Source organism: Oryzias latipes, chromosome 8 (assembly GCF_002234675.1).
Source record: "Oryzias latipes chromosome 8, ASM223467v1".
NCBI lineage: Eukaryota > Metazoa > Chordata > Actinopteri > Beloniformes > Adrianichthyidae > Oryzias > Oryzias latipes.
This window is the reverse complement of record NC_019866.2, coordinates 20259030-20329218: the sequence shown is the minus strand read 5'-3', so window position 1 is coordinate 20329218 and position 70189 is coordinate 20259030. Positions and strand designations below refer to the sequence as shown.

Genomic DNA, 70189 nt, shown 5'->3' with positions numbered 1-70189 from the left:
AAAGCAAAGCACGAGGCATAAGTCTTCAATATATGAAAAGAAAAATATATATAGGTAAAGCCTAGAACAAACATTTTATACTTTTAAGTTGTGTTTCTATTGAGTTATTTCACAGATTTGTGAAGTTTGAACTCCTTTAAAAAGTTATACATTACTCAAGTAGATTTCAATTAGCCGTGTCCAGATACACGGACGAGTTTATTTGATGACTTTATGCTAGAGTCACCTTTTCTTTTAGTTAACAGTAATAAAATGATGGTTAAAAGCTTGTTCAGAGATAGTCCTCTTAATTCAACAAATATTTTTCAACTTACAGGACCATTCATTTAAATTCACTTAAGTTCATACTGTCTACAAGTTTAAACTGTTCTTAAATTATTTTTTCTCAGACACGGTTTGTTTTTGTCAAGCATACCTTACATGTTTGAGCGGAAAACCTTCCACCTTCAGAGTCGTCATCAGGTGGTGATGCTGGAGGATGTTGCTCCCATACCTGGAGCAACATCCTCCAGCAAAAAACGGACATCAAGGTGCGGAGTCACTTGTTAAACTCCGCCTCAGTCACAATCCGTTTTTAAAGACGTCACATCACCACTACCTGATGACGACTGATGAAGGCGGAAGGTTGTAAGGTATGCTTGACAAAAACAAACCATGTCTGAGAAAAAAATAATTTAAGAACACAGACCATTGATTTTTTCCACACTCACCCTGATGCTTGGAGTCTTCACTGAAAATCAGACATTTCATTCTCTAAATTGTAAATTCAAAGAAGAAAACATTTAAAAATAACTTTTAGTACCAGTGGGTCAAAAGGCTGTCTGAACATAACATGTTTTTATTCAGTCTTTAATACAAACTTGTTGGTTCAAGTTTATTTCCATTTGTTTGTTTTGTTTATTTGTTCTGCTCTGGTTTTGACACTTGCAGAAACTAAAAACAGGATGCATTTGCGTAAAAGTGTCTTTATTCACCGATCACTGTTGGGACCTGCAAGCAGAGAAGAACAAGCTGTGATTCAGAAGTTTCAACCACATTTTCACATTTGATCTTCGAGGTTCTTTGAGGTCAGCTTGGTTGAAACAGATTTCATTACCGGTGTGCCAACAGGAGCTTTTAGCATTTAACCTCGTTTCTGTTCTGACTTTCCAAAATAAAAATGCAAATATACAAGACGCATCTTGTGAAGTTTTCATAAAACGTTAAGATACATTTTTCAATACAATGTTCATTTTATTTAATCTATAGCCCAGTTAATTTTACAGAAAAGGCCAATTTTGCAGCCCACAATTCCCACAATTCAACTACTTTTTACTAAACTGTTAGGTACAAATCAGTTTTCACTTGTTTCACCAAGTTTAGCATTCATCTCAGATGCATACAGCTCCAATACAAATACAAATGTCAAGTTTCCTGAAATGTCAGCTCTCCTAAACAGTATTCAGGTAATCTGGGAAAAACCTTTGAACTCTGAAAAGATCAAGACGTTTTTACCAAATTCAATTTGTCAGCTTTATGTTATGCCAACAGATCTCATTTTAATGATGTTCAGCTGATTTAATCCTCTCTCCTCTTCTTAAGATAAACCAGACATTTCGCTGCTTTGTGATAGTCATTTACTTTCACATTTGTTTCTTCAAAAACATCCATGAAAATACTTGATTTGAAAACAATTTATTTTATTGTACTATTTTAACAGCCATCTTAGAGTTTTGAGCTCTGCCATTCCCTATATTTTTTCAGAATTATTAAAAACATTTTAAATAACGAATGTATAGTTCCAAGGCATTGTAACAAAAGGCAAAAACAATTTACAAAATAAGGTAAAGAAAATAATAAAAAAGGTTAAAATATAAGCAGCGGTTCTCAAACTCCCCCCTTTGGAGGAAAAATGTTGGTATGGATCTAAAATCTCGATCTGATTCTGCAAAAACATTGAGATCTCCTCTCTGATCTTACCTGTTTTGCAGCTCACACTGCAGTCACCTGAAGCAGCTGAACACACCTCTGTAGTGCATAAGAAGTAAACCTGAGGAGGGGGATAGAAACACTGAAACGACCGGACAAGGACGTGAAACCGAACACAATCACAGTAAAATGAGAAGCACCTCCGGGTCCTCCAACAAAGCCAGCCTCCTCTGAGCGGAGTGGGAAGAGCTTCCAATGGCCACAGAAGGGAAGACTGTGATTTTCATCCTCTTAATGTGGCGGGAGTCTGGGGAAGGAAGCAGCTGCGAAATTCCCTGTTTGGGACAACTGGATGACAACAGCAATCCCATTGACAACTGAAAATCGACTCCACAAAAACACATTTACAAGGAAAACATCCATACTTTAGCTCAACCATTCATTTAGGTAGGTTTGTGTTAATGGGACCACCGCTCCCATAGTTCAAGCTAACCTTCAGCATTTTCTGACTGTTTCTCAGTTTACACTGTTCACTCTTATCAGGGGTTACCTTCCACAAATAACCGGCAAAAGGTCAAATCTGCAAAGTGGAAGTATTAGGCTGTAAACCTCCTCACTACACACTTTATACACTTTTCTCAGACAGACATGAACATTTTCAAACTTTTCCCTCTTCTTTAAGCACTCAAACTTCAAACCTTCGTAGAAAAAAGACCTGATTGCGATCAAGGATTGATTTAACTCTGGCATTCAGAGTGTGCTGGAGACACGGCATGGAAGAGATTGACAAGATCAACAGCCAATCAGGACACACGAATGCGCTGCGGTTCAATGAAAAATATCTCCACGACTGCGAAAGGTGACACTGTATATGGAGATTAGCAAACAGAACACTTCATGCAACACTAGCATCTGCAAAGGGTTCATTAAATTAGTCTTAATAATCCACTCGTGTCTGGAACATGTCTGCTTTGCAGACTAATGGCAGTGCTTTGAAAGAAGCCAAACTTGTTTAGTTTGGTTCATAGTTGATATGCTAACTGTAGCATCCGGTATTAAACTTGTCAGTTTGTAAACTTTGTAAGACATCGGAAAGAAGATTTGCTTGAAAGTTAATGAAAAATCTAACTTTGATCCTTTGTTTATTGGTGGAGTTACCTTCTAAAAATAACCCGATGGGTAAAATCCATAAAGTCAAGTCTGTTACAATTATGTAGATGTTTTAAGGCTGTAAAAACCCTCACTGCACACTTTATAGACTTGGCAGACAGACATTTTCACTTTTGTTTAAACTAAATTCAAACCTTCAGGGGAAAAAAAAAAATTGCACACTGATAGGGATCTAATAATTATGTAAATTTGGAAAACGAAACACATTCTAACAAGAAAATAAATTGTACTTAAGATAAAAAATTCAGAGGACATGAAAGGGAAACTGCATTACTTATTGAACAAACAAAAGAACCACAAGTCAAAAAGTAAAAACTTTTACGGATGAGCCTACCCGTCATATAAGAGCATCCAGCTGAGATATGGAGCCAGGGTGTAAGCCAAACAGGAGTGAACCAGCAGCAGCATGCCGGGCTTTGACGGGTCCAGCAGGCTCAGCTCTGCGTAAACCGGCTGACTCAGCACCAGACTCAGAGGGAGGCGGGCTTCAGGGTGGAAGCTGGTGAAGGATTCATCTACAGGGATACAAACATTTCATTTTTGCTTCCTTAAGAATAAAAAAAAAAAAAAAAAAAAAAAAAAAAAAAAATTTCACTTATTTAACAGTTATACGTTCTCACACTTTTTGAAAGTCAGAAAAGATGCAACATTTAACCTTTTGCAAGTCTCAGCAGCACAGTGACAGGAGCTGGGGGGTTCTGAACAGGAGGCTCGTCCATCAGGTGGAACCTCACTTCACCTGCAGTAAAAGGGGAGGAGCTACAGCCCACCGTCATCCTGCAGACATTTGTGTTTGAGAAAAATTTGCTGCAGAACAGCCCAAGTTCTTTGCCTTAATGAATAAAACAACTCTTCAGTCAGAACCACAGTGGTCTCTAAAGTCAGATCTTTTAGAGCAGCTGGTATTATGTTGGAAAATAAGTAAAACATCTACAGATCCAACCAAGACAAAAAAAGCATTTTAAATCAAGAGTTAAAGGGATTAAGAGCTCCACATCTCAATCGAAGCTTGATGATTAGTCTAAAACAGTATTAGTCCCTGTTTACTAGTTGTTGTAAAGTAAACATGGCTGGCAGAACTACAGACATTTACAAATGACATTTGAAGATATCAATTATTAAAATACTAATCAGTTTATTTCCCTCTAAGAAAACACATTCACAGCATTTTATTCAAGTCAGCAAGTTAAACTATAATAGACTTATTGTAAGGAAAAAGCAGAAATCTGATCACGCCAATGAACTCACCTCACAGGAGATTTCTCTGCAGCCCTGCCCTCTTTGGACGAGTCCGTGCCGTGGACGTCCAGAAGATGAACCACCGTATGACCGAGCATCTGACAAAACCCAAATACACAAATCCAAGGGTTAAAGCTTCAGATGAAAACCAGAATGTGCGTACTGAAGGACCGCAGTCTGTAGTCTGTATTGATCAACAGTCCCTCCACCATCTCACATGGATCTTTTGTAATAATTGAGGCACAAAAAATTTGAAGTTGCAGCTGTTTGTCCTAAAAGTTGAGATAGTTCTTAGTAATATTTTTTTTACTAAATTAGTTTCAAATTTGCCCAGGAAGTTGCTTTTCCCTCCAGTTTATTAAAATGCAGTTCTATGCAACCTCACAACAACCAGATAAAATGACATTCTTTCTAAACAGTCATTTAGCTTTTAAATAGGTCTATTTTTTTGTTTGTGTTAGACCAACTGTAATTTTGGAACAATCAGGCCTACAATCACAGAACAGCCAATAGCTTTTAGACAAAAAAAAAACAACAACATTATGTTTATAAGTTTAACACAAAAACGTGAAAACCCTAAAGTTTTTTTTGTTTTTCTTTTGTTGTCCAAATCCGAAATATGACTAACAAAAATGTTTCCATTTTTGGTGACTAAAGTGTTTCATTTGAGTTCACTTTAATCTTGTTTCTTTTACTTTGTGTTACACTTTTTTAAACTTGACTTTGACCAGGTTTTTTAACGCGAATAAAGTTTGGAATGTAATTTGTCCTTCAATCGAGACATTAGAAAGCAGCAGTTTCTTTTATAAAGATGACTAGGTTCAAAATCTGGAATCTGAACTGTTAATAATTCCTTTAATCAAAGGAAAACTAAACTGTTTTCCTGCTTTTATCAAGAATATTTACAAACCTTTAGAACAAATGTTTGCCTTTGTGTGCCTTATAATCTGGGGCGCTCTACCTATAGTGAGGAAATACATAAACTGCTTCACTAAAAACTGCTAATTTCTGTCGACTAGCACTGATGACTAAAAACAAGCTACTTTCAGATGACAGCCATAATGGCAGGAACTGAGCAGTTAATGCAGAAAAGCCAAAGACCATCAGGTGACTTGCTGAACCAATGGTCAAAGAACAGCAGCAGCCTGGATGACAGAACTCAGATAATGTGAGAAGAAAACTGAAGAAAGCTCTCAATCCTCAGTTTTGATGCCCATCAACAGATGCCAAACATCCAGAGAGCCTCACATGCTTGTTCACTCCACAGCCGTCCAGAGGCACGATGTAGAAACCCAGATCGGAGGTCAATCTCTGCAGCGAGCAGGACGCGTTGTGTCCAGAGGAAGCAGCAGCAGACAGCAGTGAGGGCTCCAGAACAGAATCAGGCAGCGCAAAGACAAAATACTTCTCTGGAGTGCCGTCTGTTGATTTAGAAGCAGGGAAAAATCTCAAACCGCAAAAATACTTGAAGTCTGGATAAGTCCAGCTGTTAATGAGCTCACCCTTAAAAGTGTGTGAGCAGCAGCTCAGGGGATTCGTGCAGTCAGGATCCATCACAGGTCCGAAAGCACAAAGTGGGACAGCGGGAGAAAATGGATTGGTTCCGAGAAGGTATTCTGAGCACAAGTAGTAAAGAGAGAAAAATGACCTTTTTGTAAATTTCAAAAATATTCTGTTCAGATCAGGTCAGAACTTCCAGAAACATCCTTTCATGTAAGAACAAACAAAAGATGCATATACCTCTCATTAGATTAGACTCTTTTTCTCTAGTGTGACCTCCACTGTGCTGTCCAAATGGACGTGGAGCCATATAATATCTTTGTAAGGCGTTGTGTGGCGCCATAGGAGCGCTGGAAAATCCGTCAGATGCAGGAGAAAATATCCAACCATAGTTGTCGCTTGAAGCAAACAGAGATTCAGATGAGTCTTTACTGCCGGAGGAATGAGGTTCGTGGGTGTATTTGGGCACTTGAGGCTGATTGAAGTAGTAATGATAGTAAGGAAGTAGTAAGGGGAAGGAAGGGGAGGAAGAGGCTGGATGTCTATAGAAGGATGAAGATTGTTGCAAAGGTTTTGGAGCTGCTGCGGATCCGTGGGCGACCGTGCCAGACAAAGCTGCAGGGGGATAAATGAGATAGCCATAAAAGGGGTGGTAGAAGTACTGGTAAGGGTCGGGACGGGAGACAGATCCTTGGGAGGGGGCAGAAGACTGCTCAGGGGGCGGAGCAGCACCAAGCTTTGTTTTGGGAGGGTAACTGTGTGGCACTGGAGGCTGTGCTGCAGGAGTGACAGATGAAGAGCGCCTCTCATCCAGATCTGGTTTGGTGTTGGAGAAGGCCTCCGTTTGGTCTGCGCCTGCCTGCTTAATGTAAGCATTGATGCTGCTTTTGTCATAGGCCGAGTATGTGTGGAAGTGAGACATGTTTGCTTTTGTGATCAGGTGAGGATTTAGCAGACCCAGCCTCCTGGCTTCTCCTCTTGCAGTAGGTGGATAGTTGAATAAATAGTGAGGGAAATGTGAGGAGTATGGAGAATGAGGTATAGATTTCATGGGGACAGTATCAGGATGTGGTGGCACTTTAGGTGGGGAAATTTGTTGCGACGTGTCGGAAAACTGCTGAACATCTGAGACAACAGGATATTTAAAGCCGTGGGGATTAGTGGAGGACTCCAGTCCAGAACTGGTGTCTTGAGAGCCAGGAAGAGGTATTTTGGGGTGATGGTAGAAATGGTAATAAGGACTGAAGTCATGACTTGGAGAATCAGAGGTCTGGACCTGAACCTGGTAAGGAAAACCCCCAGCAGGTGCACTGGGCTTGTTTGAATCAAAGACAGGAGCTTCTGGTTTTTGTTTTTTATCTGGAAGCTTCTGAGTCAAATCCCTCATATGATCTCCAGACAAAAAAGGTCTGTTGCTCCTGAAAGGCTCGTACGCCTCTTCAGGAAAAATCTGGTGAGGATAGTGCTCCTGATTTAAATCAGAGGGTACAGATTGCGGAGAAGGGGGAGCATTTGAGTGAAATGTTGGGTGGGGGTAATAGGGTGGAGCCAAGTAGAAAGGTTGAATCCATGGCATCGGCCTGAGGGACTCCAGCAGGGGTTTAGCTGCCCTCCTGCTAAAGTGGGGAGGGCCATCAGCCAGTGGTTGATGGGTGAAGAGAAGCCCTTCAGGTGGGGAGACGGGACAGGCCAGCGTGTAGATCCTTTGCCCCGTTTGGAGAGAAAGTGTGTATTTCCCATCCTGCAGAAAGAAAAAGATTTCAATAGCACATCAGTGGTTTTATCTAGTCAAGCCTTTCAACACCGAAGATGTCGAAGACGACACCTAAACTTAGGTCCCTGGAACAGCAGTCTAAGCAAAGATAATCAGACCACTTCCACCCCAGCCACTTCCTCCAGCTCCTCTGGGGGGATTCTTAGAGTTCTTAAAACATGCACAAATGAGAAGCCGACCGATTAGTTACTTGCTTGCAGATAGGCAGATCCTTACATCAGTATCTGCCTTTCTGATCTGACAGAACTGGTTATTTTGGCTAAGATGACCGATGGTCCAGCATTCTCCCACTCATGGCGCGGAAGAGTTGTGCAAACCATGCATTCAGTCCTCTGCATGTCACTGCTGGCAACTACAGCTGTTAATGTTGATGCAAATGTCTTAAACAGGGAGTTATATAAAAATGTAATATTTGTCATTCCCATACGGAGGGAGAAAAAAACCAAAACCGCACCAACGCCTCGGCTGCTCTGCATGCGGGTATAACTGCAGTCCCTCCCTCCCCGACAGTCCATTCTCAAAAGTTTCTCTTCAGCAATGAACTGAAAAGTGACGTATTTTTTGTTCCAAATTGAGACTTTTTGAACAACGTGTGAAATGACCAAACGAATGTGTACCAGACCCTGCTGTTTAATAAAATGACAAACAAAAAAGAACTTTGATAAGGCCTTGAAAAGTTATTTTATTTGCATTATAATTTAGGCTACATTGCACCAGCAAACCGCACTGGCTATGGCTTAGAACTGATTTCACCGTTTCGTCAAATCCGTCCTGGCTACTGTTGGGCAAAGGCGTGTACACACTGGATAGTCTGTCGCAGGGCGCATGGAGCTGGAGCGGTTGTGATCACCATGCTGGCTCCTGGGAGGCGAGCAGGCGGCCAGACAGACTGTGGGATGGGGAACCAGCCTGCTCGGGCCTCCTGAACTTTTATATTTTTTTTATTTTCATCGAGGCAATGATTAAAAAATAAATACATTTATATAAAAAATTATTCTTGCCCTCTCTGGTTAGTGCAGGAAAGCAAGACTTCAAACTTTCTACTGGTATCCAATATCAACTTTAGCACAATTAGCAGATCTACAGATTAAGGCTTTTGCTCTTAAATATTTTCATCTCCTTTCCCACAGCAGGTGAATCACACCAAGGTTCACTTTCTAGTTACCAGTTGACTCATTTCCTCACCTTTATTGTGATGCCACACGTGAGGAAAGGCACAGCAATCACAATCTCTCCATCTTCTTTGTCCAGAGTGTAATCGCACTGCTCAGCCAGCAGCACTAAAGGCGTCCACTCTCCCCTCACTGTAGGAAAGAAAAAAGACCCAAAAGTAAACATTTACTTTGATTCATTGTGACTTTAAAACCATTAACGGATTTACCATTTATGCTTGGCTCCTCTTCGTTAAGCATTTCCTCTACTCTGATGGTCATACCATACGGAGAACAGCAGAGGGAGGAGGGACCCACAGCCAGAAGCTTAAGCTGAGAGACCGGACAGGACACTTTGATGGGAGTTCCCTTCCAGAGCAAAGGCAGCACATAACGGTCTTCCTTCAGAGAGACGGTTAAAGAACTTAGGACTTGTTATTTATTAAGAAACATGGTCTGACATGTTAAAATATGAGTTGATGGAGAATCTAATTCAAAGACAAGTTGAAGTTAAAGCTTTAAATGTAGTTTTATTAGTCAAGCTAATAATGTTTAGCCAACCAGAAACCAACCAATAAGATTATCTAAAATGTCTGGTTTAAATCATTTATAAAAAAATAAAGAGGTAGAATTAGTTTTTGATTTTTCAAGGTTATAACTAAAATCCTACTTCATTGATGGTTGTACAGAATAATAATGAAGCGTGTCCCACCTCCAGACGCATGTGACAGGCATCATACTGGGCCATCAGGCTGAGGTCCCTCCAGTTGGTCTGGACTGCATAACCACAGTGGGGCGGCAGCTGGAACAACGCCACCGAGGACTCGTTTGCTGAGATTAAAAAACAAAAAATTTCAGTTTGCTCAGAAAAAAAAACACCCCCGCAAAAGGTGAGAAAGGTTACAAAGAAGCAGCACATTTTCTTCTTGTAGAGGTTCTAAGATGACATTTTAACCATAAATATATAAACATGCTTGAAGTTTTTTTTTTAAACCGTGTTTTAATCAAAACAGGGCATCTCATATCTTAAACATTCACAGTTCTATTCAAATGTCTCAAAGCTTACAAAAAAAATAGTTTGGAATCACTTTAAAAAAAAAACGAGATGAGACAAGTTCAATGCAACATTTCCAACAATAGTTAAGAGAACGTTGGTCCAAACGGATAAACTAACCATCCAAAAGACTTGTTTTAGGTCCTTAGCCACTTTTTTTGCAATTTACCCCGACTGAAAACAAATGTGTTTGAATATCTTTACTATTGAACGCACAATTTATTACTTTGTCAGGTTCAACAGAGTCTGGAATCAACAATTCCAGAATCCAGTGCCCTGGAAATGTCAGAAAACCAGCGTGCATCAACGATCACTACATCAGCTTTGTATAATTCTTCATTTGGAAAAAATGTAAATGTATTTTTTTACAAAAGTATCCGAGTTCTCATCAGAAAAGCAGATTCATTAATAGTTTTTACTAGGGCTGGGTTGATAAAACTGATCTGAATTCATTGAAGCTGAATAATTGATCCATAAAAGTAGAGATTGAGCTTTTATGGCTTTCCTTTGCCAGGAATTTAACGCGCAACAGCAGTAAGGCCAAAAAGACTGCTAGCTTGATAACGTATAATGGAATTTCCCATAGGACAGCTAATGCTAACGTTTTTTTTAAGCAACCATTTGTGCTTTAAAGCAAATTTTTTGCTAAAATCTTCCGAAACACAGTGTTATGCTATAGCGCAAGCGCCACCTGGAGGCCAAACTGAAAAGTCCTCCAGGAGAGGCAGAACATCAAGATCTGCACTTTTTTGTGGGAGCTTCTTGGACTAAGAAATCAAGCACCACTGTACTACGTTAATCCATTGGTTTATTATTTAACTAATACATTTTTTGTGAAGTGCATCATTAATATGAATATCTTCAAAATGTATTTAGATTATTATTGTATTTATATTCAAATACGTCTAAATGTGTAAATTCTAAATCAAAATGACGAAGGCTCTGGTGAACTGAATCTGAAAATTATTGGTGATACTCAGCCCTCGCTGTTATTTAACAAATGGGTGATGTAAGATTATTGCTTGAATCCACGGCACTGGATAGTCCAGAAATTTTAGGGCTTGGCTTAGAGGAGTGAGAGATTTTGGACACAGTTTCTCTGCAACAGGTAGGTGTGTGTAGGTCTCTGCAGGCTGACCAGCTTTAGTTTAAACCACCATTTCACTACACCTACAGTCACAGCTATCATTGCATTATCTTCTTCAATCATCTTCTATATTTTCACGATGTCACTTTTAATGAATATGTTTAGATGAGCGCATTTGAAATATTTTACGAGTTTTGTTTCAAGCATTTCACCATTTATTATTCTGCTTAAACTTTTTATTCAAATCTATTTTAAAAGGCACTACCTATTCAAGCAGCTCAAAAACCTTTCAATTTCCCTTTTAAACTGCATTTTTGTTCACTAGTTTTAACAAGCCTGCAGGTTTTTATGCAAAGATGTTAACCATATTTGCGAGACAAATAAATATTTTTTATATTTTTAACAAAAAGGTACAAACTTGTCCCTTAAAGCCACCTTTTCACCTGAAAGACAGAAAACTAACATACAGAGCAGTGGTGATGATTTTCTCTAAATGCTCTGACCTCGGTCCAGAGATAACTGCACAGCCCGCCTCCTCCTGACAGTGAGGGTCATGGCCTCCTCTCCACACTCCACCACCGGCTGCAGCCTCAGCCAGCTCTCCTCTGAGCTGCCGGGCCTCTGACCTCTGACCCTGGCCTGGCCTCCCCGAGGTTTTCCTGAAAGATGAAAACATTTCCTGCTTTCTCAGTGGTGTAGCAGGTTTAAGCTGACTCAAGAGAACCCCCCCGAACCTGCAGAGTCGGCCTGGTAACCCCGCTGCTGGAAGGGCTGCTCCAGCTGTCCGGACATGATGGAGAACCTCCCGGGGACCACGTGGCTGACGAAGCCCGCGCTGCAGTTCTGGGTGGGGGGAGTCTGCGCGGCGAAGAGCCACTCTCCCTCGGTGTGCCTCCTTCTGTAGCGGTTCCTGAAGAACGAGCTCCGCACAGAGGAGACCAGCTTCAGCTTGAGCTTCTGCCCCGGTTCTCCTGAGGAGGTGTTCGCCGTCTCCTCCAAGCCACCGCGAGGAAGAGGAGGCGCGTGCACACCGGTCTCCGCTGCAGCGCCCGGCTGGAGGCGGCGCAGGGTCTCCGGAGGAGATAGGAAGGAGTCACACCAGCAGGTGAAGGTACAGACGAAGAGGAGCAGAGCTCCGAGGCGGTGCGCGTTCTGTTTCAAATGCATTTTTAATCACTCTATGCATCAAAACACTGAGAGCGAACGACGGCCGCTGGATTTTTTTGTAGACTTCCTGCCTGCACACCTGTCACTTAATTGGGCATAATCAATTGCACATGCGCACTGGGTGACAGAAGGGGAACTCATTTATAGCTTTTAAAATTTAACTTTTGTTTAAAAAAAAAAGTTAAAGTTTTCGGTCTAGAACTATCACACAAAAACAAAGCATAAAATAACTTTTACTGAAATAGAGGCCAGATACCTTAGACTTACTAAATGTTCAATAATATGAGATACATAGATTTTACAAACATAAATATTAGACTACTCTGTCAAAAATCAAATGTTGCATACATTTAAAGAGAGCATGCTGAGACAGTCTGCTTTGTATTGGAATTAAACACAATAAAAAAAAATGGTTCAATCTTTTTACTTTTCTTCAGAAACTTTTGGTTTTTTGGCATATTATTTTATGTTTTCATAAACACACACCAAAAAATCAAGTATTAAAGTTTTAAGAAAGTTTTGTAGGTCAAATATATCTCTATTGTTTATTTTATGTTATTTTTTGCAATAATAATAATTAAAAAAATCACTGAATGTGCTACACTTTATATCATTTTCCTTTTTTTACTTTGTCTGTTTATTTTATTGGGATTTTCTTTATGCCCTCTAAGTTTAGCCCTGATAAAAAATGTTTTATCTCTGAATTTATGTTGTTATGTTTGATAATACAATAATTCGTGGTTACTTTAGCAAAACAAAAAACTAATCTAACCACTTTCTATTTACCTTCATCAAACACTACAACTATCAAAAAAGATTAAGTTGATTGGGGGTTAAAATCCAAGCTTTGTCTGTTTTCGTGACTTTGGGCAAAACGTTTAACGCCACATAAACTTTAATTATAAGAAAAAAAACAAATCTATCTGGATCAACACCATCTGATAAATGGAAAATATTATGCTAATATTTTTTGCTTTTTAACCACCTGTATTTGTTTCCTTTTATTTGCACAATAAAACAGAGCTGCAAATGTGATGCTCCTCTTTGATATTGTCTTTATTTAGGAAATGATTTTATAGCTACATGTATTGTTTTATATAAACTTAATAGAAGACATAATTATTTGGTATATTTTCCAATACCTTCAGCTGCATAGGGCCGATAAATTTCATAAATGCTGCAATGTTAAAGTCCCGCTCCAATCATCTTTTGATCTATTGCCAAAATTTTATCAGTGGTCTTTTAAATATAATTATGACATTTATAGCCATAATTAAAAAACGTGTCGTTTTCTAGGACATAGTTTCCCCAGAGCAGCAGGAGTTTATTAGAAATTTACCTCTGAGTTGTGAACGGGACCTTCCGGTTTCCTTCTGCCCCACTAACTTACTGCCCCTCACAACCCCAACCTAATATTACCGCAGCAACAGAAATGGTGAGCAATATTGGAGCTATCAAACCGTACACACTTGAGCCAGATCTGAGCTCAGATGGGTAAAATGAAGATGTACATGGATCTAATTGTCTTCACGTGGATAAATCAAAATGGAGCAGAGCAGGAAGCTTGTGTCACTAATACAATCTCATTTAAACTGCTCCTGATTCCCAGGATTTTCAGGCTAAATGACATTCCCAACAATTTAATTAAAGAGATACTCAGAAATAAAATTTTAACCCTAATTTTTTTATATATATGTCCCAAATCACGAGAAAAATACCACAAGAAGATGTTAAAAACTAACACCAAAAGCATCTCTTAAAAACCCCAAAGCATCTAATACAGGTATATGACCACTAGAGGGCGGCAAAGCACTAACAAACCATTCTTTGTTTATTTACTTGCTCTGACCTGCAGCCAAAGGCTGTTTCACAGAGGTATCCACAGTCTAACACCGTACTCCCACACCTGCTGTAAACTCAACAGTCATGTATTTGGACTGTGGGAGGAGGTCTGAGAAAACACAGACTTGAGGGGTGGGGCAGCTGAGATTCATGTCAGCGGCTCATTGACGCCTGCTTTCATTCATTCACGGTTTTAGCAGGAGTTTTTACTTTCCTTTCTGTTTAAGTAGGATTTTCTGGTTGGTAACATTCTTGATCGTTTCAAAAGAATATGTAAAATTCTCTCTGTTGTCACTAATGCTTCATTAAACCCAACTGTCGCATGTGGTGATGAATCGATCCAATGAGAACACAAACTGCACTCAATTGTGAACATTTTTAGTGCTACTTGTTTCCATTAAAGCCAGAATAGAATGATGAAGACTCTGATCTACTGCTTCAATCACAGCTGCCCCATCGTGGGAGTTGTTTTAATAAGACTCCTTTAAAAAAAAATCTGGATCTCATAAATGGATGTGGTGGAGGGTGTGTCAGTTGATCAAGGGCGCGGCAGGGCGATGACTCATTTTTGGAGTTGCTTAGCTACATCCAGTAGTTATTTTCTTCAGAGTACACGTGCAACAGGATGCACGCCTGGATTTCGTTGCGAGTTGAAGACTGTGTGTGTTTCTTGTGTAGGAGGCGGCTTTGTGTGAGGCACAACAGGAGCTGAAACACTCCCAAAGAAAAGGGAGAAATCCTGTGAGGAGAAATTACAGTTAACTGCAGTAATGTGAGAGATGAAAGGAAGCAAACGGAAGCTGAACGAGAGAACGCACATGAAAGGAGTCAGGAATGAATCTCTCAGCCAGTAACCATGGAAACCATAAGGACCTTGTGTTTTCATTGAATGTAAACAGGCTGGAGCTTCACCGATGGCACACAAGAACAGCATGTCACTTTGGCAGTCGTACTGCCTAAGTGACCAATTCACCCATTAAATGAAGTAATAGCATTCATATACAAACATATTTTTTTCTATTCTTGAATAATCTTAGTTCAGTTGAAGGTAATTTTAGTATACCCTCTACAAATTTTAATTAAATAAATACAAATTGACCAATATAACTGTTGTGGAGTGCTAATGGATGAAGAGAAACGGTTTCTTCAAAACATTATTGTTGCCACTAGCATTTTAATGCCCACAAACATCACTAACTGTGATCTTCTACAATAAATACCGATTAAAATGTCCACATTTATTGGAATAATAATCAATTTAGATTCATTCTTACTCAGAAAATGTTTAATTTTTAATAAATGTGACTAAAAAACAGTAAATGTGTATTTAGAAATATTCTCAAATAGCTTATTGACAACAATGAGCGGGCCATTCTTCATTTTACTTCAATGAACATCCGTCCTCTCATATCAGATTTGAAAAAAAGAAAAATACTGGATGTGGTGACAGACAGGTTTTGTTAAATAAACATCCACAGTAACGGCTCTTTGATAGTGACGTTAACTGGCTTAAGTTCCAGAACGTTTCTGGGCGTAAATAGTGACTGAAGGGCTGGGCCTTTCAAAACAGAACAGCGGGAGGAGCTTCCAGAATGTGAGGAAGGAGTCCAATGGTTTGGGAAAACTAAGGATTATCTCACAGATTACAAAATTCAGAGATTTCAGACACCCTCAATGTCACACAACCTGGAAAATCTGTGTCAGAAGCTGCCATCTATTAGTGCTAGAGTTCATGTAGGGGGTTCTCAGGTTCAGAGGAAACATTTTTTTAATGTTTGAAAGCAGGGGTGTCAGAATCCAACCCCCTAGGGCTGCCATCCTGCTGGCTTTTCAGAAATCCTGCCTTAACTGCTGCTGATTACCTGGATTAGGTGTGTTTTAACGAGCTTTAATGGCAGGTTAGTTGGAAAAACGGGTAGAACCCTGGCCCTCAAGGCCTGGAGTTTGACTCAAGTAGATTTACTGGATTAATCATACAGGAGACACAAACCATCAGAATGGAAGAGTTAGAAGGGTTCGTGCCTAAGAAATTAGTTAGAATAACATAATTTCTATTTACTGGACAACTATAAATCTCTACTTTTGTAAACAATAGAAATTTGAACTTTTCCCCCCTTTTAAACTCCAATTTAAAGTGTGTAACCCTTGTGCTATCCTAGGCACTTTAACATTGGCAGTTGGGTCATCTAGACCCACCAGACAGTGCTCTGAACCTTTTTTCTTCAATGATTTGTGATCTTCACTGGTGTCCATGGATGACATGAAATCTCTCCACCTTTATCCACCTTTGTCATGGTAGGAATAACATGTCAATCCAAGGGTGGGGTCATCTAAGATAGCACAATGGTTAAAGCACAGATTAGCTTTACTTCTAGCCTAACAACACTGTTTTGCTTCTCATTTAAGGAGCATGAAGAAATGACATTCATGATGACTCTGAAACGGCAGGGAATCCCATCAAATGCTGACATGGATCTAGCTGCTCATTATCCTGGTTGATGTAAGCGTGTGGTGAGGTGATCCCATTCCCACGCCATAACAATAGACTGTCCCACGGGTGACACTGCAAAATATTTTGTGTTGAACTTTTTACACCTGCAGTCCAAAGCTGTCACAGCGAGCACCGTGAAACTGAAAAGCTCAAATTTTATGCTTTGAGCTGCAGAGCTCCCGGACCACCTGAGGGAAACATCACATTAGGGCTTAAAATAGTAGGAAAATGTGAAAATCGGCACCAATCCTTGCGAGGAATCGGATTTTCTATTGCATAAATTCTGCACATACTCCCACAGAAATTTGTTTTTTTATATTCCCCCGGAATTTACATGCACGTTGGAAGGATTTTGAGCAATCCTTGCACATCTGGAGTATCAAACTCTAGGTATTTTCAAATGTAACTAACAGAAACCAAAGTAAAAATCACTCAAGGGAATGTAGTGACTGTATTTTAACAGAAGCTCCTTAAATATTTATAGAATTCACAGACACAAACCGCTGACGCTGACAAGAGGACATTAAGAAACAGGAAATAATGGCTGAAGATTCTGTTGCTGTGACTAATAGCAGAACCAAAACCAACTAAAATAAAGCAACCTTAGGATTTACACTAGAAAAGGTTTTTCACAAATGTAATATTGAGTCCTGAACAGATTTTTGTTGAAGTGTTTTGCCTGTCTGTCAATATTCTTCCATCTGTAAAGATGATTTCTTAGTTTTGTCTCATAGTTTCTCAAATTGCTAACCCGTCATAAGTCAAAAATGAAGTTGCCCGACTTTCTGACTCGAGGATCTGGTCATGCTTATGATTCCAGCGACATGACGGGGAAGCTCAACAGCAGCACCAGAGGAAAATTGACCTTTTCTCTAAAAAAATAACAAATCAACTAAACCCTAAAAACTTCTCAGTTTCAGGTTCAGTGAACTCTTTGGAAAATCCATCCATCCATCCATTTTCCAAGGGTCCCTTCTGGGGTCACGGGGCCGCCGGGTCTAACCTGGTGGCTACTGTTGGGTGAAGGTAAGAAACAGAATGGACAACTCACCACACAACCACACTCACATGCACACCTAGGGACTATTAACCTATGAAGCATGTTTTTGGACTGTGGGAGGAAGTCAGAGAAAACCCACACATGCACGAGGAGAACATGCAAACTCCAGACGGGATTTGAATCAAGGCCTTCTTGCTGTGAGGAGAGAGTGCTGCCCACTACACCACAGTGCAGCCCCACTTTGAAAAATATAACAACAGAAAGTCAAACATCTGTAAGGTTGTATTAATCCCCCAAAACAAAAATAATGTTAAAAAACAGACTTACTACCAGTTTTAATTTCCCCTTGGGGATTATAAAAGTACTTTTGAATTTGATTTCCTTCCAAACAAAAAAAGGCTTTTCCACTTTATTGTGATTCAGTGGTAGAAACAGTTTAAGAGTGTTTGGAAAAAGCATCCCAGCTCTTGGAAAAAACTGTGATTGAAAAGGATTAACAGAAGAAGGGATGAAAATCATGTTGTGTGTTTTTTTCCTCTCTGCATCTCTAAGGCGGTTTTTTCTTCCCATAAAGACAGATGTGTGTGTTTGTGTGGATGACATGTTTTTGTAGTAACTTATCATGAAAACCCGCCTGGCCAGACCAGGGGCAGGTTTGGTACTGATGGTTGACTCAACAGCCCAGGGGTGAGGAGGGAGTTTCGCCACACTTTGTCACTCCCCTCCCCCTTTGTTTGATTGCTCAGAGAGGGACGGGCCATTTCAACAGCATCGGCCTCACAAATTCCTTTTAATGTTCTCTCAGGCTTTTTGTATGGGAGCAGTGAGGACAAGGCTTTGCGCAAAACGTGGAAGGATTGAGTGCAGCAAGACGCCCGACCACAGACAGCGAGGAGCTGCTTGACTGTTGTGTAAAGCAGCACCTTGTTGTTTGCGGTCAGGCCGTCTGGCTCAGCTTGGCTCGGTGGTGTTGAAATGCTCCTTCAGAGATTCTGCACAAACACCTTCATTAAGGGATTCCAGTGCTCGAGCAGAAGCAGCCGTCCGTTCTGATTCATGCTTTGTTTGGCTGCTAATGTCAGACGGCTTTTTCTCAGAATGATTTAGCATGTGTCAAAGAGATGAACGGTTAACATTACCAAGGCACTCAACATCTGTTCATTAGGAGAAAACGGCTCTGCTGGAACTCTGAAGAAGTGAAGGTCGATGATGGAGGAGGGCTTGTTGAGGATGATCTCTCCTCCTGCAGGCCTCAAAGCTAATTAAATGTTCAAATCTAATGGATCTAATCACATCTGTGCAGTTCCATTAGATATGGTAGGGGTCTTTAACACACGGTAGTGGTGTTAAAAAACCCCTCCAATTATCTTTTGACCTATTGTAAGGCGTTCCCAGGGGTCTTTCAATTATGATTATGCTGTTTTAGCCAAAATAAAAAAAAAAAAAAAAACAAGTCATTTTGTAGGATAATATTTTCTGCAGAGCGGCAGCACATCACCTCTGGGTTGTGAGCGGGACTGTTGGCACAGATTAAGTCTGCCTCATCTCCCATCATCCATCTGTTTACACACTCTACCACTAACTTACAGCCCCCTCACACCCCCCAACTAACACTGCTGCTGCAACAAAAAACGGGGAGCAGTATTGCAGCTATCCAGCTATCCAGCCGTACAGTTTGGAGCCAAGTGCCAGCTTGGACGAGGAAAACAAAGAAGGAAACGGATCTAGTCGTCTACAAGATGCATCAGAATAGAGCGGAGCGGGACGTTTGTGGCCCGTCCAGCGTATTTTCTACGTAATAGACACAATCTTTTTCAAACTGTATTTTAATTTGTCTGCCATCATGAGGAAAATGCTACTGGAACATGTTAAGGACACCAAAAACATGTTTTTTGTTGGGGGTGGATTTTTCATGCCTGTGAAAACTCTTGTCTGCTCAGATGATCAAAATGCTTGCGTTGATCCTGAATGACTTTGGCTTTTCCAGTACTGATTCCCATTCACATCTCCTCAGAGGTGTGGCTGCTAAGAAAGCTGTCCTATTGGTCCTTCTCAGCAAGTACACATGCCTGTTTCACGTTAAAAAAATGTGTTTTGGCAAAGCTTTCCTCTTAACTCCATGCAGCAGAAACAGCAGTGCATCCAAACGCCTGCAGAGTTTGGACCAATCCATGACTCATGGCATTTCCTCTCCCTAAAATACATCCTTGTTGCACAAAAGACGGGAGTCTCTCCACAGTTTGACTGCTTATTACACAGTGATGGGACAAAAAGGAGTGGCGTCTTGCACACTTCAGATCCCCACAGCCGTTCAGGGTTGGGTCAACACGCCCAACGAGCAGGTCCAACTGCATTCAGTTTTCACTTCCATCTCCTCCTCAGGCTCTGCCTTCATCTTTTGGGTTTTCTTTTCTGGAAATACAATATGTTTTAGGCACTCAGATCATATTTCTCAACCTGCTGAAGCTCTGATATGCAGTTGGATTTGTTTGGTTTAGTCAGACCTATAATAGAGGCTGCATAGATTTTGAGGAGACTGAAATTCTTTCCCACATGGATTTGGGAGGGCTGTTCATAACATGTTTAAAGGTGTGGTGTCTGAAATTCACACTCTGAATGCTTCTTCACTCTTAACTCCCTTTTCCTCTTCTCACCCTTCGAAGGATCGCTTTAAGATGCATTCACACAATAAGGTCGGGATATTGTGAAATACTCAGTGGATGTCGTAAACACAGTGTTTGTTGCACTTCAGGATAGGGAGGGGATTGTATTGGGGTGATGGCCACACCTCATTTAGAGTTTTCCACATAATGGTCTCGCTGTGTTTAGTCTGTCCTTTTTCTCTTTGGGCAGAAACAGAAAAAACCTTTTCAGTGTGGCTTCAATTCCAACATTATGTGAGTATAAAAAGCTGGTTTTGCCAGTCATTCCAAGTCTCAAAGTGTCATCATCATACTTGAATCAAGAAACAGAACGACTGGCAGAGTTTGGGGCAGACCCAGGAGCCCCACCAGTGACAGACTGCTCCCACGAACATTACTTAAGGACCTCTGCACTCAGACGAAGTTAAGCAAACACAACACAGCTGCAGGCCGTTTACCAGATGTGAGAGGTACCAGGGTTTCCGGACAAACCGCTCATAGCCAACTACACCGCTTTACAACCACTGCAGGTGACTCCACTGACACCAAAGCTATGTCCGAATTCACACCCTAACCCCTACATAGTGCACTGTATAGTGCGTTCGCCATTTTGTAGTGCTGTCCGAATCTACAATTCCAATATTGAGTGCCTTAGAAATTTCCCAAAAGTTTCTGCAAAAAACCAGTGTGCATCAATGCTCACTAGATCGGCGAATATAGACCACAATGCATTGCGTTGGAACAATTTTTTCCAGAAAAAAAAGTATTTAAATGTATTTTTTTCAATAAATCATCATCGTTTTTATCTTCAGACAGTGGACTCATAAATAATCATCGCAAAATGCTCATGTTAATTAGATTTTTATTTTGCGAAATCGATGACGTCATATCTGCCGTGTAACCCTTGTGCTATCCTAGGCACTTTACCATTGGGAGTTGGGTCCTCTAGACCCACTAGACAGTGTGCTGAACCTTTTTTCTTCAATGATTTGTGATCTTCACTGGTGTCCATGAATTAGATGAAATCCTTCCACCTTTATCCACCTTTGTCATGGTAGGGATGACATGTCAATGTAAGGGTGGGGTCATCTAAGATAGCACAAGGGTTAAAAAAATTTTTTAGATTCTCCAGTCACTGCACGTTCTTACCTCAGAGACATCATAGAACCATCAGCATCCCCCAATTCCACCAGCACACCCCCAAGCTGATTTTCCAGAATCAGCTTCAGGAAGTGGCAGTGCATCAAATGGTATGACCCCTGACCTGAACCCCATAGAGCACATCACTGGAGGATCGTACCCCACCACCAAGTGACCCAGCAGAACTGAACAAAGGACTTTACGTCAGGACTTTACGTCAGAACATCATAAGGAGCATAAGACGTCTCTGTCAAGCTGTCATTGCAGTAAGTGGAGGAAAAACCTGCTATTGACACGGTCAATTTTTGTTATTTGGGGCGATCTTTATTATTATCCTAACTTCTGGGGAAATAAATATCAAGCTAATTAAAATGGTGTTACTTCTCAGTCATTATTAGTAATATCTAAGGGAACTTTTACGTATTTAAATAAAATTCAAACTAAATAGGAAAAGCACTCATGGGAGTGACAATGTCCCCAACTTATTGTGAGTAGAGTTTATGTTTAGCTTGATGTCTTTGGCAGAATGCAGCCTCACAAAAAGTAAACCAACAATTTTTTGTTAGTGCATGTTGGACTTGGATACCAAATGAATGTCTGCTTAACAAGCATAGGACCGGATGACAGAGCACAAAGATGAACAGATAAGAAACATTCTGGTGTCAAAATGCAGAAGAAGAGGAGGAATGTGCCTGCAGCCTCTTGAAAGCCTCTGCTAGCTCTGAAAACAAACTAATTATGTAAACTATGGACATGGTTAGTGCACCGATACACCCTGAATGATGCTTGTTGGGAGAATTTGTTAGAAACTCCCGTTTAAAAGTTTCTTTAACTTCTTTTCTTTTCCTGATAGAGTAACAAAGCAGAGTTTTGTTCAAACCAAAGATTTGAGTTATTTGAGCCTCTTGTTACCATAAGAGGAGCCTGAAGAATTCTTGACTCAGTGGTTTGTTTGGTCTCCACCACACATTTATGTTGAGTCTCCCTGTTCACATAAACAATACTTCATACATGTTTCTATGGAAGTGTTTGACTTTTTTGAACTGGATCGTCTATCAAGTAGCAGCTTCAGATAATCCATTTGACCTTTCCTGAGACTTCAGAGACATTTGTACGTGTAAAGTAAAACAAAAATGAATGAACTCATTTTTCTTAAACACCAAAACATCTAGCATGCTAAAATAGGAAAACTTTCTCCACCTTTTGTGCTTCAGGCAAACCGTCAGAAAGCAAATATCGCTGCAGGTTCACCTTTGTATTTTCCCTCCACACTTCGTTCGTCCTCACTCGTTTTCTCTCATGCAGCACATCTTAAGCTTTCATTAAGACAAGTCACTCAGTTCAGAAGGCACCCTTCACACACCGAGGCGACTCTTAGCGCTTCACAAAGACATGCAATTTGCAGCAGCCGTATGTGAGACTCAGCCGGCCACACCTCACATGCTTGACTTTCCGGCTCCCATTGAAATTCAATTGTTTTCACCTTTGCACAATAACTGACATTTATATTCATTACAGAGATCCTGTCCTGCTAATAGTCTGTTACACTACGTTCACCTCCTTTTTTTTATGAGGAACTGTTTGGACAGTAAGACATATTGGGTTTAAGGAAAGTCTGTTTTTAAAATTCATCTTCATGGTTTGATGTTCATGGTTTATTGAAATCATTAATATATATTTTATTTATTTTTCCTCTTTTTAATGTTACCATAACTGTTGTTGCTAGACGTTCACCTCAAAATTAAAGACTTACAATATATTTTGTATGGTATTAACTAACAATGATTTATCATAACATTACAAATCTGTAATATATGTGGCCTAAAGGTCAAAATCAATGTCAACCATATTTCTGAATATGATTTTACAACAGTTTCTTCCCCATCTCCCAGTTATGTTATAATACATCTTATATGCATATAAACTAGAATAAAGTCCCAGGCAGACCTCAGTGGGGCAGTGCCGAAGACCCACCCATGAAATTCGAGTCTGCTCAGAACACGTACCATGACTTCTTACATTTATCAATACCCACAGTACATTTCTGTATGCAGTTTACAGTTACAAGGCTAGAGAGATATTTCTGTTTGCAACATGTCATCGTTGACAGCCCCCTGAAAAAGTCTGTGTGAAGCTGCTTTTTAAATCAAGGAGTATTTTAACTGGCCAGGAGTCTGCTGAAAAAAGTCTGTTATGTTCGTCTTGAGTTTTTCAGTAAATGTGCTTCGTTAAAGTTCTAATTTCATTTTAGACAGAAGATAAAAACCATAAATAATAGAAACGATTAACAATGATCAAATAACAAATAAAAGGATTTTACTGAAAACAGCAGAAAACTTTTTTTTTGTCTTTTTGTGTAGCTGTTTGTGTTTTTGTACAAGGAGAATATGGTTGCTCCCACCTTTGAACAGGAAGCCAATGAAAAGAAAGCCAAACCTCCACACATGCAGGGCAGCAATCCTGCTCATGTCAGAAGGGAAGAATGTCGGAGCAACAAATATCTGTTAAAGAAGACACACTTGGAACAGTAAAGCTTGACATTACAAGATGTGATTCAAACAAACAGCAGACAAGTTGCTCCGTTTGTCATAACTAAGGAACTTTTAGAAAAATCTCCTTTTTTTCCCCTTGAGCACTCATTTGACCCCCCCCCCCCTTCCTCATCCCTCGATTGCTGTCAACAACATTCCTTCATCCTGAGATTTTCCGCTCTGTAGCAAAAGAAGGACAAAGGGGAAAAGAGTGAAAGAGGAAACTCTGAATGTTACGTTTTGATGGTTCATCACGGACAGGAACCACAGGGCAGTTTTCATCAGTCTGTGGCCATGGTTACAGCGGTTGTCAATAAAAAAGTCATGGTTTGAGGAATCCCCAGTGAGTCATCAGCCACTCTCCCTGAGCAACAAAGCCGTGGGACCCCAAACACAACCCAGGAAGAACAGGCTGGGACAGGAGGAGGAGGAGGAGGAGGAGGAGAAGAGGGGGAAGACTAGAAAAGAGGCAGAGATTATGTGGAGGCTTGTCAGGGGTGTGGACATAAGAACAGGGCAGGGTACAAGAGGGTGAAGCGGTTGGTGCTGCTGTTTGTACATTTGGAGTCCAAGCCTGAAATTAGTTCCAGCAGAAGGAATTAGACTTGAGGAGAACCACGTCCGTCTGACAGTAAGTCCTCCTTCTTTGAATGATGCTTTTTCCTTTTCTTGTTCAGTTTATTCTGCAGCTTTAAAATAAACTTTAAGTATAAATGCAGAAAGCTCTGATTCAGACTTTTGGGGTTTAACTTGATATAAAAATAGGCTTTTATATAAAAATATATATATCTACAAATAATTAAATTTGCTTAAAGCATAAAGACAGATTTAAACCCAGCTTGGATTTTCTATAAATTCCAATAAAAGAAGAAAAAATGACAAAAATAAAAAAAATCATTTTTTTGTTGTCTCTTTGAATCTTTTGGAAGTTTTGAAAGATATTTGATTGAATAGTTTTTCATTATTGCTCTGCGCCTCATGTCAAATGAAGCAATAGGGTGTATGCCTGTGAGAACCCAACCCTGAACCACTCCTTTACAGAGGAGACATTCCTCCACTGTCAGCGAGGCCTCAGTGTGTCTGAAGCAGCTCTGGGGATTTGTTAAAGCTGAAGAAATTGACTGAAAATAAGAAAAGCACAAATTTGACGAGTTTTAGAAATGTTTAAGTGCTGTTTTGTGAGAAAAAGAAAAAATCAAGTTGCATGTTTTCTGTTGCATGAAGGAGGGGCGGGTTTTCATCAGACAAGCCCAAACTCATCTAGCTTTGATGAAGCTCACTCCTCCCTGAGAGTCCACAAACTGGACGTGCCGCTGAGTGATTGATGGCCCAGATTAGCCTGAGCTCTCCTCACCCATGAGTTAGATGTGTCGGTAGCTGCTATGTAGGAGTAGGCATGCAATCAAAATAAAACAATTTTCTTGTTTATCCAGAACAGTCATCATGCTCTTCCTTATCGGCATCTTCATCCTTCACATCTCAGCCATCGTGCTGCTCCTGGTGGCTACCATTGACAATGTAAGTGACAGGAGTTTGGCGTGTGGCTTTCTGCCATCTCTCATTTCCTCCTGAGTTGGTGGTTTGTGACATGATGGAATTCTCCTCAGGCCTGGTGGGTAACAGACACCATGCGCACTGATGTGTGGGGTCGGTGGCTGAAGATCAATGGAGTTTGGAACCTCACAGACCTCCCCACAGGGACAGACTACCCACAAGGTAAGCAAAACGTCTTTATTTATATTTGTATGTGATCATTTATGATTACAGTAGGAAATGTAAAAAGGTGGACGAAGAAACTTTTTCCCTCTTAGTGTCTTTTTATCTTTATTTTAGCTTAAATTTGAGCTCTTTCTGCAACTGTTTGATTGATTTCCCAAGAATGTTCCTCATCATATCATAAAGTTAATATTTTCATCAAATACAGTTGAGCTGATTGTAGTTTTTCCAACACGAGTGACAAATGTGGATGATTCAGACACAGCAGTGTGCAGTGTCTCTGCTGTTCACAGTATATTGTTTGTAAGATTTTATTCATTCATTTGTGTACATTTTTTTCTTCCTTTTCTTTTCTTTCTTTGCAATTGTGGTTTTGAATTGTTTTTTGTTTTTCTTATTTTGAAAAATGTATAAATAAATCACACATAAAAAAAGCAGTGAATGTGCTCTCTGGCTCCCCCTGCAGACTACCTCCATGCAGTGCAGGCCACCTCTGTACTGGCATGCATTTTCTCCTTCATCGCCGCATTTGTGTTTTTGGCTCAGCTCTTCACCCTCCCAAAGGGCCAAAGGTTTACCATTACCGGTGCATTTCAGTTGCTGGCCTGTGAGTATTTCTTTGATGGCGTTCCTCTTACTCTGGTGACCCTCCCTGATTCTGATGAGGGGTTTCTTTCCTCAGGCGTGTTCATCATGATCGCAGCTTCCATCTACACAAACCGTTTCCATGTCAACGAGAGTCAGGGCAGCTACGGCCACAGCTACATCCTGGCATGGATCGCCTTTGGCCTGTCATTCGTCTCCTCCATAACTTACTTTGTGCTACGTAAGAAGTCAGCGTGAGGAGGAGCAAAGACCAGCTGATCATCTGGTGCTGTCTGTCTGACTGGGCCTTTGCTCAGACAGTAAAGGTTTTGGACTCTAGACTGTTGTGAACGCCGTCAATGAATCACAGATGTATTCGATTCCACAGTCGAATCTTTTCATTGTATCCAAGGAATGATTTCTTGCCAATTAAATGAAAAACAACTATTTTTTCTACTATTATAAAGAAAGTTGATAACACTTTATTATAAGGACTTGTTTGAAATAGTTCATTTATTTATTTGCCCAGTCTTTTTTTTTTTATAAATTAGTTTTAGCAAAACCCACCTTCACATGTGATAAACACAAGTCCTCTAGGAGCAAACAATGCAGACATGAGTGTAAAACCCTCATAATATTGTGTTATCTTTCAAATGAGTCAATATTATAAGAAAATAGTGGAAAATTAAAGTCATTTTTATTGTATTATTGTTAAATATGTGGAGTCAGGTTGAAACAGGGTGTGACTTTCAGTTTGTGTTTTTTTTTTTTGTATAAATTTATCACAAATAAAATGCTTTCTTGTGTCTAATGTGTTGTCTCGGTAAATGTGCGTGTGTGTGTGTGTGTTTATACATCTGTCTATGCTCCTGCATAGATGATTGATTGCTTCAAAACCTTAATAAAAATAAAATTAAATGAAGTGAATAAAAAAGTTCAAATAAACAAAGTGCTCAAAAAAAGAAGTGGGTAGAAGAAAATCAGGTTAAATGCCACCCCAATCTATTTCATGCATACATTTTTAAAAAAAACATAAATCATTTTCTCACATAAATACAAAAGAATTAAAGAAAAAAAACAAGATAAGCATCAAGATACCAAAATAACTCCACAGGTCATGAATGTTCCATGATTTTGAGTTTTAGTTTTTATTAAATTGTGTAACATTTTGACACATTTTGATACTTTTCTGTTCTTGTGTAACCTCACAGCACAGACAGAAACTTTTTTGTGTTGTTCTCCCATTTTTCTTTCTTTGTAAATATTTTCCTTCTCTTTCCTGAATCAGTTTCATGGTGAATAATTTTGTCATGAATCAATGCAAGTGACAGTTTATCATGACTGAAACAATTTAACCCCCACCCCTTCACTTCCCATGGTGGCACAGGGGCTTCCCTACAACAACAAATAATCCAAAGAAGGGACAATGTGTTAGACACACCAAATTAATAACAGTAATTGACTGTGAAACAAAACAAAAAAACATGTCAAGAGAAGATGCTGAACATTTCCTGGCGCTCAGATCTTTGCGATAACAATTTGTTGGCTGCTGTAAGTCCTGCCAGCAGCAGTTGTGGCTTGTTGCACTCTAGCTGAGAGTCACCGTTGAGAAGTAACACAATATGATCACATGGAATGCTTTTAACTTTCGATATTCAACTCCAAAACTCGAGGACAGGGGGACATCATTTGTTCACAATTAACAATTCTGGGTCTTAACTTAAAGTGTATAAGCTGTTGATTTGAAATTCCACTTAGGTATTTCATTGTCGTCTCTCCTCCAGGTGGTAAACACCAGCAAATATTCCTGTGGACCGGACATCAATTTAGAATAAAGTGCCGGTACAAGTCTACTGGAGGGGTGAGAGTTTAACCCTTGTGCTATCTTAGATGACCCCACCCTTACATTGACGTGTTCTCCATACCATGACAAAGGTGGATAAAGGTGGAAAGATTTCATGTAATCCATGGACACCAGTGAAGATCACAAATCATTGAAGAAAAAAGGTTCAGAGCACTGTCTAGTGCAGTGTTTTTCAACCAGTGTGCCGCGGCACACTAGTGTGCCGTGGGAGATGGTCAAGTGTGCCGTGGAAAATTGCCCTCATTAACTGATCTAAAAACATTAACCATCTCCAGGAAATCAGCTCTTTGTTCATCCAAACAGGTCCTGATAAAACACTGAGTAGTTAGGAATATGAAAGATCATAAAATACTTATTTCTTTGTGTTTAACTGATTCTATTAAAGACATTTTGATAAGAATGACGGCACCGCGATTTACCTGCAGCTATAACTGTTTTCTGAAAAGTCCCGCAGCTTTTACTGTCTCCACGACTCCACCAATCATTCTTGAAGGCTTAATCACATGTCATCAGTCTGACCAATCAGAAGTGTTTAAAGTCTAAACTTCCTTGTTCCAATTTAGCTCATAACTCACTCATTTCCAACAAAAACACCAGCTAAAGCTCGTCTTTAGCGGTGTAGCTTTCCACAGAATCCGGTATCAGACCGTGGAACAAGTGAACAAAACCATGAAACTCAGAGACGCAAGTGTTTCTGCCGTTTTCTCGCCGTATTCACACTACATCTCCCATGATGCATTGGCTTAAAGGGACAGCGCCTTAGCGTACAATGAGTCGTCCTTGTTACACGGATTGAAACCACAACGAACGAACAGTTTGTATGTAACTTAACTTTTATTACATCTTTTAGAAAAAACATCTGCAACTTCCTGCTTTTTATGCCACAATTATCACAAAAATGCACGTCAGATTGCCGGGGGGGGGGGGGGGGGGGGCTGTAGATCAAAACAGACTATGAGTTTCTGCTTCTTTTTTTGGGGGGGGGGGGGTGCTGGTGTGCCGCGGGATTTTTGTCAAGGTTAAAGTGTGCCGTGGCTCAAAAAAGGTTGAAAAACACTGGTCTACTGGGTCCAGATGACCCAACTCCCAACGGTAAAGTGCCTAGGATAGCACAAGGGTTATTTAGTCTATGCATGGGTGAAGAGGAGGTTTAGACCTTAGTGATAGCTAACTGTATATGACATAAGCAAATCAATCTGAGCAAAGCAAAGAGCCGGCTTAAGTGTTGAAAACTAAGCATTCCTACATTATTACACAACTGAAACAGGTTGTGTATGTTCTGCAGAAGTGTATTTAGAATTAGTCTTATGGCTCATTTCTGTAACATGCGTAGTGGCTGTAGGGTGGTTTGTAGGTGTCTCCCCCACAGGTGAGGTAGGGCCGTGCTACCACACAATATAATATATTTGTAAAGATGCAAAAAAAAAGAGAATTAAAAACAACACAAGAAAATCTCTGAGTAAAGCACACACAAACGTGACACAGTCCAGGCTCTGAGGCCAGAATGGCTCCTCATTGTGACAAACTGATGAGGCGTTTGAAGCGTAACAGCCCTTCAATCACTCACATCGTTTGACTGCAGAGTGTGACAGAAAGGCAACTGGCAGGAATCTTCAAGCATGACTGTACTGTGTAAATATGAATTATGTTTCCCATGATGCTGTTTCCTTTTTGCCAATAATAACATTTGCATCCAGTTATTTCTGAGCAGCTCTACGATATAAGAATGAACACGGATCTTAAAGGAGCCTTTGAAAGTTTGGATCAGAGAGGTTTTCGGACCGAATCCGGAGATCAGAGTGGGCTGTATTCCTCGCCCTGATTGGGGTGGTTCTGTCCGGGCAGAGTCAGGTGCATAGAACGGGGGGGTGCGTGCAGAAGAGACGGGGAGTGCAGGGACATGCGGTGGAATGGAGATGGGGGTGCTTGGTGGGTTGGAGGAGGAGGGAAGGACTTGGAGTGCATTAGCCTTCGAGGGGAGGGCGGGGACCCCTCCGATGGTGGCTCATAATAAGGAGACAGGTGGGAGATCAGAGGGGCAGACAGGGTTGGGGCGAGGGCTGGGTTTGGAGGGGTGTAGTAGGGGGGCAGGATTCCCACAAAGTTGAAGCTGCAGGGGTTGAGGCTGGAGCTCCGCCTGGGACCCACCATCAGGACCTTCTTAGTGTAGTTGTTGAGGGTGGAGACTCCGGCCGACATGCAGACAGTGAAGGCAACCCAGGCCACACTGAGGAAGAGGAGCAAGTGATGAAGACAGGTGGGGTGCATAAATGATAAAATTAGTTCGTTAAGCAAGATGGAGGCTTTTTTCTTCTCAAGCTGCCAATAAAGTTTTAATAAAAGTCAAACAATCCTTCCAAAAGGATCTTTAAGGAATTCATAAAGACTAATCCCTGACACTAATGTGTGTTCTTCAGATATTTTGAGCTTTTTCTTTTATAATTCACAAAAAATAGCAATGTTGAGGTTAAAATGAGGCCAAACTCTTAAAAATTTAAAATAAAATATACAGCAAACCTGTGTTCTCATTTAATCTTTCTGTTGCTTAAAGAAGTTTTCAATCACTTATTACAATCTTTAAATTATTGATTAATAAGTGTTTTTTATCCTCATTTTAGTTGCTGAAGTGTCAGTTCTTAGTGATTTCAGTGAAATGAAAACACAGAAATAAGACACAGCGAGCCCTCTAAACTGATAAGTTCAGCACCAAGATTGAAAACAATTTTTTCAAAAACTTTGTGCTCTTTAGCAGAGTGGCTCCAAAAGGTTTTTATGTGATTTTATATATCATTTTTTTATTTTAATATAAGGGAAAATTGGTGTTTAATATTTAAATGGATTGTTTTTCAGTTTGTTTCTTCAGCAAAGTTAAAAAATATTTCAACCTTCAACATCCGGTCGGAGGATTTTCCCTCACCTGTGTATGTGTGGGTCTTTTGCAGCAGATTAAAGCTTTGCACTCTCTGACACACCAGCCAGACTATAATGAATAATAATGTTTCCCCCAACAGATTTAAGCCCCTCATCTGTCTAACCTCATTTTAAAGAAGACAGAGTCATTGGAATTTTGGCTTTAACCTTCAGAATGAGGGCAAAAGGAAAATAGTTAAACCCATAAAGATATTTTTTTTCTTATTTCTGAAGCTTTATAGTCAGTAACGTCATTCAAAAGCATGGTAAGAGTACATTAACATGCATTATGTAAAATTTTTAGTAAACAATTTAGAAGCTACAAATGTTCTCGTTTGTCACATATAATGTGATATTATAATAACCACAAACTTTAGCTTTGATAAAGTAAGACCTTCAGTTATTCTGAATACAAAAGTAGTAAAGCTTAATAGATCAAAAAAGTATCATTAGTTTGTTATTTCTATAAAACAAAGTGTCTTTTTTATGTAAAAAATATAGCAATGTGGCAATTGTAAACATGAGTTGCTAAGGAAAGAGCATAGCAAAAAAACTGTACATCCATCAGAAATCAATAAAAAACTTCAAAAAATAAAAATAAAAATTCATGAAAAAAAAAATTCAAAACCACCTTTTCGAGTCAAAATCTGACTGACCTTTTAATAAAGTGCGCTGTCAATCAAAGAAACACAATTGGATTTCTAATAAAACCACATTAGCTGATTTAACACACGTACTATATTTGAGTATAATTGTGAGTTTTTTAACATGAGAGTCAATAAGAAATTGCTCCTTTTTGATACCAGCCCCCAGTGGTCATTTGAGGAACTGCAACATTTTTAATGTGAGGGTTTAGCTCCACATAAAGTTGTTGTAAACCTAACTGAGAGACCCAAATGACTGTGATGAATATGAACTGAGACACACTCTTTTTATAAATCTCAGAAAACCAAATGACTTGACATGAATACGAGTGAAATATTAAATTCTAAAATACTCACTAGAAAGCCCAGGAATAGCCATAGCTATGAGGTTTGAAGTTTTCCGGCCCCATTGTGACGGTGGTCTGAAACACCTGCATGTACATCATGTGACCCACCATTCCAAGCAAACCTATAAAAGAAACATAAAAAAAATATGTGTTATTCAGAAAAAGCTGCTCAAATCTTTCTGAAGAAAAGAAACGGAGTACCTCCCAGGACTGTGAAGATGGCGGCAAACGCGTTGAGCAGCTGGCCCCAGCGCAGCGTGGACGGGAACCAGGCCTTGATGCACAGCTGCACAGACAGCAGCATGCAGCTGATGACCAGCAGGCCGATGTACATAAGCTCCAGCGACAGCGACAGCCACATGATTGCTGTGGAGGAAAGGCAATGCTGAATGTCATGACTCCATGAAAGAATAGACTTCAAATGCGCAAACACTAAAAAATACCAACCTTTTTCTGATCCTGGAGGCAACGTATAAAACTCCCGACACTTCTCCTCTGAAAAAAACAAAAATCATTTTTAATATTGTCAATATGTAGTAAAAATGGGGTAATGTGTCCATATATTAGTACAGTGAAGTTCCTGGATATTTTTCTCCTTCCACAGCATAATCAGACTTTAAAAACTATCCAGCAGCTCGTGTATTTGTGTTTTTAATCAAATTTGATGCTACGACCTAATTATCCAGCAATAAGACTGAAGGGAGTTGGCACAAAGACCTGCCAACTGCCTGGAGTAACCTCACAGGAGATTATAGGATTTGTTTGGCACAGATCTGGAAGGACGGAGGTTTAAAGCAATATATTAGCTGGAGTATTTAGCATTTATTTTTTATCTATTTCATTGGTATTTGACAAACAAATCTGTGTGTGCGGCAAACACACATTAGAAATGCTACAAAGATAAATAAAAGTTGGGAAAAATGAAAGCAGTTTTGAGTCAGTTAAGCTTCTTTGTGGCCTGATTACCAAACTGTTTACATGATAGCTCCAATAATCTCTTATGGCCATGGTTTAACCAACATCTGAGCTTTAAGATAACAGCTGCTTATGGTGAGAGCACAAGCAGATGGGAAAAAAAGTGACTGGCCTGCATTTTACAGAAACAAACTTTGTGCTATTATGGTGTTTTTTTTTGCTAAGGTGATGTTATTTAATTTAGGTAATTTCAAAGTCAATTTGTCTTTCATAAATAGAAATTTAATCTAAATGTGATGTGTGGAAAAGCGTCTTTACTCCTAAGAATTTACAAGTGACACTACTAGAATTTAAAATTTGATCAAATAGTGATCTATAAGCATTTTTTTCTGTGATCCAGGTGTGAAACCACCTTCAGTTTTGTATGACGTTTTCCATTTTTCACACATCCACAAAGGAATTTTGGCCAGCTCCTCTGTACGCTGTTCCTACTTGTTTCGCCATTCCTGTACCAGAGATTTAGCTGATCAAGCTCTCTTTAAAGCTGCAGGACCTTTGAGAATTTGCTTTGGTTATTGCAATATTTTACAGTTAATTTCCCAACACCCTTTTTCAAACGCCTGGGAACAGCATCTTCTTGTGAGACCAAATTTCAGAAAATCCCACCACTCACATGATTGACGCTAATATGCCCTTTGATGTTTCAACCAAATGACGTCAACCTATTTCTTTTATAACAAATTATATAATCAATTTAAGTCGTTATTTTGGCTCTAAGGATGCACCTTGGGGCTTGTAGAGCAGGGTTCACCAACCTTTTTGAGACCGAGGGCTATTTCATGGGCACCAAGTGGTATGAAGGGCGCCACTAAAAACCTCCTACCCCCCCCCAAAAAAAAACCAACACAATTTGAGGACTTCCTTTTGTGCCCTATTTTTATTTGCTCATTTTACACACAAAAACATGCATGAATTTTCTAGACTCGTATTACAGGGGGGGGTCAAACTCAGTTGCAGAGGGAGCCTAATTTCAAAACAGACTTTAGGTTGCAGCCGAACAAGATAAATATTTATTGAACACACTAAAGCTAAACTTTTAAACCTTTAGAACTTTAACTTAATTTTAACTTTTTAAACATAAATGTAAATAAAAACAGACAGGAATATTAATCCTCACATTAATGGATTACTCAACCACCTCAACCTATTCTCAAAATCTTTACATTACATGAATCATAAGAATGTCCAGAAATTGTGTAATTTATTTGATCTATTTAAACTTTTGTAATAGACCCTTACTTTTAGTGATTATTTTTTAAGTTATATTTGTTTACATATTTGGGTTTTCTTTGTCTACCTTTATCTCAGAATTGATATTGTTGTCATTGACAGACATGCCGTGGTTGTTTGTTGAATATTTGCTTTAATAAAAAAATGGGTGCATTCCCTGTGGGCGCCACAAGGGGTGCTCGCGGGCGCACTGCCGCCCGCGAGCACAGGGTTGGTGACCCCTGTTGTAGAGTATGACCTTATTTTTTAGCTAAATAATTTTGCTTTATTTCCCTTATAAGCAAGTTTGCTTTATAGTTGCGAAGATTTTAGATTTCTAGAACTTTATCATGTTTGTGCGCCTTGTACTACAAATAAATCTAAAGGAGAAAGATGTTCCAATTTTCACAACAGATAAATATAGATAAAAACATCCTGCAAACTGTAGTTCAACCTTATTTTTAGCCCTTAAAGTTGCAGAATGATACAAAACACTAAATCCTGTTAACGTTTTTCTCTTCGGGCTTTAATCCATTATTGAGTCCTGCTGCTTGAAATCTGTGCAGCCGAACACACTGATGATAATCCTCTTAGGGCCAAACACATACAGACGCTCACAATCAGACATGTACAGCTACAAGCAAAAACACAGGAGTCTGCATCATCCTTCCTGTCCTCCATCTCATTGCTTTGGCTCTGTTCAGCCCTCGTAGTGATGAGCATGAAGATGAGCTCCCTAATAGAGATGCTTCATTCATCATGGAGGCACTGCAGTATTTACATTTGACCACCTGCTGTGCTTAGTTTGCTTTGAACCAGAGCTCTTCCGTTCATTTTTAAGCATAAAGCCTTTCAGGGGAACGCTTCTGTGCTTTTGTCAGAAAAGGACTCCCTTTGCTTGAACTTCAATCGTGACTGTTCTCCTTCTCTGCCTCACCTCCTCCGTCTGCATAGATGTTCTCCTCACAGATGAAAAACAGCCCCGTGTGGAAGGTGGGGAAGACGAAGCGGTCGTCCCCGGTCTCCCAGAAGAACTGGACGTTGGAGTAGTTGTTCAGGCCGGGGACGGGGATGCAGTTGGTGTGCTTGGTGGCCGAGCAGAGCGGCTTTGGCACCTTCTGTTTACCCGAGCACCAGAAGGAGGACACAAGAGCCAAGGTGCTCAGGAGGAGAGACAAAACCGTCTGGAAGAAGGAAAGGGAAGGAGAACGCATCTTCTGCAGGAAAGTCATCATGGAGGCTGGTAGGAGAGGGAAAAAAGACATGTTTCTTTCATTTTGACAGAAACAGGCTTGTAGCTTAGGTTGCTGGTTTTAGTTTCCAAGGAGAATCTGACAAACTGAAGCAGAGCCAGATGACATGTTGAAGGAAAATAAATAAATAAAAAACAGAAAAAGGCACAGTTGGTGGGTAGACAGAATAAAAGAAAAAGGCTAAAACTTACAAGATTGTCTTTTTTTGTAACAGTCTTCACACTCCTCTTCAAGTCAAGAGTAGAAGGCAAACAAATAAATCTGCTGTCCGCGCCCGCTTTCCCTCCACATCGGACAGCGAGAGTGACGGCGAGTCACACTGACCTCTGCGAGCCGTGACCATCACTCTTTATGAGCCAATCTCCCAGATAGAAACAAGTGTGAGGATATCACACACCAACACACACACACACAACCTCCTATTTAATCCAGCCTTACAAATCCAAAACAGACGGTTCTGTTTTCATTTTGATTCCTAGACTCAATCTGGTCCCTTTCATTCACAGCCTCCTCCCAATCCGCATAAAAACACGGTGATACTTCATATCCTGCAAAAGTGTGTGGCATAGTTTCAATGCGACCTTGACACAGTAAACAAAAGCAGTCCGCAGAAAAACAAGTCCAACTGCTGATGTGTGAGACTGGACAATGTGAGGTCTGGGTTTTGGAGAAGACCACCATTTATGGCTGTTATTTCCACCACACAACTTACAGCTTTGCCAAGGCCTCACTTTTCTTTCTGCAAACATTCAGTATAGACCAAAAGTTTGGACACACCTTCTCATTCAAATGAATGGGGACGGTGTGTCCTAAATTTTTGGTCTGTACTGTACTTCCTGTTTGCTGAACCGCAAAAGAATTTGACAAGTTTTAAAACAACAACAGCGCTGGTTTTCAGGCACTTGGACTGTTAAAAGTCAAGCAAGCCTACAGGAAGTGGAATTATGTGTTAATTCACCAGCAGTAAAGTGAGATTCCAAATCGTCTTTAATGTGTGTGAGGAACCCTAAAGACCCACTCTGATGAACAGCAGTAATGTTAGGTTGGGGGAGTCGAGGGCTGCAAGCTAGCGGGAAGTGTAAACAAAGGGATGATGGGAAGTGGGGGCAGGCTTACTCCATGCCAACAGTCCAAAGCTAGGCTATTAGGATAATTTAACAGTTTGTTTTTATAAAACTCTTTAGATTTTGATATTTTGAAGGATATCAATACCACAACTCAGAGGTGAATTTCTAATGAACTATTGCCACTCTGCAGAAACGACACAGGTTTTTTATTTTGACTAAAAGTTGCAAAATCATAATTAGAGACCACTGGGAACACTTTGAAAATAGATGAAATGATAATCGGAGTGGACTTCAGTTTGACTCTGCAGGTCAAAATTGATTTTTATACCAGAATAAGTGGAAGCAGTTTTTTTTTTGTTATCAACAGAAAGAAGGGGAAGTTTGTTTGTGCCTTTTCACAGAAGACAACTTTGTAAACTGGTATCCAGAATGTCACAAATGTTTTCTTATTAGGAAGATTTTAACTGACCAGGAGTCTGCTGGAAAAGATCTAGTCTGTGTTTTGCTGTTTGTAACAAATCAACGTAGTTGAACCCAGTGATTCATAAAAAATACGTTTTATGGTGATGGTTAGTCCGCTATATTTCCCTAAAGCCACATTTCATTAAAAAATTAATTAAATAAAACAAATTGTCTTTTGATAAGTGATCCTAACATAAAAACTCAGCAATCTAAGTCATGCTAACTGTGCCTCTAAACAATACCTGTTTACAAATGGTTCTTCTGATTTTCTGATGGAGTCTACAAATGAGCTGTGAGCTATTTCAAAAACAGACATTACCAACATAGGTTCAAACCCCGAAAAAAGCAATCAATCAGGATAGACCTGAATCAGTGTGGGCAGGGACAAGGGGCAGAAACCAGAGAAGCCAGCACCTTTTTGTTTAAATCAAAAATATTAGCTAATTATGTTTACAAAAAAGTGCTATTGTGAAAAGATTTTTTTAAGTAGAATGTTATGGTCTTTTTTTAGGGTTCCTTTTAAGTAAAGTATATACATTTTTGGGTGAATTCAGACTGGGAAAACTGTTTGTTCTGGACCCAGTCTGCTTAATTCGGTCCGGATGGAGCTCTGAACCTTGCATTTGGTCTGTATTGAGACTGCCAAGCGGCCTTTCCTGTTTCGAACCAAAGCTTATGAACAAAACCACGACAATCAAAATCTGTTCATTCATTGGTCAGGAATTATGATGGCGGGACAAAGCAGCTAGAGGCAGAAATTATGAAAGTCCTGCGCTTTGCAGTTCTTCTTGGTGTAGTTAATTTAAACTTTATATTTTGCTGATTGTTTTAAACGCCTGTATCAACGTCAGGCACAACATATTTTACTGCTGCTTTGGTCCGGTGGAGTCCTGCTGCAGCGCGGTTTCTGGCAAGGAGACCTCTAAGAAGGCCCGCTGATAAGTGTTGATGACGTATAGATTGTCAGGAAAACAGTTAAAAGCAATTCATACCGCGTTAACCCTTGTGCTATCCTATGGGGTCAAGATGAGCATTGACGTGTTCTCCCTACCATGACAAAGGTGGATAAAGATGGAAAGATTTCATGTAATCCATGGACACCAGTGAAGATCACAAATCATTGAAGAAAAAAGGTTCAGCACACTGTCTAGTGTGTCTAGATGACCGAACTCCCAATGTTAACGTGCCTAGGATAGCACAAGGTTTTAAAGATGTTTTGATGAGCCTGCATTCATCCAATCAAATTTCAATGACTTGCTGCACGGTGGCGCAGTGGTTAGCGCTCTTGCCTCACAGCAAGAAGGCCTCCGGTTCAAGTCCCGGCTGGGGGACCTGAAAAACTACATCCACGGGGGACCTTTCTGTGTGGAGTTTGCATGTTCTCCCCGTGCATGCGTGGGTTTTCTCCGGGGTCTCCGGCTTCCTCCCACCGTCCAAAAACATGCTTCATAGGTTGATTGGCAACTCTAAATTTTTCCTAGGTGTGAGTGTGAGAGTAAATGGGTGTGTGTTTGTGGACATTCTACCCTGCGACAGACTGGCGACCTGTCCAGGTTGTCCCCTGCCTTCGCCCACAAGTGGCCGGGATAGGCTCCGGCAGCTCTGTGACCCCGAAAGGGAAAAACGGTCAAAAAAATGAATGACTGAATGAATGCTGTGTCTGATCGTTGTGGTGTTATGGCATTGTTTTGAGAGAATTCTGTTTAGGAACTACAAGGTAGCTTTTAGGATGATGTCACAGCAGCATGTGCCGTGTAACGAGATACAGAAAAGCATGTAAGAAGCGTTTTCAGCGGTTTTAAAATAAACATAACAAGTAAGGAGTTGGACCCTTTTTCCTCTTTGAAAACACGACAATCGTTGCTTTACGTTTGTTTGAGGCTCATCTGTTGCTACATTCTGACTGTGTTTAGATCACGTAATCACTGGCTAAGTTGGCTGTTTTGATTCAGTTGTTTCGCTCAGAGGATGGATTGTATTGAAACTCAGGAATCTCAGAGCAAACCGATTGGGACCATCTCCAAAGATGGGTCAGTGAGTGGTTCCAGGTCCCGGACCAGGGTCTGCTTCGGTGTATTCAGACTCAAAATTTGTTCCAGATTATCGGGGGAAACGAGCTCTGGTTTGCTTTAAGCAAACCAAATGTGTCCAGTCTGGATACACCCATAAATTCAAAAAAAGCATCTTCACAGGTCTTCCAAGACCTCTGGATTTGCTGTTTTGGAGCAGCTGACTAACTGCAGGAAGGCTGTGGAAATTACAGAGAGAGGAGTGGCAGAAATCTTGAAATGCTGCCTGGATTGTAGTGTTGTAACTGTATCTTGGCAACAAAAATTGCATGCATCGTTGACGATAGCTGAGGATGGAATGTGTACTATTTACAAAATAAATAACAGATCCTAACTGAAAGATAACTTTACGTGTTTGGTATATCTGCTTATAGGTGAGTCACCTAGATGAGGCCATCTGTTGATAACAGGCACAGATACTCCCTTTTTTTTTTAATCACCGACTCACCTTGCTGCTTTCATGTCTTATCTTTGTATTGGATTCTTCTATCGTAATTGCGTTTTTGCCGGACCTCTTCTACATAGTTGTAGTTTTCAGGCCTTTTCAACATTCATATCCACTTATAAAACAGCCTTTCATGCAACCTTGTGTGCATCAGATGTTTGTTGTTATGGCAATGCATAAAAAAAAAAAAAAAAAAAATAGGGGAAACTCCAGAAAAATATCCCCATGACTGTAACCCAAAGAAGTACAAAATACACTATAAATGTTTTTGGGTAAACACCTGAAATGTAGCTATTGAAATAAAAAGATCTCTTCAACTCTGAGCAGGTGAACGGCTGGTAAAGGGCTTTGGTGTTTTAAAGCCCTCAGTCCAAATTTGCATTATTCCACAATTGTACTGCAGCTTCCTGAAGATTTCAGGAGCTTATTGGTACATTGTAGAAATTCATGGAGCTTCGTGGAGCTTCAAGGAGCTTTATGGGGGTTTCCTGGGCTTTGTGGGGCTTCATGAAATGGGCCTTGACCAACATTGTTTTAGTGGATTGGGAATAATTTTTTTCCCAGCTGGACAGTGTTGTGCTCATATTAACATCTTGTGGAATGGAAGACCTTCACTGGTCAAAACAAACAAAGGTTCCTGTCAAACATTGATGCCTGATATCATTAAATCGCTGGAACACAAACACTTGTAAAAAGAGTAAAAGGTGTTCAATCTGTGACAACGGAAGAGCTCCTTAAAACTTCATGGATCTGTAACAGAATAATGTATCCATCCATCTATAATATTTAATCTTCAGAATCTTGTTGATGAAACTTAATTCATTTGTCATTCTATAAATGATGTCAGCATACAGATACAGTATCTAGGCCAAAATGTTTGGGAATTTAAATCAGAAAAAAATAATCATCAAATTGTTCACCATAGTAAATCAAATCTGAAAAACGTAAATTTTGAATTTGTATTAAATATTGAAGAAGTTGTCAGCAAACCCTACCTTTGTGTTAACCCCATCATGTTGTACATTGTTAATTTGCAACACACCCTCTAATCCAGGACTCCACTTAATTTAGCATCACCTTTAACAGAAAAAAAACCCCAAAACCAACAGTATATTTTTCATAAAACGGGCAAAAATCAAGCCGTGAAGGGGTTAACACTATGAACCTCCTGAAACAAAGTCCACAGGATCTGAGTGAAGAATGAGTTGACTCAGTCAAATGTGGGCGTGCTCATGAAGCTTTTTGTTTTTTTTCTCACTTATGACAGAAAAAAGTCAATATGGAGACTTATCGCATCTTATAATGTGCTGTTTTTCCCCCAAAAAGTTGGTTTAACATGAGAAATTCAAATGATCCAAAATAAATAAGAGGGTACTTGAAGCATTTTTAAGTGTATTCATAATTCATATACATATTGACAGGTTTGTTATACAGCATGTTTTTGATAATGTAACTGTTTCCTTTGACCTTTTTTTTTCTTTTATCTTTTGTACAAGAATAACAATAAAAAATGAGAAAGACGACACCATGTATGACTCACTTTGACATCAGATGGCAATGCTTGGTTTGAATGGATTCAGCGTCTGTGTGACCAAACGTCCAAACTGTTCAAAAGTCCTTGGTTTGGCTCAGTTCACTCTGGCCAGGAAGGCTGGCCCAGTCACAGGTGTGATGATGATGATGATGCATCCACGCCTCAGGTGTGTTAGTCAAAAGAAAGCCACATACAAAGTTTCACCTAGAACAACGTTTTTCAATGTCCTCCATCTTTTTTCTGTCCTCTTCATAAAGGTGGCAAACACTCGTCCACGGTTTTGCCTTTTCCTGCTGCCAAGTGTCTCTCCATCTCTTGTAACGTTTTGTTTTTGAAAAATAAGACTCTTCATCTAATTTTTCATGATTACTATCTGTACCGTAAAAACCCCCAGCGATGAAAAATAAGAACACTTTTCAAAAGGACCAAAACGGAATCAAAGACTCAGACATGTTTTTGTTTTTTTTCCTCACACGCTCCTTGTTCACTCATACAGGATTTTTTTTTTAAAGGCAACAGATGTCCGTTCTCCAAGGCAATAATGTCTTTGTGGTAAACTTGACCCTGACATTCCAGACATCATCACTTCTTCTTCTCTAGGAATGCAAAACAAAACCTTTGACTAAATACAATGCGAGATACATCCGTTTCCTTTGATATGAGTAAATACTAGCAAGGATACAAAATGATAATAAGGACTAAAGTAATAACTGGACACCCAACTTTCTCCCAGTTCACTTATTCAAAGCAAACAAAAAAAAGAGAAACGATATTGTAGATGATGTTAAACAAGAGGCAAAAACTCTAAAGGGCGTCTGAGAAATGAAAATAAGCCTAGAGAGAAGGTCTGTTTCTTTTGTTCTTGGTATAAAAGTTCCTTTAATTCCTTTGTTGGTCTTGATGTCTCATTTCATCCCACTTTGATCAAAGTCTCTTTCTTGTTCCTCTGTGTTTTTGTCCTTTTTTTTTAAAGATCAATGTAAAAAAAAAAGAAAAGAAATCTGTTCTCCATTGTCTTGAATGTAAATAATGCTGATTCCGGTAAAGAAATTGTACATTCCCTTTAGTTGATCTCCTGCAAAATGCCAGTCCAGCATCGTCCCGCCTTCCAGACTCTCATTGTCCAATGTAACCTAGAAGAGAAAAAAAGTTGGTTTCATTTCAAAAACCAAAGTCGGTTCATTGAGGATCTAGCTGTATTCCTACGTACACAAATGCAAAGAAACTTTTCTGCTGAACAATTTCTAGACAGAATAAAAGGAAATTCACAGATTTAAATGAGCACTGGGCCTGATTGAAACCGTTACCTGCAGCTTTTTGATAGCAAGCTTCAGGCGTTGATGCTGCAAAGCAAATACACACTCAAGCATAACAACAGTGTGAAGGCAAAGCAAACAACCAAACATCTCTCTGTGTTGATGAAGAGGAGGCTGGTTGTTCTTCTCAGTACTGAGCAGCAGATGGGTAACTCCAGGCAACATTTACCCAAGTACATTTTTGCTCTCAAAAGTATTTTAATAGTACCATCCTTAACACTTTATTTGAGTAAATTATTACTTAAAAAATAATACCTTTGCTCAGTAACAAGGGGCTACAGCGTTTCCTCGCTTATCGCGGAGGTTATGTTCCAAAAATATACTGCGATAGGTGAACTCTATGAAATCTATCTATATATATCTCACCCAAGCTCGGGTCCTCTACCAGAGGCCTGGGAGCTTGATGTAGATATATATATTTTTTCTCTTTTTTACAGAGGTAAGACAGAGGGAAAAAGTGTGGGGGGGGGAGGGGGGGGGGAATAGAAGAAAAAGAGAGAGGGGGATAAAGTAAGGGGATACGAGTGCCAGACTGCTAATTTGAGTGGGTTATGGTTTTAAGTTTCACAACATTTAAGATAGATCAGCTAGAAAGAAAAATATTACATCCAAGAAAGAAATTCTGACACTAAGAGAAGTTGGTGTAACTGACCATGTGGGGGTGTTTTCAGACACACAACCAACTTCCTGTTTGTTCATCAGCAGTGATGTAAGGCAGATAAACATCTAACCTTAAAAAACAAAATCAAAAACAGGAATTCAGGAAAAAAAAAGTAAAAAAAAAAGCCTTGATGCTATTTCTTAAGATCATTACATTTTTCATTTTACTATCTGGAAAATTTCGTTGTTGCTTATTTTGCTCCTCCTCAAGTGTTTTTTTAATATTATTTGATTTTTATTTCACTCCTAAATTCTAAGTTTGGATATTCTAGGGAGGCGTGTCTTCTGGCATATGACCAATCAGTTTTGGTGGAGGATCCACATCCCTGCTTTTTTACCAGTAGGATCTTCCTGTCAGCCTTTCCAGTGTTAGGGGCCTTATATGAGCCGTGTTTCTACGGTAACACTATCTTTATGAGGAAGAACTGTTTCCACTTCAAACCTTAGACTCACGGATCAAAGGCAGGAGGAGCCAAGCATTTCTGCTTCCTAAGAACACAACATGAATACGAGTCTATCAGGAAGCATTTTCAGAAAAATCTAAGACATGTTTTTGTAAATGAAGCACAAAAGTATCTGACAAATCAAACTTTATTACAATTAAAATTCCCCCAAAGCTCCCTGCTTCATAGATGCTGAAACGCCTTTCATAAGGATTGTAAAAATCCTGCAATGATAAACTAAAAGAAGATGGGATGGAGCGCGTTTCTATGGTGACAGGCTGGTTTGAATGTGATGGAACAACAGATGTGAGGACATCGGGGTCACATCAATGAGTGCTGCATAAACAGAATCCTGAACACCAGCCAGGATTTATAAAGGAGGACAGTTGTGAAACTTTACACATCAAAACCCAACAAAAAAAACCCAAACATGTAGTTTTACATGTTAAAATGTTGCTTCTGTTACTGAGAAAACTGAAGTGAATGGCTGTTCAACATGACTGGCTGACTGTCTTCTCCAGAAAAGAAGGGTTTCATAAACAGAAAAAGAAGAAAATGACTATTAACTAACAGATACTTCAAATCTAAGTCTACTATTTAGACTTTTAGAGTCGCTATGATGGTGTGACTGTGACTGTTAAGTGCTTTGAGTCTTTCTGAATACTTTCTGTATGCTTTATTTACTATTATGCGTCGGCTGTAACTTGAACCTGTCAGAAATGATTTTAAATCTTCCAAATATCCTTTTTTTTTCTTTTTAAATTAAAATACAGGAAGTAACCCAGCTAAGTGTTTTTGTTCTGTCTTTTAGCTAAATTTGGATGACAGTAACTCATGAAATTATCATTTATTTTGAACAGCTTCAAAATAATGAAACCGAAAGAAAAAGTAATGCTTTCAAATGTCTTTAAGTCAAAATAGTCAACTAACCGGTTTGCTTTTCAGACAAGAGCTGAGTGACTTCAAATAGAACCCAACGGGTTATTCAGCTTTAAAAGGCTTTTCTGAATTTAGTCACATTTCTTTACGTTATGCTGTATTCGTTAATTGCCACGCTGAGATGAAAGCCTGTCAGAAGATCTGGCAGCCTGTCCATTGTCTCATCTGTCTCTGAGATGTCCCCTAAAGTCTGAGGCTGTGGTGGGTCAGAAGAGGATGCTGCTGAAACTGGAATCCATCATGGACACTCATCTTCATCATCATCCTCTGCATCATGGCTGCACTGAGGAGCTCCCTGCAGGAAGGAGCGCTTTCACAGATCTTTCTTCCTGTCAGCTAGACTCTAGACAATAAATATTGGTTGTATTCATTTTTTTAAATGTACATTTGTTATTTATTCTTGATCTGCTGTTTTTGTAATAGAGCTATAACAAGATAATTTCCCTTTGAGGGACTAATAAAGTTTTATAAAATATATATATATTTTTTTCTTTGTCGATATTTTATCTTTTGTGCTTTTATTTTGTCTGTTCCAAAGTGCTTTATAAATAAAGATGAATTTGGTTTGGAGATAGCTGAGCACACGACGACACAAAAGCATCAAGAAGAGCTTGAACTCACAGATCCCAGGTTCAAGTGTGTCTTCTTTCTCTCCGGTTTCCTCAGCCTCTCTCTGACTGCTCCACAGCCTTGGCTGGCCGGAGGCTTTGGATAAACTGATTTAAGACAAATAGCATTAATGGGATGGCGTGAAACTTCATACAAAGAAAAATGAGGATCATCAAAGAACTACATAAATGAAAACCAACCTCTCCTTTTTTACCTTGTGCTTCGGACACCTCAAAGAGAAGTTATCCTCATTCAGAGCACAATCTGGAGAAAAGAAAGCATGTAAACTTGTTAGAGAATATTTGAAATAATTTAAATCAGTTTGATCTTACGTCTGGGTCGGAGCCACTGCATTCTTCACATCTACCCACCTGCTTCAATGGCACAAAGGTAGTGATAGCGTAGTGTGCAGCCTTTGCTGTAGCAGCCCAAAGTCGAGCCGAGCATCTCACAGTATGAGCAGCTCTGAGTGCAAGGGGCACATGAAAAAATGTTTCAAGGTTGGGACAGAAAAAAACTCAAGAGCTCAACCAGAAGCTCACAAACTTCACAAGACACACAAATGGCTCAAAGGCTGCAAAAGGCCACACTTACCGTCTCTCTGGCGCCATCTAGTGCCTCCTGGAGGCCGTACAGTCGGCCATTGACGAGGTACACTCCACTGGTCCACACTATACACCCTTCGTGTACCCATAGTTCCTCTGGATCCAGGGGCATCTGGGGCAGCTGTGCAAGTTGTGCCAAAGGTCCCAGGGAGTCCAAGGCGGGTGGAGGGGGCTGAAAGGGTAGGGATGCCTTGCTGTTGGAGGGCACCATCCTGGGGGAATCTTCCCGGGACTTGTGTCTTCTTTTGAAGCGGGGATGGGAAGTCAGCTTTCTGTGTTGAGCGCGCTGCTGAGCTTCATCTGTGGGCTGTTTCTGTGACTGCTGCGGCTCAATTTCAATATCTGGCTCTCTTTTGAGCTCAGGGATAGGTCGGCTATCCACATTCGCATCCCAGGTCACAGATGTTTTTACGGTGGAAGAGGAGGAGGACGAGGAGGAAGATGAAGTGGCGTTAAAAAGCTTGCTGGCCATGAACATCAACTCCTCTGTTCCAGCCGGGGAGGCCGTACTTACTGCAGGAGTCAGGTTTAAATCTAGGCTGTTGGCGTCAACACTGTGGGGTTTTGTGTCTTGGTTTGTGCTGGAAGCATTGGAGCTCGTGTCTGAATTTGGTCCAGTTCTGCCTGTGCTGGCCTGACCCTGTCTGATCTGGGGCTGGTTCTTAGGCAGCTTTGCAGCATATTCAGCTGGATAGTACGGCCCATAGAGATCTCCCAGGTGTTTATAATTTGCCCATTTTTGACACAGGCAGCAGAGCAGGCGGCCTGAGTGGTTACTCTCTGTTATCACCGGGCCTGAAATGACATAACCAGAGGAGGGAAGGGCTTTGCCTGTTTGAAGCGTGGTTTCTACTTCGTCTGTGTCTCTTTTCTCCGTTTCTCTGTCTCGCCTGGATACCTGAGAGGAAAGCGCTGAGGTCAGGAGGGAATCTATTCCACTCCCGCTGGCTTTCCCTCCGACTGCACTGCGCTCCCCTTTCATTTTGTCCTCCTCTGCATTAACAATGGTACACACTGCCCCGATCTCTGGCACTTTTTTCTCCACGTGTATGTGTGGGATAAACGGGCCTCTTCTGTTAGGATCCAGGAAAACTTGGATTCCTCCACCCCCCACAGCTTCATCAGGGTCCTCTTTGGCCACCGATGGTGTCGGAGGGACAGCCACTCTTCTTCTCCTCCTCTGTCGGCCTCTCGCTTCCGAGGGCTCGTCTTTCACTCCTCTGCGTCTGCGGCGTGCAGCTTTCGCCTCGGCTTCTGGCTGCGTGTCCTCGCTCTCCACATCTGCTTTCACCACCTGGGTTAGAACGGGTGGGTCTGGCGGTGGAGTGCTTTCGCTCTCTGGCAGAGTGGGTGCTGTGGGGGTGGCGCTGCTGCTGGCAGGCTGTGCTGCTGCTGGGAGTGTGGGAGCAGCTGGAGTGGACACGGGTGGAGCTTGAGGAGCACTCGGAGTGGTGTTCTGCATCTGGACTGGAGCCTGGGCCTGTGTTTGAACTTGGTTCTGAGCCCGTTTTTGTTTATTCACGCTCCCCACGGGCCGGCCCTTTTTCTTTCCAGAAGGGAAATAGCCTTTAGGCACAAGATTCTCCAGAGGCTTGGAGTCTTGCGGCGACAGACTGGATCTTTGAGACATCTGATGTTGTCTGTTCAGCATGTGTCCTTGGTGGGGAGGGGTGGTCCCGTAGTAGTCACTGCCAGGGTAATCGTCAAATCCCATGCCAGTTTCTTGAAGTTTCTGCCGAAGAAGGTTAGCAGCAGACTGCTCCCCTCTTCGTGTCTCCAGCTGCTGATAAGTGTTGGTGAAATGCTGAATATCGGACAGGGCGGATGAAGACGGAGGGGGAGAGCCCTGGACCGGGCGAGGAAGCGGGGGAGGAGGGGGTAAAGGTCCGAGCAGAGCAAAGTCTTCCTTGTCACCAGACGCTGAAGCGACAGCGGCTCCCAATCCAAAATCAAAATCTTGTTTGATGACTTGAGGTGTCTGATGGGGTTCACAGGTGTAGGCAGGTGGAGCTAAAGTGTCATCAACACCTCGAAAAGGAATCATTTCGTTTAGCGAGTGACTTTCCTCCATGTAACTATCATCCCCTCCGGCAGCCCTGGAGAAATGTCCCAAGTCTGGCTCCTGTGGGTCACTGAATGCTGCCATTTCTGATTGAAAGCCCGGGTAATGGTTGGACTCATCATCTGTATGCCCTACTGGCTTTTTAATATTTGGGGTGATCTTCTGCACTATTGCCTCCAGCTTCAACCCTCTTCCTTTTCTGGAAGGGATAGCCTTGGTGTGACCACTTGATGGAGACAGAGGTTGTGAAAAAGTGGTCTCTCCTGCCAGAGGGGAAGAGAGCCTGGGACATGGCATATCTGAGCTGGATGGGTCATCTTCTTGGTGATGGCTGGGTTCTGGTTTAACAGCAGGAGAGTGGTTTAAGTTTGTATTTACTCTCTGCTGAGAAGAATCCTGGAGTTGTCTTTTGGCAGGAATTGGAGAGATAAAAGAGCGAACCCTCCTCCTTAGCATTAGTGGGTTTGTGTCTCCTGAAACGCCAGCTTTAGTGTGACGCTGTAGCTGTGGGTGAGTGGAGTTTGTATCGGCTCGAAGCTTAGTGGAGCTTGGAGGAGGAGGCTGGCAGGGATGTTTGGCCTCCTCTGGGCCGCTCTTGGAGACCTCAGGTTCAGCAGCGTTTTGGCTATGAGGAATTTTTGGAGGGACGGGGCCGTGTGAACTTCTGGGAGCAGAGGATGGAGGTGGAAGTGAAGGGGAGGGTTGCATTCTGTAGTAAGAGTCCCCTTCCATCATTCGGACGCCGTCTCCTCCGCTGTGAGCTGAATCCCACATTTTCATATCATAGTAGCCGCTTTGATGATGGAGCGACGCGTTGCCGGCAAGTTGCTCACTGGGCATGTCGGTTCCTTGCTGTCTTTGCTCTGACTGGGAGGCTTTGTGTCTTCCAGGAGAAGAGCCAGGCTGCATGATCATCATCTCCTTAAAAGGTCTGTTCATGGCTTTGACCCAGTCACTCATTTCATGCGGGTGATGAGGAAGGCCACGGGGGTGTGGATACATGTGAAGCTTGTTTGTGGCTTGAGACTGAGGGGGTAAATGCTGGTATGGATGGTGAGAGGGAAAATGCGGATTGTTACGTGACCTCATACTGCCTTCTCTTGTATCTCCATATCGGAATCCAGGAAAAGTCCTGCTGCTAGTTGACAGATCAACACCGTGAAGATATGACTGATGTCTTGATGGTGAAGACAAAGGATTGGTGCTTACAGAGTGAGAGGCCATTGGATTCATATCCACGCTGCTTCGCCCGAAGGGGTCAGCAGCCATCTCAGCCGATGAATGGGCGGATTTGGACGGATACTCCACGTCATTTTCACTAACTTCACTGCTAGAATGATGCTTAGCTTGTACGTTTACAGCCTCCATTCCAGCCTCTTTTGACGCCGCTTCTATTTTCCCAACTTGCCTCTCTTTAGGATCCTTTTTACTCAGATCATTGGCTGCTGCTGGAGAGGAAAATTGCTGTTGAATCACAGAGGCTCCGCTCTGACTTTTTTCCCTTCCACCCTCCCTGTCCCTCTCCGGTGTGCTGCGTCTCTTTGGCGACACATCACATATGACAGAGCGCCTCTCTGATGGGGCTAATGTGGAGCCTGATGATTTCTGAGCCTCACTTTGACCAATGGAGCCAGTTATCGGCTCTGGCTCTTGCAAAAGGAGCTCCTGCACAGCAGAAGAGGTAGTGGGAAAATTAGATAATACTTTTTTATGAGGCAGAGAATAGTCGGCTAAGTTTATATGTTTGGGAGGAGTGTGCTGGGACTCTTGTAATAAATGACTGTGGGAGACACCTGCCTCTGTTTTTTCTATATTTTGAGGAACCTTAGCATTAGACACTTCTGTTTTGACCGAAGATTGTAGATCTATTGCCTCATTTCCATGCCTCTGGTTTGGGGGCTTTCCTGAGCTGTCCATGTGGGCAGAATAAGCCGAACCCTCAGATAATCCACTTTGCATTCTTGTGCCCTCAGTCATGCCAAACTGGTGCCTGCTCGAAAACTGCTGCTGCATTTGATGATGGGCAGGAAAGGCCTGCTCTGGTCTACCGTAGCGTCTATCTAAATTGTAACCCTGAAGAACTTCTTGCAAAAGACTTTGGAATGGCTGCATCTGGGAATTTTCTTCCTGACCTTTAGGTCCGGCACCTTGGCCCCTCTTCACCAAAGCCTCGGCTACAGACCCGGATTCTTTCGGATGCATGGGACCATAAGCAATCTGCGACTGTTGGTACCCCAAGTATCTGGGGTTTGGTTCCATTCCACCCGCAGGTCCAGGCCTCACTCTGCTCTTCATGGACAAATCTGAGCCATATGTGGACTCTGGATATGAATATTTATGTGGGGCAGACTGGGGAGGGTTTTGAGATCTTCCAGAGTTTGATTTTGGGTGGTGGGAGGAATAAAGACTCAGGTCTACACCTTCCTCCCCGTTATGACTGCTTGACTCCCTTGAGTGTGGCTGTTTCTCCTCCACACAGTTGTCTTGGTGATGCTTCCTCTTTTCAGCATGACTTCCTTCAGAACGAGCCGAGACGATCACACCGACGCCGCTTGTGTTTTGTTGCTCCTCTGATGTGCATTTGTCCTTCTTCTTATTACTATGTGAATTGGATGCGAAGTGCAATCTATTTTCTTTGTCCTGGTCACTTTGAATATTGACTTCTGCATCTTGCTGCATTTGGCTGCTGACCTTCTGGGTTTTCTCAACAGCAGTTTCATTTTCAGTTTTTATCTCCCCACCACTGTTGTCATTATATGTCAAACCGCTTTGTGAGACGCAGTTGGACTGAGAAGGAGGAATACTGGAGACAGTAAAGGCTGGAGAAGAGGAGCCTGCTGATGATAATTGCTGAGTTGGAGCATTTTCTGACGTCTGACACCTAAAAGATGGAGATGATGGTGATGGGGATGGAACGTTAGCTTCATTTAATTCTGTTTCTGTCGCAGATGTTTCTCTTGGTGGTATATCAGAGGATTTAATATTTAATGGCTCCCCAGTCTGTGTTTGAATATAGCAATTAGTCTCTGAACCACTGCTCGCACCACTCATCTGCCTCACTCTCTGATGTTCTCCTTCAGAAAGCTGCTCTTCTCGCTCCATCTTGGTCCCTGAACAGGCTCCACCTGATGCTAAGGAAGAGTCTTCATCAACACCAACATCAAGGGTGGCGCCATCAGAGGTCCCGGCTACGCTTCCATCTTTGACTGTGCTAGCACTCGAGGCAATACTTTCATTTCGACTCCTTGGTAGAGACTGAGGAACAGTATGTGGGCCCGGCTGCATCTGTCCCATATCTTTCTTCTTTTGCGAGAGTACTGTGTTGGTGAGGAGCATGTGCTGAACAGTGTTTGGTATATTAGCTACTTGTGAGCTCAAGGCATTGAGACTATTCAGACCAGCATCTTGCATTTTATCAAGCGCAGAAGCCGAATACTCCTCACGGGATGCGATCCCCACACCTCGACTCATTTTGCTGCGACCAGTTGGAGGAAGACCGCTCCCTCCGACAGAAGTCACACTGAGAGCTTTATGGCTGCCACTACTACCAGAACTACTGATGCTGCTATTTGAGTTGGGTGTGGGGCTCAACTGAGGCATGGTCTGCAGTAATCTACCTTGACTATGGCTGCTACGGGGGTTTGACGAAGGAGGATGCGAAGAACCAAGACCTGGGGGGTTTGCGTGTGCATCTGGAATCCCCATCAATGGGGACGGAGAGGAGCTACAGCTTGGTGAATGCAATGCAGAGGCAGCTGGAGAGGGGTTGGAGATTGGGCTAAAGTTTTGGTTGATCTGGGTTTGCTGTGCGCTGGGATTCATTGGGGATTTTGCTATGTCTTGAGATGCTGGTTGAGTTATACTAGTGCTAGAGGCTTGATGATGCTTCACATAAGCAGAGCTTGGAGATGGACCCTGGTGCTGCATTTTGAGAGGGGTGTCATAAGCTGGACCTAAACTATGCTGCGAGTTGCGGTGCTGTAGCGTGGCTTGCTTGTGAAGTGACTGTGGGGAATATCCTGGATAGTTTGTAGCGTGGTAACTCTGTGGAACAGTCTCTGTTAGTCCCACATTGTTAGCAGCAACTGAACTTGACACAGAGTTTAAGCTTGAGTTGACACTGGGAGAACTGTTGACTTTGGGATCAAAGCCAGTGTTGGCAGCTCCATCCAGATATCGCTGAAGAGGAGGGCTATACATTCCTGATGACCCTGTGGAGGCTCCACCCTGTGGAGAGTACTGTGGGTACTGTGGGGTCATCCTGTGCCCGGAGTGTGGATAGCTTCGATGTTGCTGTCCATGGTGGACAGCAGGGAAATTCTGCCCGTGCTGGCGGTGTTGCATCTGAGCTCCTGGCACTGGCTGCATTGAAGGGCTCTGATTCATACTATACTGATGAGAAGGAGAGAAGGCTCCTGCACCTCCACCCGATCCAACACTTGAAGCATAGTCTACTGGATAAGGCGACATCAGGCCAGAAGACGGGGCAGAACTAGGTCCAGGGTGCCGGTACTGGTGGGATATATGTCCATCAATACCGGGATACCCAAAACCTCCGCCATAACTCATCCCTCCCCGTCTGTGTCTGTCCTTTCCACCCATTGAAAAATAATAATCCATAGCGTCCTTCCTGTAGGGGTTGTTGCTGCCGCCGCCGCTGTGAATGTTACCCTGTGTTGGAGTTGGCTCCAGAACTCCTCTGCTTCTGGCACTGTAGCTAAGCATGTGGCTGGCCTGACCTGGGTGGGGAAGGCCTCTGTGCATGCTTTGCTGTTGCATCCCCACATAATCATCTGTCATCCTTGGGGAGATCTGGGGCTCAGTCGGCTGAGGGGGATATGAAGGTCCACCCACACCTCTCCCACTAAACCCGGGGGGGAGGGTAGGAGGAGCCGGACTGTTCGAAAAATTCTGCATTATCTGTCCAAGGATTGGTTAAAAAAAACTGTCAGTGTCCGTTTGATGGTGGGAATGACTCAAATCAAAATCTGGAAAGTTTATGGCTGTCACGATTAAAAAAAAAAAAAAAAAGTTCACAGCCAGGCGGTAAAACAACCAAATCTTTTGAAATCCACTGAAGCAAAGACACATAAATGTTGTCTTTTTTGGAGCACAACGTGTAGAGGATGAGGTTGAACACTCATAAATTTTCTTCTTCTGCTTGCATTCAAACTTGATCTTCAAAAATGTTTTCAGAGACTTAACGCAGATTTCCAAAATGTGAATCCAAAGAAGTGAGAAGGCGTTATCATGATCCACATCACTAAACTTGAAATGTCTTTACATGGATCCACCGCACTGTGAAACCTCAACCCAAAGATGCTATTTTAGGATAAAACTGGGTTGAATTAATGTTTGATCATCTAAATCTTTAAAAAAGTACACTGCTTTGCTACGCTAACCAACCCTTCAGTTTGTCAACATTTGAAAGATTCCCTGGATTTGACTCACACCAGCGTGAGACAAAAGCTCCAGAAACAAAACTGAGTTTTGATTGCAGATCCTTTCTAAACACTCCAAGAGATAAAAACTCCATGGATGCCTTCGTCAGCTCTTGAAATGTTTCTCCAGATTCATGCAGGGTTGAGAAAAGTGTTTGGTCCGTACGTAGTTTGACTCCTTTTCCCCCTCTGACTTCAGAGTTTTCGTGGTGGTGGTATCTTCAGCATGCTTTCGCTTTTTTCTTCTTTTCCTTTTCCTTTATATCGTCATTTCAGCTTAAATAAATCCATGGAAAACCTGAGCAGAACAACTGTAATCCATTCAGTCCATCTCAGGTTCCATCAGCTCCCGTTTCTGTTCTCCGTCTTTCTTTTTCAGTCCATCCAAGCATGGAAGTTTTCTTTCCATGAGCAGCTGATCAGAGCTCTGCACAGTTCTGTAAAAACAAAAGACAAAACAACAAAAGGGTTAGAAAACAGAAAGCGCTTTTCAAATAAAGTTCACCGCAAAGAAAGCTCCGTTATATTTACATTTGGATAATCTTACTACAGAGTGAGTCAAACATTCCTTATTAGGGACATTCTTTAGCGATCAAATACAATATAATCACTTAAGTCCAAATGAAACGTAGATAGTTCTCCACAACAAGAGTAATGTAAACAATACTTCATGCAGTTCATTCAACCGGCTTAATTAAAAAGCCTTTCTAATGCTTCACTGTCTTTATGGTTCTGATTCTAATACGCTCTCTAAATGCAGCTTTTACGCAGACTGTGGCTGCAACATTACAAGCTTCAGCTGCTTCCTCCAGTTCATAAGAAGCCGCTTTGTTCAAGAGAAAAGTAGGAAACCGTTATGGCAACAAGGTGGATAAAAAAAATAAAGATTTCCTGGTAAACAAACAACCTGGTGGAGATACCATTCACCCCAAAGCTTAACCAAATGTCAACATGATAATAATTTGTTTTTAATAGAGCTTAAATGGATGCAAACAACCTTTATGGTATGTTTAACAGCCAGTAGAGATACAGCCTCCTTTGTCAGAAACAATTAGGTTATAAACTTACAAAGGCCACCTAATGACAAGTGATAACCTTTAGGGAAAACAAGCCAATAAAGAGAATAACAGCTGATCAAGAAATCCCACATGCAAGTCCAGTAAATCTTAGAGGGATGTGTGCAATGTAGATTAACATGCAGTCACTTATTAGCCCCTGTGTGGACGAATCTAATCACAACATCTCACTGGGGAAGGAACAGGCTCACGGAGAGTGCGGCGATCCCAAAAACGGGTCTGTCAGAACCCCAATAATCTCTGCTGGAGCCGTAATGAGTGTGAATGATGATCGGACGCTGGTTTAGTTTTATTTCTGTGTCACATCAACAAAGCTGTAGCCGTCGCTGCTACACATTAGCCGAAAACAGCGAGGTATACGCATTACAATTAGCCCTGGAAGGCTGCCTGTTCTCGGGCTAGCTTTAGCTCAAATACCTCAGACACTGCAAATTAAATATTCCAGCTAGCAACACAAGCTAGGCTAGAACCCCCTCGTTAGCATTTATTCCACCAGACTGGTCATATTTATTAACATTGTGAGCTGCTATAGTTCTAGCTGTAGAGGCAGCCGAGCAGCGTTTAGCTGCTAAAAGAGAGGTGATTAGGTGCAGATGTGACCCCTCCAGAAACCCACTCAGTGGGTTAGCTAGCCCAAATAACGTATTCTATCAAGCGAGTGGCGTTAAAAACTGCCGTCACGCAGACTGACATTATTTTCCTCGTATAAACATTTGCCAGGCAGAGGAAAGTCAGCAGGAGACAGGCTAGCTAACTCTCCCTGGATGCATACCTGAAAACGCAGCAATACGAGGCCCCACGAAGACTGAAAGGCTGTTCTGTGACAATCCCGCAGCTGTGGCAGGAAACCCCAGCCTCGAGTCGACCGCTCCGCCGCTCCCGCCTCAGCCTTCGGAGTCCAGACGACCCCGACCAGCGGCGGCGAGAATCCGGGGGGCCCCGTCACGACACCCACAATCCCGGGCCTTTCTTCCGATTTCCCCTCCTTTCTTCTTCTTGCTCCTTTCTTTTGTCCTCACCTCCAAAAATGATGGGAGCGGAGCACAATCGGGGCGCCTGTGGGTCCAAGCGAGGTCCACGCACCCCCGCCCCCTCCCCGCTCCTCTTGTTCCCTCTTTCACGCGCGCCGCTGAGGTGATTCCACCTTAACCACGCAAATCCCGCACATCTCTGGGCATGCAGCCTCCGTCCCCAGCCGCTAAAACAGCCATTCCATGCTTTGATCAGCGGCTATTCGTTTTCCTGTCAGACTACAGTTTTTTTTCCTCCCTCCTCGCAGCAGAAAGACCGCCTTGAAAATGCACACACTCATATTCCTGCACCCCCTCCCTCATCTTACTCCATCACATCGCTCCACCGCCCCTCCCACCATCAAGCTTTTGCTTGATAATTGATTTTCTTGTTTTTCTTCAATAAAATCTGGGATTATCCAAAAAGTGCAAATGCCTTTTGCAGCCATGGCCTCTTTTGTTAGAATTTTACGCCAAATGAAGGCAAAATAGACTCATGAAGCCATCAGGATGCATTCATGGTAGGGGTGTAACCATTCATTCATGCAACCATCCAGGACATCTTTGGCCAAAATATTTCACCACTGCGACTCAGAGATAAATACCTGGATACCAAACATTGCAGGTGAAGTTTTCCAGGTTCCTTGCATTTCTTGCGATTGATGAAGTATAAATTAAATCTGTGTACCAACAAGTAAATCAGAATGAATGGCAAATCCATTCACATTTTAGTTTCACAAAGCCTACTGTTGTTTTAATTGTATGATCACGTTTGCAAAATTCAGTGTTTCCACACATTGACTGTGATGATGACTTGATCGTTTTTGCTGCCATCATGTGTGTTGTCCGCTGTGATGTCACTTGATCGATTCTACGTTATCGTAAAACAAACTCAATCCAAATACCATTTTACAATATTGATATAATCGATTTGTTTTACTTGAAACAATTTTATAATGATATAGGTCGATTGGATTGATAACTTGCCTCAGTCAGATCAATCTGGTTGGATTGTAGAAATACGAATTCATTGATTAGGTTGATTAATCATTACATCCCATATGCATTGTGGAATGGGTGTCAATGTGAAAAGAATAAAAAAATTAGGTCTTCTATGAACAAAGCAAGACATCAGTGTGAAAAAAATGTGAAATAAACGTTGGTAGCATCATTCTCGTAAAGGTTAAATGCAAACCTAAAGGAGCCAAATTGCTTTGCAGAAGTTAAAAATGATAGCCAGCGCTCTGTTGACTGATGTCTCACTCAGCACTCTTAGAGCATCATTACTGCCAGAATAACAAGGGAGGTGCTAGAAAACAAAATGCTGCTCCCATTAAATTTATTGTGTTGTCTCTGGCTCTTCTTATCTGTACTCACACAGGGCCTGGTGAATGCAGCGCCGACCCGCTCACACACTCTCGTCACAGTAATGATGTGCCCTATGCCCTCCGTCCACGGCGCTGCACTTTTAATATACTGCAGGGTGTCACACATGCAGTCTCACTCACATATGCACTTCCGCACCAAACCAGAGGCACACAAAAGGCACACACGGGCAAAGGCAGACTCACAACCACTGAAGTCCAGTCTGTAATTCACAAATACCAGAATGCATCCACTCATTTAACCGGCCAATCACAGAAATACCATCTTTTTTCCCAACCAACAGGTCAATACATTTCATTCCTTTGCAGATACACGTCTAGTTCCATCATAGTTGCCATAGCAACTGCATCACAGAGCTTCAACTGGATAATTTTTAAGCTGCGTATCTTCATTTGATTTGTTTTGCCTTCTAATTTTCAAAAACGATTTAATCTAACCTCTACTGCTCTTTTGTTTCTTCTCTTTTGGTCGAATGGCTGGTCGTTCATCACCTGTGTACTTCTATTGCCAGAAGAAGTGAAAAAAGCTGAGAGGCGAGATAAAGGGGAATGATCCTCTGAGCCAGTAAGTCAGGCAGCCAGGCCTGTCCAATCAACAGGGACGCCTGCTGGGAAACAGTCAGACTCTTTCCATCACGGACAAGGTCACCACATCTTCCACAGAGGAGACTGAAAGAACACGGCTGCAGAAGAAACTCCCAATTTGAAACCAAATCAATATTGCATCTTTTATACAGAATACAACGTGTCAGTGCTTTGTTGTCTGTGTTGCATTTATTCCATTCAAAACCATGATAAAAAAAAATAAAAATGTATTCTAATCACTGTTTATCTTTAAAACTGCAAACGCAGATGTGTTTGCTACGTGATGCTGCTGCTGATTGACTCCTGCAGCGTTCAGTGTACTAACTTGGGGCTGGCTGACTCGCACAGATGAATGGGTGCCTTTCCAATAGGAAGGGTGGTGGTTTGATCTCCAGCTCCTTCTTATGTGCTAGTATGCCCAGCCAACATTTTTAAGCCCTCGTGTTACTAAGTCTGCAGTCTTCCCCATGGTTTTGTGGCTGACAGATTCTGATTTACAGCCCATTTAAAGGCCCGGCAAATGTTGTAAGGGTTTTAAAAATAATTATTTTGAACTTCTTCTACATCTGTCTAATTTTTTTCTTCTTTACAAATTACTGAAATAATTAAATTGCTTTAGAATATTCAAGTTTTTGAAGATATATCGACCTGCAACAGACTGGAAACCTTTTCAGGGTGTACCCTGCCTTTCTCTAACAGTAGCTGGGATAGGCTCCAGCAGCCATGTGACTCCAAAAGGGATTCAGCAGGTTCTGAAGATGGATGGATGAATGAAAATGTATATGAACGTTTTAAAAACAAAAGAGCATCAGAATCACAAAATAACTCAAATTTATAACTTTTTATGTGTCTCAAATTGTCTATTCAAGTGTTATCGACTATATAATGATTTGATATGCTACACCTTGTGCATCGTTTTACTGAAGCAAGCCAGATGGCAATTAACAAATTAAGTTCATAATATTCACAAGTCTTCTGTACAGACTGTATCATCCAAAAATGTATAATGATTTACCTTTAGGAATCTAACTACCTAAGGTCCGCTGCCACATATGTGAACAAAAACACACTGAAAAACAAAACTTAAGGTGCTAAAGCTGCGGTTGAAGTCCCACTCCAACCATCGTTAGATCTATTTTCAAAGTATTCCCAGTGGTCTTTTAATTTTGATCATTTTGTTTTTAGCCAAAATTCTAGGACATAGTTTCTGCAGATCAGCAGGAATCAATTAGAAATTCACCTCTGAGTTGTGGGTGGGACTGTTGGCGGGGAGAAGGCACATCCTCATTTCCCATCATCCATGTGTTTACATGCTCTACCGCTAGCTTACAGCCCCTCACAACTACAACCTAACAGCCCCGGTGCAACAAAATTTGCGAGGAATATCAGATCTATCCAGTCATACAGTTTAAAGCCAGATGCCAGCTCAGACGAGGAAAACAAAGACGTTCATGAATCCATTTGCGTATGAGTGGATGCATGAGAAAAGAGTGGAGAAGGGAGCTTGTGGTCTGTTGATTGGAGTTTCTAAGTCACAACTACAAGGTTTTTCAAATGGTATTTTTTCATCTGCTCCTGACTCGCAATGATTAAAGAAATACTCAGAAATGCAAAAATTTAAACTTATTTGTCTTTATATTTGTCCTCCATCATCAGAAAAACATTTCAAGAGCATGTTAAAATCACAGTTTTTTTTTAATGGTAATGTCTTTTTTAGGGTAGCATTACAGCTGCATTTGGCATGCTGTTTAAATCTAGTTTTTAAATCACTGTGTTTGACATACTTTCATCCTATTCTCCTTAATCAGAACCACATCTTCACCTTTCTGTTAACAGCAGCACAGGCAGAATATCTTAAAATATGAACAATTAGGTTTTATTATCAGCTTCAATGCTAAGTTGGTCATGTGTTATAAAAAAGCATTCAAAGGTCTAAAAACTGGACAACGTTGTTGTCAGTGGAGTACTTGTGCATTAGTGTTGATGGTTGGGGTCAAGGTTGGGACACATTCCAAAAGATCATTTTTAAGTTGTAATGAGTTTTTATGGCCACTACTAGTATATTAAGGACAGTGGAAAAAAACTGGGGAAAGCTCTTAGTGGACTATTAGAGAAACTATTAGAGAAAATTCTAATGCACAAGTTATGTCAATAAGTTAAAGTCTAACTTCAGAAAAAAAATGTTTTTGACAACAATTATGTGTGTTTTCCTGCAAAATTTGATATCCTTGTATGAAAGTTAATTCACTTATGCAGCCAACCTCCAGTGGCCATCAGAATAATTGCAAGTCCAGATGCATTCTTATTGATTTTAGGGCTTGTTTTGACAACTTCATACTTTTGGGGCAAAATACAGGCATCTGCTTATTTATATACATGTTGCAAACAATAACAACGCATTTAAAATGTGTTTAAAAGAAAGTTTTTTTTTCCTAACTTTTTTTGTAAAGCAACACAAACAATAAACAACGGGGCCGGATGAAAGCATGTTGCAATCCTGGCAAAGCATAAAAAGAAAAACAAAAGGAAACTGAAAAATGTGCACAACATATTTTAATAAAAAAGAACAAACTACTTTGGGACTTCACTGTTCTGTTTTGTTGTCCTTATCTTGTCAAATTGACGAGTTTTTTGTTTCGTCTCTAAAAAATGTTGTTTCTTGTTTCATTATCTGTAATTATAATGTGAAAAACACAGAGGTTTCTCAATCATCTGTGATATGAACGGGTTGAAAATGTATGCTGGAATTTCAGTGTGATTGGAGGACTGGCCACAATTGCAATACAAATATTGCAATCCAATGCAATAAAAAAAAAAACGGTTTAAAACCATTTGATTAAACAATCAGACACCCTTGTAGTTCTGTGCTTAGAGGTACTACTTTTTGGATCATCTGTTTATACTATAAACCATTTATTCTTTCAATGTTTTTTGAAATGATGGATTACATTTTGGTGGAAAATAGAAAGGTATCCTAAAATGTGCTGATCACAGCACACAATATTTCAAGCAGCATTTTCATCAATGACCACATGGAGTCAGAGTCACACAAAAAACAAGCGGCCATCATCTCCTTCCCAGAAGTGGGCTTCTGAAAGAGCTTAATAAGATGAAACATAACCCTTAAATTATTTGGTTTGAAAGTCCCAGTCCATCAGCAGCTTTGAAGTGAGCGCTTCTTCAGCTACACTTTGGTGTAATTTTCCAGTCTTTAATCTGTCTTCTTCCAGAGGGTCTCACAACATCACAATTAGAGTCTGGAGGACAGGAGGTGTTCTGCCAGTATGATAAGTGCAGCTTTGATAATAAATGACTGATGTGAGTCTGAGGACAGAGAAATGGGACGTTGAACCCTGACTGCTGTCATAGTTGCAGCAGGCCTCTCACAGACTCACTAAAACTCTTTCAGATCAAAGAGAATGATGTAGCTTAGCTGAAATACACATGCAACAGGAAGTCTTTAAATCCTGATCAATCTGGTGATGCAAACGAACATCCTCCTGAGAGAGGAGAGATTTGCATCATTTTTAACGATTCAATGAATAAATGGTATGCAGCAAACAACCACTAATGTCAGATATCTCATGTAATCAGAGAGGCACGGAAACTTACCTCTTCGTTTTTCAAAGACGAAAGGTGTTTTAGAGCTTTTAAATTATCCAAGGCAAACTGTGAACCGGTGACCAGCAGTAAACAGAAGGGGGCGCTCTCTCCCAAAGTTCCTTGCCACTTTCTCCCATCACTCTCTCACACTGAGACCTGCTGCTACACTCTCCTCGTTGCCTAGCAACTCCCGAACCGTGCCTGCAATCACTACGGATACCGGGAGGGATGGAGGGAGGATGGGAGAGTGTGAAAGAGGGGGAATGGTGGGGGGGAGGCTGGCTCGGCATCAGCATCTCAAGCAGAGAATTTGAAAGCGTGCAAAGCTGGAGTGCCAGGTAACAAGTCGGCACAAGGGTTTTTAGAGGTGGATCATGCTGGATGGTGAGAGCTGAGTGGGAGAGCTGAATCACAGAGCTGTGTGTCTCAGGGACACACGGAGATCATAATTCAAATCAGTGATATTAAATAATGTGAAGTGGAGGGGAGTGATTGCTTCAATTAAACCAGTTTGTCTTGAGGGTCTCCTTAGATTCCTGGTCTCTTCTCTCTCAGCATCTCCTCCTATCTTGTCTTCTAATACTCACTCCTGCACATTAAATTTGATGGAGGCCTCATCATCTCTGCACTGTCCTTGTGACTCATGATGGGCCTCTGCACTTGATGACTCCAGTCCTCCTCGGGGGTCTGCAGTCTTTCTCCCTCTGAGTGATCTATGGGTCTGTCTCACGTATAGAGCCTGGATGCATGTGCAGAGATAAAGATGTTTACTGCGAGCACGGCGTCGTTCTCTGCGATGTTAAGCATGTGTCATTTTTCTGAAGATGACGTGAACTCACACACAACATAGGATTGTGTTGCATTGTGTGGACACACACACCTCTGTGCAAGCTTCAACACATGCATTGTGTGAGGCTCTGACCTTAGACACTGGATCTCCACCACCCTGAGGCAGCTGTCATGTGCCACACACGCATGCACACATGCATACCAGGTCAGGAAGACTGAGGTGGAATCAGTGTGAGGTTGAAGCTCTGCTGGAGTCACAGGATTGAAAGCTCAGTTCCTGATGCATCCTGCTAACAAGAAAAAATGTGTGTGATCATCTTTAGCTTCCCAAAGTGAGAACAAATGGAAAATCCCAATATAACATGAAAATGAATGACGAAAAACAGCAGAGAGAATCAGAATGGAGAAAGAGAAAAATGTGTGTTTAAGTGATTGTTACAGACAGGGAAAATTGGTTGCAGTTGCCGAGGCAACCTCCCTCTCAATCCTCCTCTTTAAACCATTTCTCATCAGCGCCTCCTTTTCACCTTCTGTCTTTTACTATCACAGCGATCTCTCACTTTTTGATGCTCCATCACTCCATCTGCGCCTCTCTTTATCTCCACGCTGCTTTCTGCGATGCACAGTTCCGATTTGTGAGCCGCTGGGGGTTATCTTTATTTTGATCAAAGGCCCTCGTCACGTCAGCAGCACACGCACTCTTTGTTATCTCGGTATGTGCAAAGGAACAGTAGCCAGTCATTACTTCTGGTATTGAAAGAAGTTTAAGGCGTGGAGCAGAAATCATTTGAAAGGTTTGGATGAACTGATGACAGTATTTACAGTATTTGCAAACTATTGTAGTCGAGCCAAATTGCCCCTGTGCCTTCTACTTTTTCTTATAGTAAATTTTAAATTGTGTCAATAAGTAAAAATACACAATTTCACAGTTTGACATCACTTCTGACACGTGGCCAGACAATAAATGATGTACAAACTAAAGTGCTCCTTTGACATCAAATCTTTCAAAAACATGTAAAATCAGTGTCATGCAGCCAAATATGGCTTTTGTTCCAGAAACCTATTGTTAAGCCTGAAACCTACTTCTTCCTGCAGGATAAAGCGGCTGGAGCTTCTTCTTTTAAAAAAAAACCCATTCAGTTGTCATTAGTAAATTTTTTTCTGTTTTTCTGTTGATTATTTAAAACCACAGAGTAAGAAACTGTTCCATGGCTTAATTTGAAGTCTAATAACATAAAATAACCTAAAAAGTGGAGTAAAAGCGAATTCTGTAATTCCTTACCCAAAATTTTGTAATCAAGTGAAATGATCATACCATTTTTATAAATGCTATTGTTTTCATTGTCATGGTTTGAGTTTGTTTTGTCTTGGTTTTTGTTTTAGTTCTTGTTCTGTCTTGTTTGGTTCTGTTTCCTGTTTTATTTTGAAAGGGTTCCTGTCTTGTCATGTTTTGAGTTGTACTTCCTTTGGTCCCCATCTGCCCTGATCGTGTTCAACTGTGTCTTGTCTGCCCTGCCTTGTCTCTGCCTTCCTCTTGTGCTGGTCCATTAACTTCTGCTCACGTTGTTAACGTCTTCTTGTCTAGCATCCTTGTTCCATGTCCCTTGCCACGCCACAGTAAGTTTTTGTTTTGTTTGGTCATCCTGCTCGGCAGCGCTTTTTGTTAATTAAACCTTTAGTCCCGAACCCGTTGGCCTCCCGTCATTGCGTCTGGGTCCTACCGGCTCTCGAGCCCCCCGCACCGTGACAGTCATGGGTGATCTATTGGAGATATTTTGAAAAAGACTTGGAGAAATCTAGATTAAGGTTTACAGATGAGTCAGCATAATGGAATAAAAATCTTTAAAAATGTTTTCGGTGAACAACAAACCTAATGGCTGATGTTTAAGATGGGTCAAAGCCTTTTTCTTACTGGTCTGGGATAGCAAGCAACTAGATGGAAACACAAATTCGAGATGAGAGCATGTCTTTTCACTAATAAACCAATGAAAACAATGTGCTACAGTTTACTGTGCAGCAATCATCAAGTGTTTCTGTCAGAGTTTCTCTCCAATCGGTCATTGCCTCGTCTCAGGTGGCAAACCCTGACAAACACGCCCCCCGTGTTTATCTGCATTCAGAGTGGTGTGGACAAAATTAGGAAGCTTTTGGCAACGATTCTTTAAATTGTCAAACGTCAAATGTTCAAGTTTTTAATGACTTATGAAGTGTGGTCATACAAATGGCATTGTGGTTAAAAACTTCCAAAACTTTGGAGAAATTTTTTGCTATCTTGTAATTTTGCCCCAACCAGAGATTTAACCTCTCTCACCACCTACAGTTATTTCCAGCTATGAGAAAAAAAAAATCACTTCAGGTTTTGCTTTCAAGCAGATACCAAATTAAGGTGATTTTGGAGCCAAATTGGTTTGACGCATGTTCTGCATCAATGTGGGTTAAATCCCAGAGAGTAAATTATTACCTTAATGTGTTTTTTACAATAGTGTCCACCATAATAGTGAAATAAGGTGCTTATAGATGGTGCATTGGTACAAATGGGTTTCCTTTTATTTAAAATTGTTATCTGTGATCATTAAAAGATCCACTCAGAAGAAAATTGTGTTTTTGGTGTCATTCTTGTGGCATTTTTCTCATGATGGAGGACATATGTAAAGAATAATATGTTTAAAATTGCAGTTCTGGGTATTTCTTTATTTGAGGAGGAAAGGCAAGGCAATTAGCCAAATTCAGACAGAAAATTCAAGGGTTTGAAAAAATTCTGAATCTGATGGAACAGAAAACTTCCATACCATTTCCTGTACGGAGACAATTTAAAGTGCCTACCATAAAACAAGAAATTAAACAATTAAATACATGTTAAAGGGGTACTAATTGATAATAAAAATGTAAAACAGGTGAAAAATGATTTAAAGTGAGCTTAAAATAACACTGCGGATGTAAACTTTTGAATAACAATGAATCAAATTCAGCTGAGAACAGGTGAGTCTGTAAACTGGATTTAAATAAACTGTTTCAGCTGATCTAAGGCTTTCTGCTCCAGAGCTGTGGAGCATAGAAGCTGAATGTCGCTGTTCCATGTTTGGTTTGGCCTCTAAAAACTTACAACCGACTGAATCCAGATGACAGGAAAGGTCTGGCTGGTACATACTCGGTCAGGAGGTCAATCATATATTTTGGGGCTGAACCATTCAAAGCTTTATAATCCAGCAGCAGAACTTTAAAATCTATCCCCTGGCAGACAGGCAGCCAGTGTTAAGACCTCAAAACTGGACAGATGTGGTCTACTTTTTTGGTCTTCCTGAGAACCCGAGCAGCAGAGCTCTGAATAAGCTGCAGTTTTCTGATGGATTATTTCGGTCTTCCCGTAAAAGGGTGAACTTCTGGTGAACACATGACACAGGTTTTTTGATTTTAGCAAAAAAATGCATAATCATAATTAAAAAGACCACTGGGTACGCTTTTACAACAGACATAAAAAGATCAGAGTGGGACTTTAAACATGCAAACCTAAAGCAAATCTAAAAGTATCTTAAAGTACAAACTCCATTCATCTGGAGCACAATAAAACACTTGAATGTGGTGTTCAAAAGCCATTAGAAAAATCTGACTGCGGATGGAAAAAAAGTTCACAATCAGGGATTTTTTTTTCACACTGAACTCTTGAGAGAGGATGTGACAGCGTGGCACAGTCAGCTGATGGTGGTACCCACACTGTTTATTTATTTATGCTTAAATATGTCCTGCTAGAGAATGTAAGACTGTTTCATGTGATGTTTCCTGGGAGGTAATGAAGAGCAACGCCCAATAGGAGGGGCTTATCATTCAAAAGGGAGCGTCACAGGAAATGAAAAGAGAGAGTTGGAGGGTGTCATGTGCTGATGTGCCCTGCGTGGAGCAATTGTAGTGCTCGGGTTCTTGAAATAAAGAAAGAACGCTCTCTTATGAGGGGCCGTATAAGACATTATTTATTCTGAACCATTCACATTCATACATTCTTGCTCTCACAGTCATATATACTCTCTTTCGCATACATATATTCTCTTACGCATCCATATATTCTCTCCTTGGCTCCTCTGCCTTTATTTCCCTGAAGGACCACGACAGAGGACTAAACTTTCTGGAAAAATCACACTGTGGTTTAGAGGCAGTGTTGACTAAAACAAGCTCTGATCTCTTTTTCGTCTTTTGCTCATTTTCAGATTTGTATTGAAAACAGTTTTTTTCTTCTAAACCAGATGTACTCACCATTGGACCATCATTTTTAGAGAGACAAGATATCATTAAGAGTTCAGGTGAGCTTTCTCACCTGATATTTGACCTAAAAAAGAACAAAAAAGTGCTGTATTATTTGGAGTGCCAACTACTGGAATTTGTTTAAATGGTAAACAAATAAATGTCTTAAATTATGTAACCCTATTGGCTAGACGTCTAATCCTACTTAATTGGAAAAGCAAATTTCCCCCAACACATCTTCATTTGATAAGAAACATAATGCAATACTTAAATTTAGAAAAGATTACATTTTCATTGAGACAGCAAGAAAATCTTTTTTATGAAACATGGCAACCATTTATTGATTATTTCAACGGTGTATAGACAAGTCAACCTCTACTTAAACACTTAATAGTAAAACGTTTTTTTTCCTTTCATTTTTCTGTTGCCCTTTTTTGTTGTTGTTTATGTTGTTTGATATTGTACTGTCTGTATTGTTTGCTGAAAAAAAGAATTAAAAAAATGACTATTATTTTATTTATTTATTTCCAAAATGCAAAAAAAAAAAAGTGCTGGATAGAGTGACTTGGATGTGTTGACTGATATACTTATCTTGTCTAATAATCTGTAAGATTGCCTTGTAGACATGATATGTTCATTTGATTAAAACAAGTTGTTGAATCACTAAATCTACAGCTTAACTTTTTTTTCTTAAATGTAAATGAAAGTTCATAGCTGTACTTAAAGCGGTTTTTCCTTTTTTAGTTTATCTGAGTAAAAAAGTGTATATTTATTTTACATCATTGTATTTTGAAATAATAATAATAGTAATAGTAATAGTAACAGTAACAGTAACAGTAACAGTAACAGTAATAATAATAATAATAATGATAAGAATAAACAAAGTCAAAGTAAAACCTAAATCAGTCATGGAGAAGCACTTGATGCATATTCTGATGTATGTTCAAGCAGAAGAACCCAATGTGTCATTATAGTTAATTACAGCTTTTAGCCAAATGAAATCTCACAGAAGAGTTTTACTTACATTAACAGAAAAATAACAAGACAAAGCATCTGCATTGCATTACAGTAAATGCTGGAATGAAGTTTAATTTGCTGTTCTTGATCTTTCAAATGTCGTGTCTGACTGAACAAAGTGGTTTCACTCAAACGTAAGCACTGTACACACAAGGCTGCCTCAGATCCTTCTGCTCCGTCCCTCTTTGACAAAGTGTTGCTAGGTAACTGTTAATTGTTATTATTCAGGCACTTCATGAAAAGTAGAAATCAAGGAGACCAGCAGTGAAAGAAAGGGAAAAGACGTGAGAGAAGGACGTCGGTTTCAATGTTTCTAAAGACTAAGATGCAGAAAGCTTTGAGTGGCTAATCTGCTGGTTGTAATTTTACATTTCTCTGTAAACCACGGCACTTTTTGTTGTTACTTACAAATTTGATTTCCTTTTTTTACCTTTTGTAATAGCCTGATGTGCAATAAACAAACTTTTCAGCTCATAATGTCCAACTGGAAGAAGGAAATGTTTGAAGAAAAAACATTTGAGTAGAACAACACATATAAAAAGATCCGGCTGATGTTTTGAGGGAGAAAAAAACAGGAGATTGACTTTTAGCTGTGAAAGTTTTGGAAGACTTAACCCTTGTGCTATCTTAGATGCCCCCACCCTTACATTGACGTGTTCTCCCTACCATGACAAAGGTGGATAAAGGTGGAAAGATTTCATGTAATCCATGGACACCAGTGAAGATCACAAATCATTGAAGAAAAAAGGTTCAGCGCACTGTCTAGTGGGTCTAGATGACCCAACTCCCAAAGTTAAAGTGCCAAGGATAGCACAAGGGTTACAGCAGCATGGGAGGAGGTTAAAATGTGCCCGTTTTGGAGGTTCCACCTCACACTCTCAGTTATGAATGTTCCAAAAACATTTCAACCATCCTCCCCTAACCTTGCCATCTCCGTCAATAATTAACAAAAGTCGCACATAGCAGAAAAGTTAAAAAATGCATGTGAGCTGAAACCTCTGGCTAAGATGGAAGTCGTGATGGGGCGGAGCCAGAGAGGATGGATGACGTTCCTTCATGTAAAAACTAAATCTGTAGATGAAACAAAAAGAGAAGCAATGACACAAACTACAGAAACGAGAGAAAGTAAAGTTTTTGCATGTTTTTCAACGTATCAGAATCTTAAAATAAATGTATGTATATTTTTATCATATTTTAAGTTTTTGCTCATTTTTTCTTTTGTCTTCATTCCTTTTCTTAACAATTCTATTTCACTGAGTTTAGGTTTGACTACATTTTGTTAATGAATAATAAAACAGTTAGAAAAATAAAAAATAAGCGTTAAAAAAAATCAAACTGCTTCTTTTTGCTTCTCTAACAGTGCCAAATGTATTGCCAAGGACCAATAAATATTTTTTTTTATTTTGCAACAATTTCAAAATCAAGTCTTCCTATTAAGGAACAAATTCTGAGAAATGCTGCGTTGCCTCCTTTAAAAGAAATCTTCTCACTTAGCTTTAAGGCCTAACATCGTTGACCATAAAAATCCAGCATAATTTGGCTTAAAAGCTCGTCAAAAAGGTCAAACGATGGCGCAGGGAAGACGAAGTAAAAGGAAAACAGAGAAAATGTCAATTCAATCACGCTCCATGCAAAATCAGCTAATTAACCAGCTGGTTGTGCTGTAGAACGATGACACACTAAATCTCATCCCTCTTTTGTGACAATTTATATTCAAATGATTTACTAATAGAATAGAAATGTTGTATATATATTTAATGTGTATTTTTAAAATTAGTTTTATGAAGATGCACCAAACTTTATTTGCAACAAACCTGAAAACTGTTTTTACTGTTGCTCTTTTTTGGCTCGATGAAGAAGTAAATCTGAAAATAGTTTGTACACATTTTAAAAAAGGAGCCTAAAGTGGGTAACTTCTAATCAAGATACAATATGACTACCTCATCATTTCTACATTGTTCCTTTCTATCTGTCATTCACCATCACTTTTTAAAAACAAGAGTTATTTTCTATCCCATGATTTGAAAAGTCCATCTGAAATGTTGCTCTGCTGTTAAAGCAGAATTTCAGGCACAACCTGCATCTGGGGGCCAAACTCTTTTCTGAAAGGGCGCTTATGGTCCGCTCCACTGTTTCAGCTGTCGGCTCTCTTGTTTTCGGGTAAATGGTAAATGGCGTATACTTATATAGCGCTTTCTACCTTCTTACGAAGGCCCAAAGCGCTTTACAGTCATAGTCCCATTCACCCATGCACACACACATTCACACACTGATGGCGGCTCCACTGCCGAGCACTGGCACCAACCTCCCACCAGAGGCAAGGAGGGGTTCAGTGTCTTGCCCAAGGACACTTCGACACATGGGCGTGCAACGCGGGAATCGAACCTGCAATCTTACGATCATGGGTCGACCGCCCCACCGCTGCACCACGGCCGCCCGGTGAAAGGTGTCGGACAGGTGCAGGGAGTCTCTAAAGTCCACATTTTTTTTAAACGTCAACACAAAATCGGACATATTTTAAACGTAATTATAAACGTAATTTTATTTCTAAAAACATGAATTATTTTAGAACCAAGAAAAACTTCACAAACTACCTCTCTGGTCTGAGCAAAAGGGCCTTCATTCTTATAGCAGTGGCAAAAACTGCTGTTATGAAATGATTTCAGCCCTGTTGCCCTCACTCCCATAACAATAAAGAGCTTTGAGGAGCTTGTGAAGGAACTCATGGTCTAGAGACTCCTGCCCTTTTTTGACCCTCTCCAACTTGCATTTCCAAATCACTCCACAGATGGCGCCATTTCATTCGTCCTTCAGCAGGACCTGGCACATCTGGCAAAGAAAAACACCAGATGCTACCATTATCTCTCATCAACTGGTGGAAAACCTGCCGTTTAGCACCGCCCTGCTGTCACGTGCTAGACTTCCTCACTGACAGACGTCAGATGTCATCAGATGTCATGCCGACAACACTGTAGTGGTGAGCCTCATAACAGACCAGTCTACAGAGAGAAGTGGAAGGATGAGTGGTCTGGCGCAGAGAGAACTTCCTGATCCTGAATGTGGACAAAAGCACAGAGATCAATACTGACTTCAGAAAGAAATTATGCCATCGAACCACTCAGCTGAGGTGAAAGAGTGGAGGGGATCAGCAGCGGCAACATGTCTGTGGCGTGGAGGCTGGAACTCCTCTGATTGGAGGAAGGTGTGCAGAGTGGTGAGGTCAGAGGAGGAGATCCCTCTGCGTCCTCCATGACATTTCACCAAAGTGTTAATGTCTGGCTTCTGCAATTGTATAATAATTTACCATTTTACTGCACTCACTTTTATCTACTTGCTGCTAAGGTTTAGCTGCTTGTTCTGTTTTTATCAACCAGTGCGTTCATTTATTATTCAATTAACCTCTACTAGAGTCCCGAATCTGACAAAAATGCAGTAAATGCAGAAAATCTTTGTTCTGTTTACTCTGACTGTACAACTGACTAAATAGAAACTCATAATAAAACTGAGTCTACATCAAATATTCCAGGAGGGTTTGATTCAGGTTTGATGCAGAACTTTTCATCACTAAGAACTTAAGACCCACTCCGATAAAAATTGTGTTTTTGGTGTTTTTAACATCTTCTAGTACGTATTTAAAGAA

General features: G+C 40.9%; 4 protein-coding genes across 9 annotated transcripts; 1 reads left to right on the top strand and 3 right to left on the bottom strand.

Moving 5' to 3' along the window:
- Positions 1-808: 808 nt before the first annotated feature.
- On the bottom strand, positions 809-12135 carry LOC101158280. 3 transcript variants are annotated; one of them, XM_004071810.4, is made up of 14 exons: positions 11618-12134; positions 11387-11542; positions 9455-9573; positions 8973-9144; positions 8777-8895; positions 6058-7558; positions 5820-5933; positions 5566-5738; positions 4327-4415; positions 3734-3855; positions 3413-3593; positions 2109-2256; positions 1960-2029; positions 809-990 (listed from the first exon to the last, which is right to left on the bottom strand). In XM_004071810.4, the coding sequence occupies exons 1-14, from the start codon at positions 12048-12050 to the stop codon at positions 971-973; spliced, it is 3417 nt and encodes a 1138-aa protein (XP_004071858.4). In that variant the 5' UTR covers positions 12051-12134; the 3' UTR covers positions 809-970. The 3 variants fall into 3 exon arrangements, 1 of the variants encoding a protein (XP_004071858.4); XR_002290731.2 differs by lacking the exon at positions 809-990 and having other exon boundaries at positions 2109-2243; positions 11618-12135; XR_002290732.2 differs by lacking the exon at positions 809-990 and having other exon boundaries at positions 2109-2215; positions 11618-12135.
- A 12041-nt stretch (positions 12136-24176) lies between these two features.
- emp1 (epithelial membrane protein 1) lies at positions 24177-26808 on the top strand. The gene is made up of 5 exons (XM_004071809.4): positions 24177-24327; positions 25130-25214; positions 25304-25412; positions 25879-26019; positions 26095-26808. Exons 2-5 carry the CDS (start codon positions 25140-25142, stop codon positions 26253-26255), a joined length of 486 nt encoding a protein of 161 aa, XP_004071857.1. The 5' UTR covers positions 24177-24327; positions 25130-25139; the 3' UTR covers positions 26256-26808.
- A 2113-nt stretch (positions 26809-28921) lies between these two features.
- Positions 28922-36294, bottom strand: gsg1 (germ cell associated 1). 2 transcript variants are annotated; one of them, XM_023957979.1, is made up of 6 exons: positions 35391-36294; positions 34884-35186; positions 32210-32257; positions 31964-32128; positions 31773-31884; positions 28922-30088 (listed from the first exon to the last, which is right to left on the bottom strand). In XM_023957979.1, exons 2-6 carry the CDS (start codon positions 35179-35181, stop codon positions 29656-29658), a joined length of 1056 nt encoding a protein of 351 aa, XP_023813747.1. In that variant the 5' UTR covers positions 35182-35186; positions 35391-36294; the 3' UTR covers positions 28922-29655. The 2 variants fall into 2 exon arrangements, with proteins under 2 accessions (XP_023813747.1, XP_023813746.1); XM_023957978.1 differs by lacking the exon at positions 35391-36294 and having other exon boundaries at positions 34884-35380.
- A 4320-nt stretch (positions 36295-40614) lies between these two features.
- On the bottom strand, positions 40615-55261 carry tcf20 (transcription factor 20). 3 transcript variants are annotated; one of them, XM_011478523.3, is made up of 6 exons: positions 54700-55261; positions 45338-53288; positions 45115-45208; positions 44958-45007; positions 44756-44850; positions 40615-41909 (listed from the first exon to the last, which is right to left on the bottom strand). In XM_011478523.3, exons 2-5 carry the CDS (start codon positions 52325-52327, stop codon positions 44797-44799), a joined length of 7188 nt encoding a protein of 2395 aa, XP_011476825.1. In that variant the 5' UTR covers positions 52328-53288; positions 54700-55261; the 3' UTR covers positions 40615-41909; positions 44756-44796. The 3 variants fall into 3 exon arrangements, with proteins under 3 accessions (XP_011476825.1, XP_011476824.1, XP_020561122.1); XM_011478522.3 differs by having other exon boundaries at positions 44944-45007; positions 54700-55260; XM_020705463.2 differs by having other exon boundaries at positions 44944-45007; positions 54947-55260.
- Positions 55262-70189: the final 14928 nt, after the last annotated feature.

Bases quoted from the DNA above. Each gene is read 5' to 3' on its own strand.
- emp1 (XM_004071809.4), top strand. From the start codon at position 25,140: ATGCTCTTCCTTATCGGCATCTTCATCCTTCACATCTCAGCCATCGTG. The intron at 25,215-25,303 runs GTAAGTGACAGG...AATTCTCCTCAG, and splicing joins TGGTGGCTACCATTGACAAT to GCCTGGTGGGTAACAGACAC. The intron at 25,413-25,878 runs GTAAGCAAAACG...CTCCCCCTGCAG, and splicing joins AGGGACAGACTACCCACAAG to ACTACCTCCATGCAGTGCAG.
- tcf20 (XM_011478522.3), bottom strand. From the start codon at position 52,327: ATGCAGAATTTTTCGAACAGTCCGGCTCCTCCTACCCTCCCCCCCGGG. The intron at 45,209-45,337 runs GTAAGTGTGGCC...CCTTGCACTCAG, and splicing joins TAGATGGCGCCAGAGAGACG to AGCTGCTCATACTGTGAGAT. The intron at 45,008-45,114 runs GTGGGTAGATGT...TCTTTTCTCCAG, and splicing joins CCTTTGTGCCATTGAAGCAG to ATTGTGCTCTGAATGAGGAT.
- gsg1 (XM_023957978.1), bottom strand. From the start codon at position 35,211: ATGTCTTTTTTCCCTCTCCTACCAGCCTCCATGATGACTTTCCTGCAG. The intron at 32,258-34,883 runs GTGAGGCAGAGA...TGTTTTTTTCAG, and splicing joins CATCTATGCAGACGGAGGAG to AGGAGAAGTGTCGGGAGTTT. The intron at 30,089-31,772 runs GTGAGTATTTTA...CCTCTTCCTCAG, and splicing joins GGCTATTCCTGGGCTTTCTA to TGTGGCCTGGGTTGCCTTCA.
- LOC101158280 (XM_004071810.4), bottom strand. From the start codon at position 12,050: ATGCATTTGAAACAGAACGCGCACCGCCTCGGAGCTCTGCTCCTCTTC. The intron at 9,145-9,454 runs GTGGGACACGCT...GTCTCTCTGAAG, and splicing joins CCTGTCACATGCGTCTGGAG to GAAGACCGTTATGTGCTGCC. The intron at 4,416-5,565 runs GTGAGGCTCTCT...GGGTTTTGTCAG, and splicing joins GCTGTGGAGTGAACAAGCAT to ATGCTCGGTCATACGGTGGT.